General features: G+C 35.0%; 1 protein-coding gene across 1 annotated transcript; it reads right to left on the bottom strand.

Annotated features, from left to right (window-relative positions):
* Window positions 1-60,316: 60,316 nt before the first annotated feature.
* LOC131075378 (protein DETOXIFICATION 16) lies at window positions 60,317-71,476 on the bottom strand. Its single transcript, XM_058012215.2, has 9 exons — window positions 70,877-71,476; window positions 68,870-69,414; window positions 68,537-68,623; window positions 68,407-68,463; window positions 61,968-62,206; window positions 61,720-61,838; window positions 61,245-61,331; window positions 60,888-60,961; window positions 60,317-60,666 (listed from the first exon to the last, which is right to left on the bottom strand). The coding sequence occupies exons 1-8, from the start codon at window positions 71,177-71,179 to the stop codon at window positions 60,893-60,895; spliced, it is 1,506 nt and encodes a 501-aa protein (XP_057868198.2). The 5' UTR covers window positions 71,180-71,476; the 3' UTR covers window positions 60,317-60,666; window positions 60,888-60,892.
* Between the last annotated feature and the right edge of the window lie 613 nt (window positions 71,477-72,089).

Genomic DNA, 72,089 nt, shown 5'->3' with positions numbered 1-72,089 from the left:
ACCGGTCTAAACCAGATTACTACCGGTTAAACATAATGAGACTGTTAAAGACATAAGTCGACAACACTTAGCTTTCCATACAACCTACTTCCTCATTTCCACTTTATCCTTATGCATAAATAGATATTCTATCATTCTGAGATACAATAATTTTCTAGATCAACATGATTCACCACTAAACAGGAAATAACAAAACATCACATGAAAGAGGCATCACACATGACACACATATTTTTCACGTGGAAACCCAACTGGGAAAAACCACAGTGGGAATGAATGCCCACAAGCTATTTTTGAACTCTTTAGAAGTCTGCTCTGTTAGAAGCCTAGTCCGGTTAAAGACTATTACAATAGGTTCTGTTAGGAACCGATCCTGTTAGGGATCACCCAGTTAAGGGATGGCTAGAATACCCGGTTAAGGGTTAAACCCTATTAAGGGTTACTTTGTTAGAGGATTTTATGAACTCAATGTGTTTGATCACCCTGTTAAAGGATTTACAACAAGTTGGTAAAAGTTACCCTATTAAGGGATTTTCCAACTGTTGAAGTGATTAGAGATCAACAGGTATTATAATGATTTGGTAATAGCACTCAATGCCAATGCAGATCCAGTTTAGTTCCTTCCTTCTGTACACACACTTTACAGGTATCAATTCTCTTATTTGGTCTGGCAAGAATCACATATCTCTGCACTTAGATACACACACAACATTTGCCAACAACTTCAACATAAAACATAACATCGACCTTATAGGAAATAGATAGGCCGGTAGCATAAACCCTAAACCCTAAACATTTAGGTTGAGCAATTCAGTCGGTTCAATCTTGACCATTGAACACTTTGCATTTGAATACAATAGTCTTGAATAGATCTCAAGACATTCTCCATCATTCGTTCTTCACCGCTTCTTGGAGGCGATAACCCATCACATGTTCTTCACCGTTTGCAGGGACTTCACACATTCCCAAGGTAGATAGGATCAATCCCCTTAATCCAAGATGCTTCACGTGCACGAGGCTGATGTGGCAACATGATCTGATCTCCATTACAATGCTAACTCATCACACAATGCCATCAGTTGAATCACACAGGCTCAAAACACTTCAACCGAAAACCCTGAGGCTGGAACTACCAACCGGTAGTCATACCATATTAAACCTTGATAGAGAACATTCCATATATCGGTTCACTTGGACAAACGTATTACTTCACCTTTTGCAGATAAACTAGTTCACAACATTATACCGGTTCACTTTGCCAGTTGCTTAACTTCAATAAACCGGTTCATCTTCAACATATTACCAGTTCACTCTTCAACATATTACCGGTTCACTCTTTAGCATATTGACATCAATGACAACACAATATCATCATGTCAACATACTCTTCTCATTTACCAACACCATGTAGGTACAAGGTATCATCTCCACCTGGCTCCACAGGTCTGAGGGTACTTGATTAACCTAATGGAAGTGGAGGAGGTAGTTCTAAGGTCTAAATGTCATCTCTAGCCTTGCTTAATTGTGAGCGTCATCAGTCTTTTGTTTTCCCCATCAATTTGCCAAGTAGGCCACTTTTCTGACATTGGTATGTGGGTCATGTTCTATTTTGATTTCAATTGAGTGTTGCGTGTTATGCGTTTTGTGTGTTTAATTATTCTCTTCTTGAGTAGTTAATGAGAATTTAATATGTGTCGTGTTGATTAAAGGGAATTAAGAATAAATTATATTAAAATTATTTTTATGGTTAATTAATTAATTGATTGTTTTTAATTGTCTAAGTTAGAGTGAATGTTGAATTATTAGTGAAAGTAAAATTATATTTGGCTTGAGTAATTGTTTTAAAAATAAAATAAAATAAGACCATTGTTTTTATAAATTGATAAATCAAATTCTATTAAGCTAGCAAATTAGAGTATTTATCTATTACCATATGGTGGAATTAAATATGTGTTATGCATCTTTGAACAATTAGTATTATTTTCCAAATTTTGGAGATTTCCAACCCTACAATGGTTTTTTGAAATTTTGATTGGGAAGGATTTTCTTGGAGATATTTTGTGGGTAGTAACTTGTTGGATTCGAGCAGGAAAACTCTTTTTGCTACTCAGTTCTCGTGAGTTCTTTCAGAGTCTTTGGCTCCATGTTTCATTTTGAAATTCTTCAACTTGAAGGTGAGTTTGATTTGATTTCTTCCTTGATTCTTTATGAAATTGTGTAATTCTTGTTGCAAATGGATAGCAAATGGATTTAGAACTTTTCTCAAACTTGAATATTGGATTTTGATTTAGATATGAATTTGTATGTTTCAATTTTTAAAATGAGAGTTGCTTTAGGGAAATGCTGCCCAAATTTTTATCTATGCCCAAAAAGTGAATTTTATTTCAAAAGTGTGATGTTGTTCACCCATCAACCAATGGGTTTTAAGAAATTTTTGATTTGGCAAGTTTTTTTTTTTTGAGTTTTTGGAGGTCCATCAATGGTGGATGGCCTCCAAAACCTAGTTATTGGTCTCCTTAGACTTTTTGAAAAATGTGTATTTGATGTTTTAAATGTGAAATTATTATGTGGAATAATGATATCATATATAAAAAATTTATTTGTGGATTGAATCGGATCCATTCTCCTAGCGTTAGGGCCAATTGAGTAATTGAATACATGTGCTGGAAATGCATTGTTGTCATGAGTTATTTGTGTGATTTTATTTTTTTTAAAAGAGGGTTTCAATTTACCCAATTTTGAAAGTCAGATAGAAAACTAAATCTTGAATGTTGGAAAACCTCAGGTAGATATTTCTCTTTTATGAATTTGTTGATTTAATATAGCTCTTGTATGCTTCTCTGTATTTTACAAAACAAAAATACCCTTGTATTTCTCAAAGGAGAAATTTGAAGAAAATGAATGAAAAAAAAAAATAACCGTATGTGTTTGGGCATATATATCTATGTGAGCAGAGATTTTTAAAAAAAAATATTAAAAAAATAATATATTTTAACATGAGGGGAGGCGTTGCCATCCCCAAACCCCATGGTTGTGGGGAGAGGGCACCACTACGTGGTGCCTCTCAAACCACTGTGGTGGGGAGAGACACCATGTATGTGGTGGATCACCACATACATGGTGTCTCTCCCCACCACGGTGGGTTGAGAGGCACCACGTAGTGGTGTCCCCTTCGTGTTGGGGGCAGAAAATCTCCTCCCCACACACCACGATATGCCTCCCCATATCAAAAAAATCTGTCGTGGACCATTGTTAAACAAAAATATATAAAACAACGTAGTCATTATTATATGATTTTTGGTGTTTTCAATATACGTTTTAATACGATTATATATATATATATATATATATATATATATATATATATATATAATTTGTAATTTGTAACTTTTAATTTGTAAACTTGTAATTTTTATTCTGAATATAGTGCTAGATGAAATTCAATTTTAAAAAGAATTATGTTTTGAATTTTATATATATATATATATATATATATATATATATATATATATATATATATATATATATATATATATATATATATATATATATATCTGTGTGTGTGTGTGTGTGTGTGGGTATATATTTATACTATAGATTTCAAATTTATTATAAGAAGAAAATGTTAAATTTTGATTTGATGTAAACGCAAATTAGTTGCAAAAATGAAATTTATATTGTTAGTCGTCAATTATGTTTAGTTGATATGACTTTGATTTGGAAAGATTATTTTGATTTATATATCGAATTTAGTTTTCAAAAGTACTTTAAATGTTAATTTCATTATCTTGAAATTCGAAATTCAACTGGTATTTATTATAGACAAATTGGCTTTAATTGAAATGATTTTATATTTGTCTTTAAATGATGGTTTATTTAGGCTTCGAGTTGTTGTTACTATTTTTAAGATGTGTGGTTTAAAATCAAGTATTGAGCTAAGATATTTGGGTTATACGTTTACATGAATCCTTTTAATGCATTATTCTCTAATGTGGATTTTATTATCATTAAAGAGTTAGTTATTGAAATAGCTGCTATTAGAGAGAGTTAGTTTTTAATTATATTTCGAGTAATCATTAGGTTTCCTTAACATGGATGAATTTAGAGTGCAAGTAGATTCGTTTGAGTGTTTACTTTGATTGGTGAATTTTTGGTGTTGATTTGGTAAATTCATTATTGTGTCATGATGGCATGTTGTTGAATGCAATTTTTAATGTGCAAATTGATTTGGTTAAGTTTTCATTGTGTTCATACTTGCCTTATTGTGGTTTTGGTCTTGTTTTGAGGATAGACCAGTTGTTCGTTCCACACATCCAATTGATTTAACCTTGGTAGAAGGTTTGTTTAATCAAGTTGTTCTTCAGTTTTTCTTTTTGAACTCCTTATGCTAGTTGGCTTTTGTGAATTGTCTTGGAGTTCTTTGGAGGTTGTGTAGTGTCATAAGAAAGAGTGGCTTTCAATGCGGGTCATGCCCAAAGAGGTTAGTAGTGTAACCCATCGAAAGTGAGATTAATAAAGTGATAACTTAATTAAAAAATGGGGGGTTGGGTTTTACAAACACTAATCAAGATAAATTGTGCCCTACTCATGGTTGAGTGTTGGTACAAACTTAAGATGTAGTGGGAAGGGCTAGAATGGCAAACCAACTACCTTGTCTATACAAAAGAACTACATGAGACATGGATGGGGGCCCGAGGTTCGGGAGAGGCTACTAGGGTAACCCAGGACAAGGACTGGGGCCTATGGAGGCCTACCAGGGTAACCCATACCAGCTATGCAATGACACTCTTCCCTTATGTTCACTAGTGTGTAGTCATGTATTGGCTTTACTTGGAGCACTCTTGTGAGATTCATGCTTGTAGTCTTATGTCTTGTGTGAGTACCTAATGTACATGTGACACCATGTGATGCTTTTTTATGGCTTGATTGAGGGCCTTATTACTATCTCCTAGCATGGAGGGGCAATTCTTTTTTGGGTCACATGGTCGGGTGGTAGAGCCACTTTCCATTGGGTATTTTGTTTGTTCGCTCTTGCGATGGATTAGCTTTGCAGGTGCTCCAGTTGTTATTTTGTATTTACTTCATTCCATGTTTTAGATGGATCATTTTGTTCTTCTCGGATAATTCATGTATCTTTTGGACCCTATGTGGTCATATGTATCATTTGTTTATATATTCCTTGATGGCAGGCTGTAATTGAAGTAAACTTTATGTATTTTTCATCTTTTATTTATTAGAATGGTCTTGCACTTGAAGCGGACCCGAAGATGTAGCCCATTAGGGGTGAACTCTGATATCAATAGGTGTTGTATGGTGTATGTGTTCATCTGGATCCTTTTAATTTTGGATGTATGAATGGTATTATGGTTAAAATGTATAATGCAATTTAGGTGATATTTCTTAATTGCATGTATGAAGTTATCAATTAAATGTAGGAATATGGATTATGATGAATGCAGTTTAAGTGATGCAATGTAACAAATGGAAATTGTATATATTCAATCATGCTTAGTTTAATCTCTTATGGAGTTTAATGGCTATGTTCATGTGGTAATCATTCTATCATGAGGTTGTTTAATCAATCTCATTGTTAAGTGGATTAATACACCTTTATGTGCATTGGATTAATCAAGTAATCGTCATTGGAAACCCTTTAGGAGTTTGTGTTAAGTCTTCCACTTGTATGAATGTTATTGCAATGTTTAACTTAATGCATCTTAAAGTTTATTAATGTGTTCTAATTATTTTTATAAAAAAATGCACTCTTTTCGAGTGTTTGTAGTTGTTTCCTTTAGGGTATCTTGATGGGGCATTACACATACTAAAAGGAGGTCAATGAATAAAAGTTCAAAATAACTAATGTCTCATTTCAATAATCTTGATACTACACTAGAGAAAGCTCAATTGTTATCAATTGTACTTACTCATAAAGAGTTAATAGATCCACTGAAATTGTTGGGTATAGATACAACAAGTAAAAAGAGGAAAACTTCTCAGCTACAAAAATCTATTGTGTAAAGCCCCGCTAGGAAACCCCTAAGGGTTTAAGTTAAAAACACTCAAATAGAGTGTAAATTTTTTTTTTAAATAACAATTAAGAGCGTTAACGAAAAGTTACAATATTAAGATAGTTTGAAGTTATCTCAGTTCATAATTAGACACAACATTAAGATACATTGGAGTTATCCGACAACTTAGATATCACAGCGGAAGGCTAAAATGATCCTAAGGAGTTCCCCAACGCGATTACATAACCTTACACCTAACTCAACTTGCGTCATTAGATCCATTAAACTGGATATCATAATTGCGAGATAATGCATAGATCTTGAATTATATATGTGTTCAAGATATGACATCTTAGAATTTTAGGAAGTGTTCATTGACTTTGGTGGTTAGGAGGCCTTTGGTAGGTTATTTATTCAATGCACTTAAATTCATAATTTCATTTAGAGGTCTCCAAATAGGTTCCAAGCGTTTAATATAATGAGGTTCATTCATTGGGATTAGGGAATCCATTCACAATCGATATCATCCTTTAATATTAAAAGTATGGTTAATTTAGACGAGATTCATTCATTAAGGATTAATTACAATTAATAGAGTGAGGCCCTTTCATTTGATTTCATGCATAGCCAACTAATGAGTTGAAGTTCTTTTATGAAAGGTGAAATGTGAGTAGCCTTAGAATTCATTTGAAGTTTTGTTAATGCAAATAGATGGACTAATTTCATTAAGGTGGTTATGCATTAGGACACACGAGAGAATCCTTCAAATTAAAGTATCGTTAACTAGATGAGATTCATCATTTCAAGATTAGAGTAATAAGATCATAATGACGTTCTTCTATTAGGATTAAAATACAATTATCTTATTGCATATCTCTTTTTTTTTTTTTGCTAAATGAAATTAATAGGAGGGGGATATTTTTACTAAGATTTAATGTATCAACAACTAATTGAATCCTTCCCTATTCAGTTCATTTTTAGCAATCATAAAGAAATTCATTTATTGGGGTTAAAAATATGGAAGACTAGTTGAGATAACCCAATTTTAAAATTAATCTGGTGAGGATTATTGATTATAATTACAACATAAATTACTAAGTATATTCATCCAATATACAACATGAATACCTAGTTGAGTCCACACGATTATCAAATTACTCTGGTGAGGATTATTGGTTATGATTAAAGCGTGAAATAACTTAACAAATTCGTCCAATGTAATGAAACATAATTAACATGGCGTTGCTCATTTAAGAAGATAAAAGTAAATATCTATATGATGTTTATCCTTTAGAATCTAGCTTAGGAATTATAACATTAATTCTATCTTTATTTTTCCCTACTCATTTGGTCAATTTACATGCTTAATAACAAGTTAATTCATTGATGTAATCTAGCAAGATTCTTTCCACTATTACAACTTTTACTTCACATTATCAAAATACCTTTTCCATAACTTTAATTACAATATTTTAAATACTTTGCCATAATCATAATTTACAATGTTTTATAAATCTGAATTACTACATTCCTCAAGATGTCTGATCTTGTGCATTTGACTTAAATTCGTTAATTTTCCACCATACACTTATGAATAGCAACCATACATGAGTAACTTAAAGAATGAAACAAAGGAAAACTAAAACATCACATAACACAGATATGATCTCGGAGTTCACCCCTAAAGGGGCTACATCTCCGGGTCTGCTCAACTGCAAGACCCCTTTGGTATTATATCGTTAGGAATACATGATCTATAAGTCTTTTACATCTTGCCACTTAGGTGAATAAAATCAATATACAACAGACATCTCGGTCGGAATTTACCTAATGATCCCTTTTGAAGCGGATCCTATCCAATACATCAAAGCACAAGCAACAAAGATTTCTTAACTGGTGGTACCCTAAATGGAGACTTGACCGACGTTGGTCAGACAAAAGCAATCAGATGATGGGGACCCAACATACCTATCTAGGCCGTGCTATTATAACAGACACATCAAATTTCCAAAATAATAAGCCATGCTCAAGCGTTAACGGTTTATTACATCATTTTCTCAAGTTGGCATAAACGTCTAAATAGATTAAGTTAATCCTTAGATAAACACTAATGACAAATTGGTTTACAACAATAGTCTAGCCCCTTTTTTAATGACACAAAAACAACCCTTTCTACCACAAGAGCAAGATACATTAAGAGTAAATGAAGAAATGGAAAAATCATTTCCGGCTAAATTAAATCTCTATTGCCTACATTTAAAATTAAGGACCATTACCTCCAATCAATTTATTCATTATCATATAACCAAATATCTTTCGATTTAAAAATCACAGTGAAAGTCATTGTTTTATTAAAGCCCAAAAATGCATATATGTAATTAATGATATTGGTTAAATAAATGCTATCTATTTTAGCATGTATTAAAATATAAGCATTGATTCCCTTTTTTTTTGTTGTTTTAAAAAAAAAACATTATATTTCTAAAATAAAATCTCAACTCCCTTTTTTTATAACACAAATATTACTTGAAATAAATCTATTTTAATAAGCATCTCTTTTTTTTTGTAAATACCATGAAAACCCCAAAACCGAGTTTTAATCATACTTAATATCACCAAGTGAAAATAATATTAAAAAAAAACATTTTAAAAGTTAAAAATGGCGGCCAAAACCTAGCCGAGCCGAGCCCTAACCGCAGGGAACTGTGACCACCATGACGGGCGCAGCCTGGGGGTTCTGCGTTCGCCATGGGGGACGCAGTCCCTACAGCTCCCCCACACAGTGGTGCCGAAAGGGGCTGCGGCCTCCAAAGGAGACGCAGTCCCCTTCGGCCCCCACTGTGTGTGGGCGCCGATGGTAACTGCGAGCGGCGCGCGCGGGGAGGGGCGGGTTGAGCTTCGGCTCCCCCCCCCGAAACCCCAAAATTTGCATTAATTTTTTTTTGTTTAATTTTTTTTTTTTTTCTTCATTCGATTCACAGTTCGAATTTACCCCCTTTTTTTTGGCATAAAAACTTAACAAGAATGAAATCCTCCATTATTGCCTCATTCATTTTTATTTTTATTTTGTTTTGTGTTTTCTATTCAATTTCCAGATTTCCCCAAAACTTCATTATGGAACAAGTATCCCCACATCCGGTTTGAAGCCACTAATTTCTTTAAGAAGCAGAAATTCGTTTCAAGAACAACCAAACTTTTAAAAGAAACTGAAACTAATCTTCAAGAACCTTCATGGTTGGAAAAAAAACATTTCTTTCTTTTCTTTTCTTCAACATTTCATGGAGAACATAACAATAAACAAACGGGTAGATTGGAATCCTACCTCCAAATGCATTCCGGGAAGAGATTTCTTTGATGAAGAGCTCCACCTGCAACCTCCATGCAAATCCCCCATTTTTTTCCAAAAAAAAGCTCCCAAGCAAAAAGAACCCCCAAAATGCTTACAAAACTAGGTTAAAAAGAGAAACCTTAATTTTGCCCTAATTTTCAATTTCGAAATTAGGCATTTATTTTTAAAATAAAATGAATGAAAACGAAAATGGAAGTCATTCATTTACATTATTTAATACATCTTATTCGCTCTCCTTATCAAAATTAAAATGCTTCTATTTCTTATTGCGTTTTTAAATTTTAATTTCTCAATATAAATTTTAGGACTACTTCTTATTTCGAAACTATTGACCAGGGTAAGGCATTTGATTAATTTAATTTTCTAAAAATCAAACTTTTATACTATATCGACTTTACAAGTAAAAAGAAATAATTTCGTTTAAATAATAATAATTTACCCTTTTTTCTTCCAAAATGCGAAAATGAGTACTTTATTTCTATTTCTCAATTGACTTTTAAATTTTTCCTTTCCAAAATGCATAACTCATTAAATTCATTATTTTCGAATTTAACTATTAAATTGACTTGCGCTAACATAGTAAAGCGACCTTTTTAAATAAATGACTAATATAATGCAAGAGTCTTATTTATTCTAATTTCTCAACTACAAATGCGTAAATGTTACAAATGCGCAAATGAGCACACTAAACCAAGTTAAATACCTTAAGCTTGCTACATTAATAATTTAAGGAAATCTCTTAAATTAATGATTAATCATATAAAAGAAGCTACCCATTTAAATTTCTAAATTACTAATGTGCTCGTCTACTCATAAATTTGAATTTAATACTTAGGATAACAAACCTCACTTACCTCGCGCAAGGCACGCAAATCGAGGGAGTCCTCCAAATCTCTCAACACGCATCCCAATGAAAATCAAGCCCCACGAATCCACACACGATGCTCACCTAACCATGGCTAAGGCAAGACGAGAGTTATATGTCCACCAAATCTGAATTCTAAAGATGAAGGAGGCATACTCAACCTTGCAAATCCCAAAGGAGATGAACCTTGCCCTAAGCGGTGTTGTACCTGCAATCTGCTGCACCCATGAATTCATACAAGCATGCATATACATATACATATTCAATGAAGGCGTTAGCTCAAGATTTATCACAAGGGTTAGGAATAATTACATTTACACGAGAATCGATGCAAGAGCACAATAATAAGCATGCACAGTTATTTATATTATCTAAACTACACATTGCACTGCGGTTAACCTATCATTCAAGAATGCCACATAGGAAGTCAATCATGGTCAAACAGGTTTTACAAGTCTAACTAGGGTATGGGCATCACATTCTCCCCCCCTAGGCTCTGACTTACTCCTGGAAGTCGCAAAGCTAAGTGGAAGTCCTGCAACACTTATTAGTCCTTAAACTCAATTAACAATTCTCAATTTGCACAAACAACTATTTTGCCATCATCTTAGAACATTATTCATAAACCCTCTACAAGTGTCATCATCCATTAACAAAAATGCATCTAACATCATTCACATCGTAGAACGTTCTAGAATTTACACACAATTATAGTAAAGACACGAGACTTTTCCCTTCTTATTACACCAAATTAAAGCAATTAAAATATATAAGCACAGTTATCATACTCATTTATCAAACATGACAAGAAAATATGCTCACAAGGTCAATTTCTTTCACCAATTCATCTCTTTCACAAAACTTTATCGCATAGAACTAGCTCCAAATATCCATTTCTACAACCAAGTTAACTTTTCAACAAATAAGAACAACGTAAGAACTCAATTGTTTACACTTTTCAGACATACAAGAACCTTTCCAATGACTATGCCCCATAACATAGTGACAAGTTAATACCATTTAATCCATGATTACACATAATATCCATCCACAAGACTGGTTTGCACAACACAATAGGCCACATGTGAGCATGTCTAATGCTTGGTCAAACGTAACATATATGATCCACATCTCTATGCCTGCTCTCAGAATAAATACATGATCAACAAATGTCCAACATCTCACTCGAGGGCTTGATGGTGCTAGGGTACACCATAGCGGTGCTACCTTCCATACAAGTCCCTCGTGAATATCCCTTGTTGTGTAAGGTGTTTAGCCTCCAAGAGATAGTCACCACTCATAGGTAGGTAGTGGATCCTAGCTGTTTTCACAGCCTCACATACCTCCATCCTCAAGGTTCCTTGCATCTACTTCCTCGTATACACTCATCCAAGCCCGTCTCCTACATTCTTGGAGAGGAATTCACATTGCAACACAAGACCAGCATACGAAAACAACAAGGATAAACCGGTTTAGCCACCAAAGTACAAAAGATTAAAGATAATAATTGTCAATTCCAACAATAAAACAAGAAAATAATTTCCGGATTTGCAACATCAAATCAAGTAAGATCAAGATTGCAAGATCGTGGCTAAACTGTCAAGGTCAAAGTAAAATAAATTGTTGGCCCACAAAGATATAAATAAATAATTAAAAGAAAATCATAATTGCACATTACATCACTACGTGACTAATAGCTAGCCACCAACGAGGAAGGAAGGAACAATCGTCTAGCTATCCTAGTAGCTCATCATGTGGTGTGGCCAAGTCACACATCCACATGGCATGGCAATGTGCACCTCAACATCACCCCGCATCACGTCGTCACGTGGCATGGCTCTACCCAATACCTAGCGGTAGGCCGCATGGAAATGTCTACTACATCCCGCATCGTGTCTCAGCACGGCATGGCAATACTCCAAGCGGACAAAGCACGCAATGGATGTATCCCGCATGGCAGTGTACCCTGCGGATAAGGCACGCGCCGGTCACACTCCGCATAGCAATGTTCCTCTCAGGATACTCGCCGTAAGCCAGAGGTATACATGGCTAAGGTCTACCCATAAGTCTACCAACACTAGCCAGTTGGCAACTTATGTAAGAACAATAACACGCCTCTCATGAAGACAAGGCAACAGATGCTCCAATAGAATTCCATCAATATGCTCAAAAACTGTCATCTATATGCTCAAAATAATGGATAGGAATAAGGCTGGCACACATGAACCTCGTAAATCGGTTCATCACAAGGGGAAGTATTGAGTACACCTATGTTATAGCTTCGTTACAAAACTATATTTTTCCTCAAAATAGGGAAGCTAAAGTCGCTTCGCGTCGACATTACTCGTACGCTATTCATACTATTCAAGGAACGGTGACTTCTACTACTACCCCTTCACATACTGACTTATCAACAACCCGTGGGTTGGCACTCAGTAAGGAAACAAATAAGCAACATCACATAGATAGGTATGTTTTCCCATACTCATAAACAAACATATTCCCCATGGTTGATTACTTCACCATCCCATGGGCACACAAAACAAGTACGGGTTTTCTCACAACACACACAGAATAGCACCATTACTGGTTTAGTCACATTTACGGGGAGTACTTTACATTATGCTAACATATACTTAAGGGAAGTTTTAATTATGCTTTACACATGAATCACCAAACAAAGTTTACTCTAGATCCACGTACTGATATTTCCAACAATTCAAATTTACACAAAGAAATAACATCATTTTGATATCTTTCTCAATCTTCCCTAAGCATTTTCACTCACATTACTAACTATGCAATTTCCCTTTTCAAGATGAAAAACTTTCCTCTTTCAATTAGAAGCCAAGGCTAACATACAATTTCATATGTGTTGTAACAAAATTTCTTCTTAAATCATTGCATTCCAAATAGTATTTCAAAGACAACAATTCCTATATTTTAGACAAGAGGAGGAAGAGAGTTGGAAAATCAACTATTTCCTACGAATACACAAGAACTTCAAAATCACACCATATGCTTGGACATAAGTTTATCATTTGAGTTGCACGGTTTTCATTTTTCTATCTTTTAGGAAGGTTCCAAAACATCCTAACATGACATTTCTAATCATTATCATTGCACTATAATGTTCTAGTTTTCCGAACAAGAATTCAAGACAACCAAATTTTCTTTTGTAATACAAGTCTTCTTGAGAACAATCGCTATTCGTGATACGATACAATACAATAATACATCAAATCTAACATTGGAAATTTATAATACGACAAGGAGGTAAATGAAGGGCTATCTACTAGATTTTACACATTTAATGCATACAAATCAACAAGTCTTTTATTTACTCCTTTCGAAACATAATAAGACAATTACCCATATCCAAAGCAAGTTAAAAGTGCGTCACTTAATAGTTCCTAAATCACACTAGTTGAATGAGCACATAAAACAATCTTTTGAGGAGCACATTACTTCACTCTTGAAGCTACTACAACATGCCCTCTTTTGGTATTCTTTTTCACATCAAGCAATTTTCACAAAATCAACTATACGCATATTAATGCACCTTACTTAAGATGAAATTTAACTATATTACTCCTACCAAGCACATGGAGAACCCTTTAATGCAAATATACAATTTCCTATCATTAACCAAAAATTAACTCCCAAACCATTCCCTTTTACAATCTAAAACACAAAAACGTTATGAGGCTCAGACAAGGGCTCAAGGAATATCATCCTTTTTTCTTGCAATAAGAAAACTTAAATAAGAGATAACTACACATATCAATTCATTTTAATTTACTAAGGCGAGAAGAGGAAGAGTCATAATCACTCAATGTACTACATGATAAGTATTAACATTTGCCATTCTAGTCTTTCAAGCGGAAAGTCATTAAAATAGATCAAAACCATAAACAAGCACATTTTGTACTTTTAGATTCAAGATATTAACAACTCACCCAGATGGATTAGTCAAAGAGTAAAACAAGTCAAGAACGAAGGTACATACGAATCCCTTACCAAAGTAAGGGAAGTCATAGACCAAGACCTCAATAAGGAGACAAAACACCTATAATCATTCCCTAAACACCCACATCAATAAGGTGAACACAAGGTGTGAACACACACGTTACACACAAGTAGGGTTTGTTAAATCACACCCTCACATCAAGGTGGACAAGCATAAAACATAAGGTAGACCCACACACACCAACTAAGAGCACAAGTGAAACCAGAGATCCCAGTGTTGCAACTTGGCTCTGATACCATGTGTAAAGCCCCGCTAGGAAACCCCTAAGGGTTTAAGTTAAAAACACTCAAATAGAGTGTAAATTTTTTTTTTAAATAACAATTAAGAGCGTTAACGAAAAGTTACAATATTAAGATAGTTTGAAGTTATCTCAGTTCATAATTAGACACAACATTAAGATACATTGGAGTTATCCGACAACTTAGATATCACAGCGGAAGGCTAAAATGATCCTAAGGAGTTCCCCAACGCGATTACATAACCTTACACCTAACTCAACTTGCGTCATTAGATCCATTAAACTGGATATCATAATTGCGAGATAATGCATAGATCTTGAATTATATATGTGTTCAAGATATGACATCTTAGAATTTTAGGAAGCGTTCATTGACTTTGGTGGTTAGGAGGCCTTTGGTAGGTTATTTATTCAATGCACTTAAATTCATAATTTCATTTAGAGGTCTCCAAATAGGTTCCAAGCGTTTAATATAATGAGGTTCATTCATTGGGATTAGGGAATCCATTCACAATCGATATCATCCTTTAATATTAAAAGTATGGTTAATTCAGACGAGATTCATTCATTAAGGATTAATTACAATTAATAGAGTGAGGCCCTTTCATTTGATTTCATGCATAGCCAACTAATGAGTTGAAGTTCTTTTATGAAAGGTGAAATGTGAGTAGCCTTAGAATTCATTTGAAGTTTTGTTAATGCAAATAGATGGACTAATTTCATTAAGGTGGTTATGCATTAGGACACACGAGAGCATCCTTCAAATTAAAGTATCGTTAACTAGATGACATTCATCATTTCAAGATTAGAGTAATAAGATCATAATGACGTTCTTCTATTAGGATTAAAATACAATTATCTTATTGCATATCTCTTTTTTTTTTTTTGCTAAATGAAATTAATAGGAGGGGGATATTTTTACTAAGATTTAATGTATCAACAACTAATTGAATCCTTCCCTATTCAGTTCATTTTTAGCAATCATAAAGAAATTCATTTATTGGGGTTAAAAATATGGAAGACTAGTTGAGATAACCCAGTTTTAAAATTAATCTGGTGAGGATTATTGATTATAATTACAACATAAATTACTAAGTATATTCATCCAATATACAACATGAATACCTAGTTGAGTCCACACGATTATCAAATTACTCTGGTGAGGATTATTGGTTATGATTAAAGCGTGAAATAACTTAACAAATTCGTCCAATGTAATGAAACATAATTAACATGGCGTTGCTCATTTAAGAAGATAAAAGTAAATATCTATATGATGTTTATCCTTTAGAATCCAGCTTAGGAATTATAACATTAATTCTATCTTTATTTTTCCCTACTCATTTGGTCAATTTACATGCTTAATAACAAGTTAATTCATTGATGTAATCTAGCAAGATTCTTTCCACTATTACAACTTTTACTTCACATTATCAAAATACCTTTTCCATAACTTTAATTACAATATTTTAAATACTTTGCCATAATCATAATTTACAATGTTTTATAAATCTGAATTACTACATTCCTCAAGATGTCTGATCTTGTGCATTTGACTTAAATTCGTTAATTTTCCACCATACACTTATGAATAGCAACCATACATGAGTAACTTAAAGAATGAAACAAAGGAAAACTAAAACATCGCATAACACAGATATGATCTTGGAGTTCACCCCTAAAGGGGCTACGTCTCCGGGTCTGCTCAACTGCAAGACCCCTTTGGTATTATATCGTTAGGAATACATGATCTATAAGTCTTTTACATCTTGCCACTTAGGTGAATAAAATCAATATACAACAGACGTCTCGGTCGGAATTTACCTAATGATCCCTTTTGAAGCGGATCCTATCCAGTACATCAAAGCACAAGCAACAAAGATTTCTTAACTGGTGGTACCCTAAATGGAGACTTGACCGACGTTGGTCAGACAAAAGCAATCAGATGATGGGGACCCAACATACCTATCTAGGTCGTGCTATTATAACAGACACATCAAATTTCCAAAATAATAAGCCATGCTCAAGCGTTAACGGGTTATTACATCATTTTCTCAAGTTGGCATAAACGTCTAAACAAATTAAGTTAACCCTTAGATAAGCACTAATGACAAATTGGTTTACAACAATAGTCTAGCCCCTTTTTTAACGACACAAAAACAACCCTTTCTACCACAAGAGCAAGATACATTAAGAGTAAATGAAGAAATGGAAAAATCATTTCCGGCTAAATTAAATCTCTATTGCCTACATTTAAAATTAAGGACCATTACCTCCAATCAATTTATTCATTATCATATAACCAAATATCTTTTGATTTAAAAATCACGGTGAAAGTCATTGTTTTATTAAAGCCCAAATATGCATATATGTAATTAATGATATTGGTTAAATAAATGCTATCTATTTTAGCATGTATTAAAATATAAGCATTGATTCCCTTTTTTTTTGTTGTTTTAAAAAAAAACATTATATTTCTAAAATAAAATCTCAACTCCCTTTTTTTATAACACAAATATTACTTGAAATAAATCTATTTTAATAAGCATCTCTTTTTTTTGTAAATACCATGAAAACCCCAAAACCGAGTTTTAATCATACTTAATATCACCAAGTGAAAATAATATTAAAAAAAAACATTTTAAAAGTTAAAAATGGCGGCCAAAACCTAGTTGAGCCGAGCCCTAACCGCAGGGAACTGCGGCCACCATGACGGGCCCAGCCCGGGGGTTTTGCGTCCGCCATGGGGGACGCAGTCCCTACGGCTCCCCCACATAGTGGTGCCGGAAGGGGCTGCGGCCTCCAAAGGAGATGCAGTCCCCTTCGGCCCCCACTGTGTGTGGGCACCGATGGTAACTGCGAGCGGCGCGCGTGGGGAGGGGCGGGTTGAGCTTCGGCTCCCCCCCCCGGAACCCCAAAATTTGCATTAATTTTTTTTTGTTTAATTTTTTTTTTTTTTCTTCATTCGATTCACAGTTCGAATTTACCCCCTTTTTTTTGGCACAAAAACTTAACAAGAATGAAATCCTCCATTATTGCCTCATTCATTTTTATTTTTATTTTGTTTTGTGTTTTCTATTCAATTTCCAGATTTCCCCAAAACTTCATTATGGAACAAGTATCCCCACATCCGGTTTGAAGCCACTAATTTCTTTAAGAAGCAGAAATTTGTTTCAAGAACAACCAAACTTTTAAAAGAAACTGAAACTAATCTTCAAGAACCTTCATGGTTGGAAAAAAAACATTTCTTTCTTTTCTTTTCTTCAACATTTCATGGAGAACATAACAATAAACAAACGGGTAGATTGGAATCCTACCTCCAAATGCATTCTGGGAAGAGATTTCTTTGACGAAGAGCTCCACCTGCAACCTCCATGCAAATCCCCCATTTTTTCCAAAAAAAAGCTCCCAAGCAAAAAGAACCCCCAAAATGCTTACAAAACTAGGTTAAAAAGAGAAACCCTAATTTTGCCCTAATTTTCAATTTCGAAATTAGGCATTTATTTTTAAAATAAAATGAATGAAAATGAAAATAGAAGTCATTCATTTACATTATTTAATACATCTTATTCGCTCTCCTTATCAAAATTAAAATGCTTCTATTTCTTATTGCGTTTTTAAATTTTAATTTCTCAATATAAATTTTAGGCCTACTTCTTATTTCGAAACTATTGACCAGGGTAAGGCATTTGATTAATTTAATTTTCTAAAAATCAAACTTTTATACTATATCGACTTTACAAGTAAAAAGAAATAATTTCGTTTAAATAATAATAATTTACCCTTTTTTCTTCCAAAATGCGAAAATGAGTACTTTATTTCTATTTCTCAATTGACTTTTAAATTTTTCCTTTCCAAAATGCATAACTCATTAAATTCATTATTTTCGAATTTAACTATTAAATTGACTTGCTATAACATAGTAAAGCGACCTTTTTAAATAAATGACTAATATAATGCAAGAGTCTTATTTATTCTAATTTCTCAACTACAAATGCGTAAATGTTACAAATGCGCAAATGAGCACACTAAACCAAGTTAAATACCTTAAGCTTGCTACATTAATAATTTAAGGAAATCTCTTAAATTAATGATTAATTATATAAAAGAAGCTACCCATTTAAATTTCTAAATTACTAATGTGCTCGTCTACTCATAAATTTGAATTTAATACTTAGGATAACAAACCTCACTTACCTCGCGCAAGGCACGCAAATCGAGGGAGTCCTCCAAATCTCTCAACACGCATCCCAATGAAAAGAAAGCCCCACGAATTCACACACGATGCTCACCTAACCATGGCTAAGGCAAGACGAGAGTTATATGTCCACCAAATCTGAATTCTAAAGATGAAGGAGGCATACTCAACCTTGCAAATCCCAAAGGAGATGAACCTTGCCCTAAGCGGTGTTGTACCTGCAATCTGCTGCACCCATGAATTCATACAAGCATGCATATACATATACATATTCAATGAAGGCGTTAGCTCAAGATTTATCACAAGGGTTAGGAATAATTACATTTACACGAGAATCGATGCAAGAGCACAATAATAAGCATGCACAGTTATTTATATTATCTAAACTACACATTGCACTGTGGTTAACCTACCATTCAAGAATGCCACATAGGAAGTCAATCATGGTCAAACGGGTTTTACAAGTCTAACTAGGGTATGGGCATCACATATTGTTGAAAATGTTAAGAAAGGTTTGGTGAACATTGGTAAAAAATCTTGAATAGTAAATAAGACAATATCAAGAAGAGTGATGTTGACATCTTTAGTAAATGAAAGAATGCCTCAAAAAAGACAAATCTCTTCATTGTCATCTGAGTTTGGTTTTTGTAGAAGGACGATATTAAAATATGTGAAAAGGAGAAAGAGGTTGGATGATACTACCTCATAAGGGAATTGGGCAACTATATGTAGAGCTCTTCATTCTGATAGGATTGAAGATGTTGTTAGGAACTTGGTGACAAGTTTTTGGAATGATAATACTCATCCTTCATCAAACAATAGAGATGTTATCAAGCAAAGGATCTGCCCTGATCGTTATGATCTCCATGTAAAACATTGGTTAGACACAACAAAACATGAATTGTATGTGTTGTTTACTAATTCAAACCCTCATATAAAGATTGGACAAACAATGTTTGAAAGGTTAAGGCCATATTATGTGAAGGTAAACAAAGTCTTTGAAACTTGTTATTGTCATTATCACATAGAATTTGATCTGTACTATCAAGTGTTTTGAAATATCAGAGAAGATAGTGATGGTTATAAAAATGCTCCTCTGAAACAAACAAGTCAATTCATAGCATCCATCTTATGTGACAAATCAGATGATAATGCAACTGGTCAAATAGATTTTATAAAATAAATTTGTGGAACATGTGGGGAGTTGGCTAAATTTCCTTTGAGGGATGAAGATACTGACATGATGAAGATGGTAAATTGCAAGAGTTACAAGTACCAAAAATTTGAAATAAAATTTGGAAAGAAATCTACAAGGTTAGATTATGTAGAAAAGGAGATACCTATTGTAACATTTATGGAAATTTTTTGTAAGTTGATTAAACTATACATATGCCATTTTTTTTTTTCCAAGTGGAAAGCACAACAATTTCAAACATAAGAGACACTTTCCCACTTGGAACTATTTTATTAGTAGTGGACTTCATAGAAAATTACTCTTTTGCACATCAAAAAGAGATTCAATCAGAGTATTAATTTTCACAAAAAATCATTATTATGGTGCATGTGTGTTATCGACATGCACAAATGGATTTGGATGGTGTTGACAGTACATTTGAAAATCATGTCATTAAGAAAGAGTACCACTTCTATATTAGTGATGATAAGGAGTATGACACACTTTTGTACAACATTGCTTTAAGAAATTTTTTGAATATTTGAAAGAGAGAGGCATAACAATAGTTAAACATTTTTCTTTGGTCTGATGGATGTGAGACATAATTCAAATCTTCGAGGCCATTTTATCCACTATGTAGATATCATCAAAATGACAAAATACCACATGTTTGGAGTTTTTTTTAGAGTGGACATGGAAAGGGTGGACATGATGGTGCATGAGCTTGTATCAAACGTTCTCTAAGAAAGCATCAAATAAATTATACAGGAGATCATATAGATGATGAACATGATGTTGTTGAATGGTGTAAGAAAAACTTTGTACAACCAAATTATCTTGGTTTATCATCGGGAACACACAGGCCCATTCCATATAGAATGTTTTGGGAGAAGTCAGGTACGTGATCTCTTTTCAAAAAAAAAATTAAGTATAAAATAATAAATAAAAAGGGAATTTTGTAGATTAGAAGTATAAATAAATTTAATTAAATTTAAATGTTTACTTCATTTTTTTAAAAAGATGTTTGTGTACACATACATACATTTTGTAGATGTCGATATAAGATCAATGCATGGATGCAAGAGCGTGGAGAAGACAACATCTTTGCATTGTGTCATGAGTACAAATAATCACCCATGGACATTGTACATTAGGGATTATTCATGTTTTTGTTCTGATTGCATTTTGGAAAACTTTGTTAATTGCAAGAACCAAGAGCTTGGATATGTCAGTGAATGACATTTGGTGCCACTAGTTGTTACTGACACATACGAGGAAAATGAGGACAAAATGTTTGAAGACATTCCTTTGATTTCTGTTGATTATGATCATATTTCAAGATTAATTATAAAAGGTACATTTATTATATATATACTTTTAATGTTGTGCATGTAAGTTTTTATTCGAGTACATTTTATTTAAATCTTTTAATTTTCCACATGTATAAATTTGAATTGAAGGAGATATTTTTGCAATCATAGCAGAAGCTGGAAATATAAAAGGTGTTAGTTATTATTTATTGTGTTTCACAGAAGAGAGAAAGAAGTTAACAAAATCTAAAATGAGCGACGAAATGTCCTTTCCCACATGTTTGAACTTCAATCCATGTGTAAAATGAAATGTCCTTTCCCACATGTTTGAACTTCAATTTATTTTATGCACATGCATAATTTAATTTTTATACACTTTCACAAATTTTTCAACCTAGACGAATTTCTTGTTTCTTATACATGCACGCTCAGTTGTAGTGAAAGGTACATATTTCAAACAAGTTACAATTGTTCAACATGGGATTCATTTCAATGAATACTAAATTGACAACAAGGTATATCAATATAGCCACTTGGTCATTTTTGTTGACCTAATTTTTAATACAGGTCCACGTCGCGAGCGGTCTCAAAAGTGGAGACTAAATAGTGAAGATCATGAGAGAATATTAAGTGTTATTGAAGAGCGGTTTGAACCACTTGATATGGTATGAACTATTTAGTACACCAAAGTACATATGTTTGAAGCCATGAATTTATTTAATAAGACTTTAGAACTTAACGTGTTTTGAAACTTTCAGGATAAATTTTTAAATACATTTAAGTGTTTGAATTTAATACATCTGTGATTTTTATACATATGGCTTTTCTGGACCATATTGTTTAGTTATACATGGCTCAAGTGTGATTTTTATATGGCTTGTGTGATTTAGCATCTATTCATTTAATTAAAAATGCATTTGCATGAAATTCGATTTAAATTAGGACATGTGTGTAAATTTGAATATGTCTTAAGGGGGTCATATGACCCCTTACGATATATATCTAATTTTAAATGCACATTCATAATTTGTAAGTTATTCAAATTATTTAGCATGTATAGACAAAGTAAATTAGGACATGTACATATGTATGAACATTTAATTAGAAATGCATTTGTATGAAAATTGATTTAAATTAGGACATGTACATGTGTAAATTTGAATACATGTCTTAAGGGGACATGTACAAAATTTAAGACGTGTATATATATCTAATTTTAAAATAAACATATAATCTATAGGACATTTAAGTTTGAATTATATATGAACATTTAAGTAAACATCTAATACACACACACACACACACACACACACACACACACACACACAAGCACACCCACACACACAAATGAACATGAAATATTCTTGAACTAAACATCTAATCAAACACACATGTGATATAAAGTATATATCAAACAAACACATGTAAATTATAAATGCCAAAAATATAAAGTATAACCAAATGTATATGTCTAAATGTAGCAATATAAAGTAAGTTTGAATGTACGCAATATAAAGTAAATCTGAATGTAGCAATATAAAGTAAGTATGAATGTAGCTCAATATAAAGTAAGTCTAAATGTAGCAATACATGTTTATGAAACTCCATGTATATATAAAGATAAACACATGCATTATAAAGTGGCAGATCAATCTACATCATGTTGGCCATGAACGGAGTGACCCTCTGAGTGAGAGTCCTAGTCTAATGGATGTCCAATCAACCCCTACAAAAGTAGAATATAAATTAAATGTCTCTACATGTATGAATATTAAATCAAATAGACTATTAAAATATATTGTAACATGTACATATATACAAAATCCATAACTAACCTATCCACTAGCAGGTGTAGCATCAAAAGAATCTCGCCTACACATGCGCTCTGAGCTCAAGCTAGGAGTGACATGAGATAACTAGTACATACATGTATTTTAGGATTAGTTTGAATGTAATGAATGATAGTTAAATTATAGAAACTATATCCACCATGTCATTAAAAATTACATGCACATGTACCTGTGTATTAGGAGCCTATATAGTCTAATCATATCAGCCACATCAGTTGCATCTCCATATCTCTCTGGTGGTACGAATGAGTGAGGATTGTAAGGGGCTATGTAGATGATTGGGAATCGATGAAGTTTCTAATGCACCTAGTAGCATATCCATCTAACCAAACTGGCTTAAATCTCGTAGTTGCTCCTCAAATGAATCCAAGCCCTCATCTATTATATGGACTTGATCAGCCCGTATCTCCTCCTCTACAGCAATAAAGTGATCTGTAGGTGGGTCACTCAGAGCATACATAGAGTGATGAGAATTATATGACTATCCTGACGTATGACTCAATGCAGTAGCCTGTGTGTCTCTAAGAATCTCATCTTTGACATCAGCCAATGGTATCCGAAGTCAAGGTGAAATGAAACGATATGCATATAATAGGTCCTCAAATAAATATTGTGACATTTTTACATGTCTAGTACCTCCTACTATAGCCTCTACATCATCTGGTGACGGGATGCCAGTAGTAACATACTTATCTAAATCAACCACCCCATGATTGGAAGATGCATCTGTGGATGATCTCAAACGTGGTCGGGTAATCAGATGTCTACCCAGCCTATCTGAAGAAATGGTCATTGTTGTTGATGCAATATCTCCAATGGTATCAATTTCTTCTCTCTGAGAAGCAATCACAATGTGATCAACTGTGGGGGTGAGGGTTGGGGCTATTGTCAGAAATCTCTCACCAACAAGCTACCTGTGTCTAGGCACTTGTCTATCATGCCTACGATATGCATCTCTATCAACAACTCTACCCCTCCCATATTCGTAATATCCTAGAAGGTCAAGGTAGTTGGGTTTCGTACCCAATCAAACCTTAGCAAACACTTTTTGAGCAAAGTATAAAGGTATCTGGTCATTATTAGGATAACAACCATGAGTAGCTAAGAAGTGTGGGTATATCTTCACTGCCACTTGTGGATCTATGCATCGTGTGACCTATTATCCTCTCACCTTTCTCTTCTCCTAGCACTATGGAAAACATTTCTCCTTAATGATTTAATTGGGCACTTCCTTCTACACATCTACCAAGGTATGAGTACTTGTCACCTCATCCCTCAACTGTCTATAAATAGAATCAATAACGTATGGAGAAAATAATGCGTGGCTCACAAGATGGTCCCTCAATATTTGTAAACTCTCATAAATGGATTGTCATGTACACTTTTACACACCATCCATCTGTGGTTTATCTAAAATGGCTCTCAATTTTTGCATCTCCAAGTCACTATGATGAAATATGGTCCCAATATCAGGGAGATGGTCCTAATGTGTAGATTATGCATGGGGATCTTGATCAGGAGCATGTGCATGAGGATCATGATCAGGCATAGGTGCACGATGATCCTAATACTCCATCTATCTGTGTACATCGTAAAGTTAGAATTTATTTAAGCACACACACACATGAAGTGCATTCAATTTAACATTAAATTAAAATTGTTAAATTAGAGAGAGAGAGAGAGAGATCATTAAAGAACACTAAATTAAAACATTTAAAAATTAAAACACATGCTGAGCAAATTAAGGGAAGAGAGAGACTTTAAATCATATACTAATTCAAACAGTATATTTAAATTTATATGTGCTATGTGATCCTATGTGATCCTATGTGGTCAAATTGGGTCCTAAGGGGTACATTGTACATACTAAGATGTTATAAGGGGTCATATGTGGTCCTAAGGGGTCACACATGTGTGACCCCTTAGGACCATATATGACCCCTTATAATGTATCCTAGTGTATACAATGTATACCCCTTAGGACCCAATAGTGTATCCTAGTGTGTACAATTTATACGGGTCCGTAGGACCCAATAGTGTCCTAAGGGGTCATATGGGGTCCTAAGGGGTCATGCGTGTGTTAGAACACATGTGTGACCCCTTAGGACCACATATGACCCCTTAGGACATAATTGGATCCTAAAGGGTATGTTGTACACACTATGATGTTATAAGGGGTCATATGTGGTCCTAACGGTTCAACCCCTTAGGACCCCATATGACCCCTTAAGACACAATGTGATCCTATGTGGTCAAATTGGGTCCTGGGGTACATTGTACACACTAGGATGTTATAAGGGGTCATATGGAGTCCTAAGGGGTCAAACATGTGTCAAAACACATGTGTGACCCCTAAGGACATATATGACCCCTTAGGACACAATTGGATCCTATGTGGTCAAATTGGGTCCTAATGGGTACATTGTACACACTGGGATGTTATAAGGGGTAGCACATGTGTTAGAACACATGTGTGACCCCTTACGACCACATATGACCCCTTAGGACATAATTGGATCCTAAGGGGTATGTTGTACATACTAGGATGTTATAAGGGGTCATATGTAGTCCTAAGGGGTCACACATGTGTGTTAGAACAAATGTGTGACCCCTTAGGACCCCATATGACCCCTTAGGACACTATGTGATCCTATGTGGTGAAATTGGGTCCTAAGGGGTACATTGTACACACTAGGATGTTATAAGGGGTTATATGGGGTCCCAAGGGGTCATGCATGTGTTAGAACACATGAGTGACCCCTTAGGACCAAATATGACCCCTTAGGACACTATTGGATCCTAAGGGGTATGTTGCACACACTAGGATGTTTTAAGGGGTCATATGTGGTCCTAAGGGGCCATGCATGTGTTAGAACATGTGTGACCCCTTAGGACACAATGTGATCCTCTATGGTCATATTGGGTCCTAAGGGGTATGTTGTACACACTAGGATGTTAATGTTAGGATAACTGGTGAACAACTAAGAAGGGGAGGTGAATTAGTTGTTAACAAATTATGAAACTTTAAGCACACAAAACCTTTTATCGGAATGCATAAACCAAATACCAAAATAGCAGATATATTAATTAAGCACAAACATAAATCATAAACCAAATACCATGCATCCACAACACATAACACCAAGATTTGTATGTGGAAAATAAGGTCAAGAGAAAAACCACGGTGGGAAGCCTACCCATAGTCAGATGATACTTCTGCAGTAAGTATGTGAATACAATAAGGGGCATGCACATGCAAGAAGGCCAACATCCTAGAGCACACTACTAATCACAAAAGGAGCCTCATTGACTACAAAAGAAATCCAGATTATAATCCATAAATAAGAATGAACTGCAAGAATAGCATCTCCTATGCTTGAGTATAGTTTCAGTTAAGCTCAATGTCAGAGATCTTAAACCTCTTTCACAAACCCAATTCGATCACTTATGATCAACCAAACCTTCTTCATAATATTGCAACTTTATTCGCACACAGATGATCCAATAACCATAATCCCATGCCACGATCTACAAAGAGATATCACAACATATTTATACCAACCCAGGACCCAAACAATTAGTTTAGCCACCAAAAAGATAATACAATAAATCCATTACATAAACCCAAAAATCAATGATAATCCAAGTCTTCCAAAGATCGAAACAACATTAACCAAACAATAAATCCAATCGGTAACGCATCAAGAGCATCCACCAACATGTTACATAAACCGGTCCATAACCTAGCAGAATAAGGTTGGACCTAAAATAGGCCGCCATAAACCAAATGAGATACCACCAATCAACTAGAACATGAACACAATAACCATCAGCATCCTGAGAACCTTATAGAAGCTGCACCAACACCACTTATTGAGTCCATCAAAAGATATTCAACGAATCTCTGTCGATAGAACCCTTGCCAGTAACCAAAAGGCTTACTAGAACATATGATAGCTTCTGGATCACCAAATCTTGAACCAACTGAATGTGACACACATTTGAATAACATGAATAACCGAACCAAACCAATTCCACCAATCGCAATATACCAGAGACAAATCTCCTAATCGTCATCAAAGTCCAACCACTCTACCGGAATCTGGTAGATAACCAAAGAAGCTAGTGTTGACACAATGACAAACATCAATGCAATGCATAATCCATTCCTCCAAAATTCTAATAATCCCCCCCTTTGGCATTGATGGAAACACTAGATGTGAAAAACATCCAAGTGCCAAGAAGTGCCAAACAAGTCTCTCCCTATATAAGACATCCAATCAAATGATATAATAATGAAGTTCTGAACCAAACAACCAAACCATAGACCAAACTCCCCTTGTAACTGATATCTCTGTTAAGCTCTGTTTTTCACATGTATATATCTCCCCCTTTGACATCAATGCCAGAAATCTGATATAAACATCAAAGAAAAATCATAAAACCTCTGAACCACATAGCTGACTACTCCCCTTGAGTAGTAGCACCAACTCATCAATCCAGAATGAATAATAGATCTAATAATGCATACCGGACTAATGCCAATCCGCATCACTTAAGTCTCAACCAAAGGGGCAGAGACCCTCAATCTGTCTCTAAAATATTCAAATGATTCCTTGGGCAAAGGTTTAGTGTAGATATCTGCAATCTGCTCATTAGTGTTCACTTAAACCAATCTGACTTCATTTGCTTCCACCTTTTCCTTCAGAAACTTGATTGATATGTGCTTTGTATTAGAATGATATCAGATTCTTTGATATGTCAATAGTAGCAGAGTTATCATAGTGAATAACTATCGGTTCATTGCAATCTACCCTTATATCCTTCAATATTTGCTTCATCCATAGAACTTGTGTACAACTAGTAGCAACAACAACATACTCAGCTTCAGCAGTAGATAAAGAAGTACATGACTATTTCTGTCTCAACCAAAGATTTAAAGTTCTTGAATTTTTCAAAGGCTTCAGACTTCTCCCTTAGAAAAGTAACCCACATCATTCTAGAATAGTCATCAATAATTAGCATGAAATATCTATCACCCTGAAAACTTCTTATTCTTGTAGGTGCACATAAATCAGTTTGAACAAGATCAAGAACATCATTAGATTTTTCTTTAACACTCTTAAAATAAGTTTTGACTTGCTTTCCCATTTCACATTCCTTACATAACAGATTACGAGGCTTCACAATCTTTGGTATATCTCTAACTACCTTAGTTGAACTGATCTTTACAATGCAATCAAAATTTACATGACATGACCTCTTATGTCATAGCCAACTCTCATCAATATGTGCAATCAAACATGTCTTCTCACCAGAGTTCAAATGAAAGATGTTACCTTTAGTCTGAGTATCGGTAGCAATCTCCAATCCAGATATGTTGATGATTTTGCATTTTTCATCCTTGAACTGTAATTGAAATCCCTTATCCACCAACTGTCCTACACTCAAAATATTATGCCTTAAACCTTCAACATACTAAACATTATCAAGTTTATTCTTACCATCCAATGATATAGTTCCTCTTCCTCTGATTATGCATGCTTTGTCATCTCCAAACCTGACCAAACCACCGTCAAATTCTTGCAAAGATAGAAACTTCCTTTTATCTCCAGTCATATGATGTGAACATCCACTGTCTATCACCCATTCATCCTTGTCTTCAACTTTAGCAGCAAGGGCCTTCTCTTCATTTTGAATGACAGGTTCTAGAGCATCTTCCTTGATAGCTAAGAATACCCATTATTTTCCATTGTCGAGTCTACTAGCTGAATCGTTTGTCGGTTCATCATCAGAATCATCAGTTACACCTTCCTCATCAACATAGTAGCATGATTTGTCTTTGTTCCTCCTATACTTATGCTTGTTCTAATATTCATGGTTAGGCTTAAAAGATCTTCTAGCTTTCTCCTCAAATCTTGAATTCCTCTCAGGACATCTAGATGCAAAATGACCTATCTTATTACATGAAAAACATTTGAAAGGTGATTTTCCTTCATACTTACTTCCTTCTAGACCTTTAGGTACTCTTCTAGAAAATAGGGCTTCAAGTTCTTCAAGCTCTTCATCTTGTTTCCTCATATCCTCCAGTTCCTTCGCATATAATGCTTTCGAATCACTCTTGTCGGTTGATGATATAGATTCCTTGAATGCAGAACTGTCTTTGCAGCTCCTTGAGGACCGAATCCTTCAAGCTCAAAAGAAGATAACTTTCCAACCAAAGTATCCCTATTAACAAAAGTGTTAGACATTGTTCTCATCTCATTAATTACAATAGCCTTCATCTTGTAAATAGATGGTAAAGCTCTCAATACTTTAGAAACAATCTCATCTTCGCTCAGAGATCCACCACAACATTGAATTCCCAAAACAATTTCATTAACTCTTTCCATAAAATAAGTAATTCTTTCATCTTCCTCCATTCTCAGGTTTTCATACCTTACTCGGTAACCATCAAGTTTAGCAATTTTAACAGTACGGTCACCTTCATTTAGAGACTCCAACTTATCCCATATAGCTTTTGTAGATGATTTGTCGGTTAATCTCATTGTTTGTTGATCTAAAAGGGCGCTCAAAAGGGCTTCTCTCGCTCTATAGTCATTTTCAATGTTCTTATCCAAGTCTACGAGAGGAGGATTGCGAGATGTTGAATCATAAGGAGTATAGCCTTTCTCAGTGATCTCCCAAATCTTCTTGTTTAGACATCTCAGATGAGTCTCCATCTGAAGCTTCCATACTCTGTAATTTGTTCCTTCAAGCCTAGGGATGTCCTTCTAGTAAGCAATTGAAGTTGAATGATTAGTCACCATAGGATCTTCGTCAAGTGGTTAAGCTTCTACAAAGAGGACCAAGCTCTGATACCAAATGTTAGGATAACTGGTGAACAACTAAGAAGGGGGGTGAATCAGTTGTTAATAGGTTATGAAACTTTAAGCACACAAAACCTTTTACCAGAATGCATAAACCAAATACCAGAATAGAAAATATATCAATTAAGCACAATCATAAATCATAAACCAAATACCATGCATCCACAACACATAACACAAAGATTTGTATGTGGAAAACCCGATAAAGAGAAAAACCATGGTGGGAAGCCTACCCATAGTCATATGATACTTCTGCAGTAAGTATGTGAATACAATAAGGGGCCTGCACATGTAGGAAGGCCAATAGCCTAGAGCGCACTACTCATCACAAAAGGAGCCTCACTAACTACAAAAGAAATTCAGACTACAATCCGGAAATAAGAATGAATTGCAAGAATAGCATCTCCCATGCCTAAGAACAGTTCTGGTTAAGCTCAATGCCGAAGGTCTTAAACCTCTTTCACAAACCCAATTCGATCACCTATGATTGACCAAACCTTCTGCATAGGATTGCAACTTTATTTGCACACAGATAATCCTATAACCATAATCCCATGCCATGATCTACAAAGAGATCTTACAACATATTTATACCAACCTGAGACCCAAACAATTAGGTCGGTCACCAAAAAGATAATACAATAAATCCATTACATAAACGCACAAACCAATGATAATCCAAGTCAGCCACAAACCGAAACAACATTAACCAAATAATAAATCCAACCGGTAATGCATCGGGAGCATCCACTAACACGTTACATAAACTGGTCCATAACCTACCAGAATAAGACCAGACCTAAAATAGGTCGCCATAAACCAAATTAGATACCTCCAATCAATGTGAACACAAACACGATAATAATTGGCATCCTAAGAACCTTAGAAGCCACACCAACACCACATATCGAGTCCATCAAAAGATCTTCAACGAAACTCTAGCGGTAGAACCCTTATTAGTAACCAAAAGGCTTACTAGAATATATGATAGCTTCTGAATCACCAAATACCGAACCTACTAAATATGACATGCATCTAAATAACATGAATAACTGAACCAAACCAATTCCACCAATCAAAATATACCGAAGATAAATCTTTTGATCATCATCAAAGTCCAACCACTCTACTAGAATCTGGTAGATAACCAAAGAAGCTAGTGTTGACATAAATGCAACACATAATCAATTCCTCCAAAATGTCAATAGTTAAAAGAGGTCATATGTGCTCATAAGGGATCACACATGTGTTCTAACGCATGTGTGACCGCTTAGGATGTTATGTGATCCTATACATGGTCATATTGGGTCCTAAGGGGTACATTGTACATACTAGGATGTTAAAAGAGGTCATATGGGGTCCTAAGGGGTCACACATGTGTTAGAACACATGTGTGACTCCTTAGGATCCCTTAGGACCCCTTAGGACCCCATATGACTCCTTAGGACACTATGTGATCCTATGTGGTCGAATTGGGTCCTAAGGGGTACGTTGTACACACTAGGATGTTATAAGGGGTCATATGGAGTTCTAAGGGGTCACACATGTGTTAGAACACATGTGTGACCCCTTAGGATCACATGTGACCCCTTAGGACACTATAGATGTGATCCTATATGGTCATATCGGGTCCTCGGGGGTAATATGATGTTGTTGGGGGTCATATGGGGTCCTAAGGGGCCACAAATGTGTTAGAACACATGGGTGGCCTCTTATGACCCCATAGGACCCCTAACAACTCCATATGACCCCTTATGACAGTATATGGTCTTATGGGGTCATATGGTGTTAATAGGGGTCATTATGAGTCATAAGGTATTATTATGGTTCATTACAGTCATAAGAGGTCATTACAATTAGAAGAGGTCTTAAGGGGTCTTATTGTGTCATATGGGGTCTTATATGTTATGCATGTGAGGATGCTAAAATAGGTCAAAATATGTCTTCAAATGTATCAAGGGGTCGTTCATGGCTTAATAGTCCCTTAAGATGTCCTAGTATGACTTAAGGTATGAACCATTAGGACATCATATGGTTGCAATGGCTCATATGGTGTCCTAAGGGGTCATATGGTGTTGTCAAGGGCATATGTGGTCTTAAGGGGTCCTAAGGGGTCATGTTGTGTAGTAGGATGTGAAAAGGGGTCATAGAGGTTCTATTTTTTCTAATGTTTTAATTTATTATCCAAGTTTAATATTTTTCTAAGTTTTAGTTTATTTAAATTTAATTTTTGTAACATTTTAATATATTATCTAAGTTTTCTAACATTTTCTAAGTTTTAATTTTGCTAATTTTTTTTATAACGTTTTTCTAAGTTTTAATTTAGTAGCTTATTTTTCTAAGTTTTTCCAAACGTTTTTGTAGACACCCAAAAATGGTCAAACGCTTGCGAGGTCATACTTTAACATTTACGCATTGCCTCATTTTAGGTTTTTGCGTCGCATTAACATTTCTTCCATGTTACGCACTTGGTCTTTATCATTTGCGAGCATCGAGTCCTTCTTCTGCATTCTTCATCTATCTCGCTTTTGAAATAGGTCTTGTCGATAGCAATCTTTAGTCATGATTTTGGGTCGATCTTTGTCCTTGTCAATCTTGTCATATTGCGATCGATTCGTCATCGATCCTTGTCCTTTTTCAATCATATCAATTTGGTCAATTTTTGTCAACCAATTTCAATTAAATCATTTATCACATTGGTCATTTATCAATTCAAAATCATGATCGAATCGATATCAACTATCCTTTGTCAAGACCTAATTGTCATCCTTGCATTTCTAATTCATCTTCCAAGGTTTTATGATTTATTCATTTAATCTTGTTTGGCATTTTCCCTCTAGGTTAAATAATTTATTTATTTATCCTAAGTCTTCTTGTCACAATTAAATGTTTATTTAATTGGCTAATTAATTCCTCCTATTTTTGTAAATTAATTAATGAATGAGAAATTATTAATTAATTTACCTATTTTTCATCAATTTTCTAATTTCCAAGTCATCATTTCCAACCTAATTTTCTAAATTCTCCTATATTCCTAAATGTCTATTTCTATTTCAAATTCTTGTCATAAATCTTTGCATAGCAATTTGTCATAAATTGTCATAAATCGTCATAAGCCTTGCATAGCAATTTGTCATAGATATGTCATAATTTTGCTATTCTTGATTTGAATTTCCATTCGAATCACCATCATGCTAATCTTGTCATTTATCCAATTCTTCTATAAATTGGATAATTTTCTTCAATCAATCCCTTAATAACCTAAAATCCGAATTTTCTATCAAACTACCGAACTTACGCTTCTAGTACTCTTGAACTTTTCATCAAATCTTGCTTTCAATTGAGTGTGCACTTGTAGGTGAGATCCACAAACCCATTGAAGAGGAAAGAACAACAATGGAGCCGCATGGAAGGAGTGTTCAATTCTACATCTGGTTTGCATAACATTTCATCTTTGAATGCTTTGTTTCCATACCTCTATTGAATGTGCTTTAGAATTAGGTTCATTTCAATGAGTATTCTCATGATATTGCTTTGATTGTCTTGTGTTTTGATTTATATATCTTGTTTTGATGATTCCTAATTTCTACGCTACAGTTTTTTAAAAAAATAAAAAAATAATACTTATACAATTATTTAATTAAAAAATCAAATTAATGTTAAATTAAAACATTAAATTAAGTTTTCTAACATTTTTCTAAGTTTTTCTAAAAAGCTAAAAAAAATACAATTATTTAATTAAAAAACAAATTAACAAACAAATTATTTATTATTTATAAAATAAATTTAATAATAAATTTAAAAAAAAACATAATTAAACAAGAAAAAGGGTTATTTTGTGCACCTGGAACAATGTAGGTCGAATGACGATGGCTGAGGAGCATTGGTTGTTGCTGACAAGGCATGGTGATGCAATGTCCACGTAGGGTTCTCTCTAACCACTTTAGTGGACCCAGATGTCAAGTCAAAAATGACAATTGAACTATCATTTTTGACTTATATAGATAGTTAAAAAAAAGTTTTTTATTGGGTTCGCTCGAAGGGGGGGTTCCAGTGAACCCAATAAAAGTTAATATTTTATTGGGTTCGAGCGAACCCAAAATCACAATCAGGTTTGCTCGAACCTGAATCCGCCGGTGGGTTCGATCGAACACCCCTAGTTCGTACGAACCCATCAAATTAATTTTTTTCCCACCCCACAAATTTCATTCATGGGTAAAAGTGGGAACCATTAATGTGAGATCTCCCATATGTATATATAGTAACTATTAAAAATTGAGCATCAAAAATATATATGCAAACCGAAAATAATGTAGTCGACGGGTCTCAGAATGAACACGAGTTGTGGGAGGGTACCCACGGCTATGGGAAGAGCCCCCACAACATGGGATTACCCCACGACTGTGGTTTGAGCCCCCACGGTAGTGGGTAGGCTCCCCACAGCATGGGGTCCCCACGTCTGTGGGTTAAGCCACCCATAGTCATGTTTGGCTTCCCCACAAAACAAAACAAATATTTTATTTTTATTTTTTTTTATTTATTTTTTTGTTTTAAATAAAAGCAAACTACAAAAAAAAAAATTAATTAATACAGATTTTAACAATAAAGCTTCATAATTGAAATCTACTCATCAAAATCACAACGACATAATAAAATCCCTATATTTGAAAATCATAGTCTTAATAACTAAAATCTTATAATGAATATGAATCGAAACAACGAATCATGAACAAATTATAGACAAGAATAATTTATTTTCTTTCCATAAATCATGCGATACAGACTAATAATTTGGAAACATGAGAAAACCCAACACAACCCCAACAATACCAAAATTATAAACTTGAACCCCAAAAAAACATCAAAATTTAACACTGAAATTTTCCCAAATTAAAACAATTTTCCAGAAATCCCATAAACACAAGAATTTAATTTTTCTTTCAAAGGAGATTTCCAAAAGTCAAATACGCACAACCAGGGATTTTGAATCCCTACCTTAAAACGCAGTCCTGGAATGAACTTACGAACTTACAAGTGAAGCTCCAAAATCCAGCCTCCAACAACACCAAAAATTCATTTTCCCCCAAACCCCAAAATTCCAGAAAATTTTCCTCCAAAAATTGCATCCTGCCTTCCCAAAAATTTTCCTCTTGAAAAATACCCTACTCATTCCCATAATTATTCTCGAGAAAAGAAATTTCCTTGACAAAAATCCAAATTACCCATAGTTCCCAAAAAAATATTGCATTTTAATTTAAATGTCACATAATTCATTTTAAAGAGTTAATTCATCGTTTTAAATTAAAACAACTTGATTTATTAAACAATGAAACTTTTATATAAATTTAATTAAACAAAAATACTAATATTATTTTTATTTCAATCCATTAAATACCAACTTAATTATTAAAATAATAAAACTTTTTTTTATTTAATCTATTTATCAAGCACTAATATTCATTAATTAATTAAAGACATCAACATTAATTTATTAACAATTATAAATGTATTAACATTACATTACAAGCATAAATAATTTAATCACCAATATGAATAAAACTTTAAATGAATCAACAATTAAATTCTACCAACACCAAAACACAATAAAAAAAAACCCACATGAACACCAACAAGGAAACATACACATCATATCAAGGGATGTCGGATTTTTGCCTATGGCAATCCGATAGGTTGACTCTAAACAGAGGACACTATTCTATTAGCGGACAAGGCTAGGGTAAAAAATTTGGGCCTTATGCCATCTCCCACAACATCTATTGGGTTAATATAGGCATGCTCAAACCTAAGAACTAGGTGGAGTCGATGCCTTGTGTGTGTGTGAAAAAGTGGAATAAGTTTGTAAGCTGCAAGACACAACACTTCAATTAAGTCATTACATGTATGGTTAGACAAATATAAGCATGAATACTAAAACCATTACAAACCGACCAATTGCCTTCTAAAAGATGCGAGTATAAGATTGCTCTTAGATTTGTATAAGCAATACCAGTGACTAGACTACACCAAGATGAAGGGTTTAATCTATATGAGCATGATATTAAACTAAATGGATGCAAGATGGATGAAAGATTCAAGCAATATGGATTCAAGCAATCATAAAATATGCAAAAAAGAAATTAAACTAAGATGCAATAATCTCAAAAAACAAGCACAATATATTCAATGACTCCAAAGCAAAAAGTGTATAATAATAAATCTCCAGGGTGTTTTTGAATGAGAGATGAAGGCTGAATTTGTAGAGAATCACAAGAGAAATCAAGAAAAAGCACAATTTAGGATTATAGAAATAATTGAGAAATCAAATTCAATTAACCTTGAGATAAATTCTAATTATAGTTTAATTGAAATGCATTCAAATTATAAGTTTGAGTTTTCATTGGTGATAGAAATAATTAATTCCATGCACTTGAGATAAAAATAGGTGATTCTTTGATTTATTCAAGAAAAGAGTCTTTTCAATGCAACTGAACTTCTTTTCTCAAAAGCTTTGAGTTCCAATTTTAGAGAATGATTAAATTCCTTTTATTGCTTTTCTGATTTCAAGTTTATCTCAATTTAGAAGAATATCTCAAGTTTGATTTCTCTCAATTCAATTCTTTTATTTTATTTTCAATTTAACTTTTGCTTTGTATATTAATTCCTCTTTTGTAATAAACTAATTATTTTTTGCATGATTAAATGGAAAATTTATTAATTAATTAAATATGCTAGGATATTTAATAAATTAAATAGGATAATTAATCAAAATGATATTCTTGGAATGATTTAATTAATTAAATAATTATTTAATTAATATTGAGTTATTGATTTGTCATGTGACATTTGATGATTAAAGAATTAATTAATGTGTGCTCAAGATTGATTTGATTGCATTTGGTTAGGACCTTGGTGATGTTGTCGAGATTAGGGGCCCATGGTTTAGATGACCATTTTTAGGGTATTGCATTTGCCCCTCTTTGAATTAATGTGTAAGCAACGCATTGGTTCAAAGAATAGTTGATGTCTAGGAGATACTAGTTCTGAACTTGATTGATCATGAACCAGATGAAGAGCAAGGTGTTTAGCTTGATTTGAAGTGATGAAGCTGAACAGAGTTGATTAAAGCGATACCGATCCCGAACTTGATTGAACTAGGAATGATAGAGAGCAAAGATATCGAACTTGAACTTGATTGATCAAGAAGAAGATCTTACTGATCTAGAACTTGATTGAACTAGACACAGTGAGCGAAGATAAAATCGATCTTGAACTTGATTGGATCAAGACACGATGAGCGAAGATAAACTGTCCAACTTGATTTAAAGCGATGAAACTAAACACCTGCTTAGATTGAGCGTGTGATCAAAGATACTCTTTAAACTTTTGATTGAGTTTAAACAAATAATCAGCTTGATGAAAAGCGATGAAAATGATTGACATTAAGAGACAAATTCAGATGAAGGCAATATCAACTTGGTTTGAAGTGATGAAACTAATATGCCCCTAGTGATTGATTTGATTCAAATGATCGAGAGATCTCAACTTGATTTGAAGTGATGAAGCTAAGATGCCCCTTAGCAATAAGAATTTGATTTTCGTTAGTTGAAAAAGATTTTTGCTTGACTTTTGATGAAGATTTTAAAATTTTCTTGACTTTGAAGATATGAGGTCATAAGGTCATCAGTATGCCCCCTCGGGAGCGAAATCGAAAGATAGCAAGGGTACATGATTTTAGGCAATTGTTGGCGATGATAATGACTTGAGCACAAAAATGATTCAGAGGAATATGTGAATATTTAATGTTGATTGATGAGAAATTGAGCACAAAGTTGATTTGTATAATAAAATTGAGATTCAGCGTTGATTCATGAGAAAATGAGCTCAATTTTGAAAAAATAAAATGAGCTTTTAATGAAAGCGTTAAGTGGTCCAAATTGTATTGAAATTGACTAGGAGAATGATCTCGAATTTCGATTTCGATCCCAAAAATGGAATCAAGATGGGCAAATTAGCTAAGGGTACAATTTTCATGTCCATCGGAGCAAGTTGAAAATTAGGTTTTGGCTATATAAGGGGTAGAAGTGTCATTTTCAATTCATTTTAACCCTCCAAGTTTGAAAATTCAAAAAGCCATCTACGAAGAAAAATGGTGGTTCCCACACAAGAGCATCGATTCAAACGTCAGAGATGACATAATCGACCTCAGAACTATGAGCCAGTGGTAAGTGACCAATCTTAAGCCTTTTATTTCATCAATTTTAATTTTTTTTGTTGATTTTTTGAATTTTTAGGCATGTAAAAGTCAAGTTTTGTCGATCTATCATGAGAGACGACATCCTGTGTCGTATGACACACTACTTAAAATTGTTTTGTCATTACAATCCATTAGTTTTGCCATTTCACACCTACCCTTGTATCGTACGAGCTTATGTAAAAAAGACCATTTTGTCATTATAGGGCTTGTTTTGTGTCGTATCAGAGTCTTTTATCGTCCTATACCCAGTCTTGACTCATACGAGTTTCTGCCTCTACTGTGTTATGCAATTTGAAAAACAATGAGCATTTTTAAGGGTGCCAACTTGGAAATTTGATTTTGCAATTGATCATTTTGGATTTGCATGATGTTTTACTTGTCTTATAGCATAATTTGAAATGTTTTCTGATGATCTGTTATTTGATTCTTGTAGGTTCGACTACCTCACGTTCTTTTTAGATGTGTCTATCCACCGACTATGACACTAGTTCGTGAGTTATCTGATATTGATAGAGAGCATATTAATTTGTGTAGATTGACTCACCTTTTACAAATGTCAGATATCCATGTGAATCATGGGATGCTCACTGCACATGTTGAGAGATTCTATTTAGAGCATAACACATTTCATTTGCCAGTTGGGGAGATGACTATCACTCCCGAGGATGTATATAGGATTCTCCAGATTCCATTCGTTGGGGATAAGGTGGATTATGATTCAGTACAACGTCCTAGCCTACTAGCTCTAAGGTAGGTATTTCATGATGTAGACATTCTGACATGGTCTATCAGCTGGGATGACATGATGGCCAAGTACAGTGATCGGTTTCCACTAGCATGCATCTTATCAGGATTCATCAATTGTTTTCTTATACTGGACAGGGGACAGGAGGGTTTCTTATGTGGCTGGGGAAGAATGCTAAAGAGGCTTGTGGAGAACCCTTAGAGATTAGGATGGGGTTCTTGTATTCTGGCGCACATGTATCGTGAGATGCATGAGGTGGTTTACCGAGGGGGAAGAGTATGACTGCAAGGGTTTTGATTTTGTAGGTATGGGCCTGGGAGTACCTCCTAGTTTGTAGACCGATTATGGATGATGCCAGAGATCCACAGCAACCCATCATATACAAATACTTTGGATATGTTACTCATCCCCATCTAGGCAAGACAAAGTATTGGAGATGGAAGCTAGATGATCTTATAGTTGTCAAATGGAGACCTTACAAGGGTCTTGAGCCTTGGGATGATTGGAGAGTTGTGCGCAGAGACCTATTTATGACTCATCCTCTCATTGGCAGATCAGTGACAGTAGTCGAGAAGTTTATGGTTACTCGAGTGATGAGGCAATATGGTAGACCTTAGGGGATCTCACAGGAGTTTACTGCATACGTGCGTTATGCAAAGGAGGAGAGACGAGGATGGGCACCTAGGTTATCATACGCCCTAGGCATGTAGGAGTTGACTAGATTGCAGCAACTTAGGTGGGACTATATAGAGGATATTGCGGATGCAGGGTTATTGCCCCAGTACAGGGATTGGTTCCAGTAGCATCCATTCCCTAGATTCACATATCCGACAGAGCAAGAACCTCTAATAGAGGAGATTGAGGATGATGCCCCTACGTAGGCACAGGGATAGGGACAGAGGTAGGGATAGATAATCAAGAGGCTCCGAGATGGGCAGGTGGTGATCCTAGTGCTAGCAGTAGCAGCGTACTAGCTAAGAGGAAGCAACAACAAAGAGGAGAGGGTGGATCCCTAGGGGCTATTGGTGTCAAACTGAGTGGAGCTAGGGTACCAGAGGGTGGAGGAGAGGAGGAGCGAGTAGCTCCTAGGTAGGTGAGATAGAGGAGAGATGACTAGGGGGAGCCATTGGTGGATATGGAGGTGGCGATGGAGGTAGAGAGTCTGCGAGGGAGCAGGGGGCAGATGCAATGCAGTCGATGAGAGAACGTTTGGAAAGTCTGCAGTCACAGTTGACAGTGGCACAAACACAGCTGGTAGAGCGATACTGACAGCTAGTGGACCTTAGAGTAGAGAGAGATCATCAGTTGGTTAAGGTCAGAGCTAAGCATGATCGTCAGCTGGTGGAGCTCAGAGTAGAGCCCAATCGTCAGGTCACAAAGATGAGGGCAGAGCAAGACGCTCTTCAGCAGGAGGTTTTGCACCAGACCAGTTGAGCAGCCTATTATGTTGCAGCTTACAGTGTAGCAGTTTCATTAGTGTATTAGGTTATACCCTACTCGCAGTACATGGCATGGTCTAAGGGAGCTTGGGCACCTCGTCAAGACCCTGGTCAGCAGGTTCCACCTCCTCCACCACTTGGCAATGAGGGAGAGGCAAAGAGCTAGATTTTTTTTTCGTAGCTCTTAGATTTTTTGTAGACACACCCATTTTTTGTAGTCCTTATGATTCTTGCTCTGATGGGAGTTTGTATATGACAGTAGACATTATTTTGTACCCTAAGACTTTATCATTATATATACGAGACCTTGATTTGACTTCATTGTACTTGTGTCCATCGATTATGAGATGTTTTCTATATGCTTTATTCTATATGTATGCATATCTTTTCAGTATGGATGTAATGCAAATGAACATGGATGTTTATTTTTTGTTTCTTTTCATATGCAAATAAATGATGAAAATGAGTATCTAGGAATGCAAATTTTTCATTTTTCTATTCAATAAGATGAATGCAAATGAATGTATGAATATGTATAAAATGCTTATGTATGCAGCTAACATCTCAATACACAAGTACTCGATCGTAGAAATGATGAAAAAGAAACCACTTAGCTGAGAAATGATGAAACTTCAAACTCTCATTCAGAAGATAGAGAGATAATTGTTATCATACCGAAATCACCCTAAATTCACAAAATGTAGAATGAAATGCAAAATGAGATGCAACCTAAACCTAGTCATTGGATTTGAATTGCTTAAGTTTCATCACTGAGCGTTAAAAAACATAGCAGGCATATTAGAGTTCCTTCCTTTTCATGTACAATATTAATTATCTTGTTCATAATGACCCTTTTTTCGTTCATATCCTTGGACAGATTTCACAGGGACCCAAATTGCATGATAAAGAAATTCCCTCAAAATAGACAAAGAAATGATATGAACCTCCCTGTAGCATACAAATAAGCAGAGTCGAGGTATGTGTGACAATTTCACCTTGATGTGAAGGCTCTTATCATAGACATCAAGCTGATTAGATGTTTCCAAATTATCAGAATCATTCCTACAAGCGGAAAAAAAAGAAAATATTATGCCCCCAATCCTTGCCCCTCTTAGTCAAGATAGACTTCCTCGAGTTACTCAGAGGGATAATAATTGAAAACCAATATAAAAGACAACACACAAAGAAAATTTCATGCATATCTCAAACTGTTTAGTGATTTCTTTCAGTAATGTTGTTTTGCTTGTGTACTAAGTGATAAAACTCTTCAGTAGTCAGGAGACAGGTGATTGACTCGAAGTGGACAACTAGGTTTCACTGGCGTAAAGTTGACTTGGTTGATACTGCTTAGGGCATGTAATGTGCTCTATCGATTAACCTAAGACTAGGACATTAATTAGTTTCAAACCATGAGGGTTCCAACGAACCAGGATATCACAAAAGTGACTGAAATATGTACAAGCGAAAGCAATTATGCATAAAAGTGGGAAATGCCAATGTTGCATTGATAGATGGAGCGCTTGAGTACAAGAGGCGCATGTTTGCCAGGTTTTCACCTGCTTGGCAAAGATCTTTTTTTTTTACCAAGGTGCCTATTTACCAGGTTTTCACCAAGGCATTTCCTCTCCTTTTCCTTTTTTTTTTTCTTTTCTTTTTCAGAACTTTTTATAATTTTTATATTTTTTTTAGGACTTTTCATGATTTTTTATGATTTTTAGATTTTTTTTCAAGACTTTTTTAGCTATACAGGTTGCTGGAGCAGAGAATACTAGGTGAAGAAATTTTTCAAGTGGATGGTGTTAATTGGTTCACGGAGCTGTTCTCCTTCTGATGTTGAGAGTTGATAGGCACCAAAGCCAAAGACTGTAGTGATGATGTAAGGACCTAGCCAGTTGGGCTCAAACTTCCCTTTATTGTCTCGAAACTGTTGATTTTTAGGATTTTCTCTCAGAACAAGGTCACCAACCTGAAATTATCTTTGTTGAACCTTCTTTTTATATCCTTTAGACATTCTCTTTTGATACACTCTCAGATGATCAAATGCCACTTGTCGACGTTCATCCAGCAATTCGAGTTCTTGCAATCTAGCTATTCTATAGTCTTTATCAGTAACAAGACCTTACAAAGAAACTCTTAAAGATGGTATTTCCACTTCAATAGGTAATACTGCTTCAGACCCATACACCAAAGAAAAAGGTGTAGCCCCAGTAGGTGTTCTAATACTTGTTCTATAAGCCCATAATGCAAGATTGAGCTATAGATGCCAATCCTTCCCAGATTTATTCATTGTTTTGTGTAAGATAGTCAACAGGTTTTTGTTAGATGCTTCAACTTGTCCATTACCTTGAGGGTAATATACGGATGACCAGTGTTGTTAAATTTTGAATTTCTCATAGAGCTCGTTTAGATCTTTATTCTTCAATTGTCCTCCATTGTCAGTCACGATGGATGAAGGTGTCCCATACCTGCAGATGATATAGTTAAGAATGAACAGAGCTACTTGTTTACCAATTGCTTTGATGAGCGGAACCGCTTCTACCCACTTAGTGAAATACTTAGTGGCAATTATGATAAGCTTGTGTTCGTTGGATGATGCAAGATATATTTGACCAATGAGATCAAAGGCCCATTGTTGAAAATGCCAATGTGTAATGAAGGGTATGAGATCCCTTGCTGGAGCATGTAGGAGATTCCCATGTAGCTAACACTTCTCACAAGTTTTAGAAAACTTTATAGTGTCCTTCTCCATGTCTGGCCAATAGTAGCCAGCCCTTAGTAGTTTTCGAGCTAAAGAAAGACCATTCAAATGAGATCCACAAATACCTTCATGGACTTCCGATAATGCACGTTTAAACTCTTTAGTTAATAGACACCTAAGCAAAGGACTATCCAACCCTCTCCTAAATAGATCGTTAGTGATGATGATGTACCGTGAAGTGTTTCGGGTTAGGTTCCTTTTCTCATTACGGGTAAGGTTTTCAGGGATAATTTGGTCATGCGGATAAGAGTAAATATGGTTGTAGCGGAATGAGTCATGTTCGATAATAGAACAAAATATCTGGGACTCAAGAGAATCATAGGTAGGGTAATGTAACTCTTCCACCAAGAATTCAAAACAAAAATTAGACTCTTGTAACTCTGGTATGGATGCTAAGGTGGCCATAGCATCTATTGCTTTGTTTGCGGATCTGGGAATCTGCTGAAATGACACAAAAGTAAAATATTTCTTGAGATCATCCACCATTCTCTTATAAGGCATCAGCTTCGCATCTCGAGTCTGATATGTATCATTGATTCGATTGATGATTAGGTGAGAATCTCCATAGATGTGTAATTCCAAAACCTTCCATTCGATAGCCAACTTGATCCCATTTACCAAAGCTTCATACTCTACAATGTTGTTTGTATAAGGGAAAAGAATCTTATAAGCCTTCGAGATTGAATACTTTTGAGGAGTAATAAAAAGTATTCCAGCACTAAAACCATTTTGAGTGAAAGACCCATCAAAGAACATCTTCCATGATTGTTGAGTAAGGTGCATTATTGATTCATCTAGAAATTTTATATGTAGCGGTTGAGTGTCTTCAAGTGGAGAATCAACAAGTTGATCTGCAATTACCTGTCCTTTGATGGCTTTGCATTCCACATATTCAATATCAAACTTTGTAAGAACCATGACCCATTTAGCCAATCTTCCTGCAAGTGTTGCTTTGCTGAGGAGATATTTGAGCGGATCAATCTTAGCTACTAGCTTGATGGAATGTGCTAACATGTAGTGTCTCAATTTTTGTGATGCAAAGACCAATGCCAAGCATGTTTTTTCTATTATAGTGTAGTTCATTTCATAAGACACCAATGTTCTGCTAATGTAATATATAGCTCTCTCTTTTTTATTTTCATCATATTGTACCAGAAGTGCCCCCATTGATGAATCGGTAGCTGATATGTATAAGATCAATGGTTTACCCTGAATTGGTGGCATTAGTATTGGTGGATTGGAAAGGTATTCTTTGATTTGTTGAAGGTGTTTTTCACATTCCCAATCCCATTTGTATATTACTCCTTTCCTCAATACTTTTGTGAAAGGTTGAGCTTTGTCTGCTAGCTAAAAAATAAAGCGTTTGATTGATTGGAGACATCCCTGTAAACTTCTCATTTGACTGATGTTCTTCGGAGGTAGCATTTACATTATATCTTGGACCTTCTCAGGATCAACCTGGATTCTCTTCTTTAAATTGATGTAGCCAAGCAATTTCCCTGATGTTACCCTGAATGCACACTTTTTTGGATTTATCCAGAGTTTGAATTTTTCCATTTTGTCTAGTATAGGGCCTAGCTCTTCAATATGCATGGATCTCTTCATATTCTTTACTAAAGTGTTATCAACATAATATTCCATATTCTTATGCATCATATCATGAAAGATAGTAGTTACCGCTCTTTGGTAAGTTGCTCATGTGTTCTTTAGCCCAAATGGCATGACATTCCAACAAAAGGTTCCCCATGCACAGGTGAAATATGTCTTTTCTTGATCCCCAAGAGCTATTTTGATCTAATTATAGCAAGAGAATCCATCCATTAGTGAGTACATCTCATACCTAGTAGTCATATCGACTATCATATCAATGTTTATCAATGGAAAGTCATCCTTCGGACAAGCTTTGTTGAGATCTCTGAAGTCTGTGCAAACCCTAATAGATTTGTTTGCCTTTGACACAGGTACTATGTTTGAAATCCATTTTGCATAGTCTATAGCTCTGATAAATCCAGCTTTTAACAAGTTTTCTAGCTCAGCCTTGACTAGCAGTGCCATGTGAGGGTGCATCTTACGGAGTTTTTGCTTGACTAGTTTAAATCTTGGTGTGATAGAAAGATGGTGCATGATAAGATCAGGATCCAGACCTGACATATCAGAGTACTTCCATGCAAAATTGATCTTCTTTTCTAAAAAGAGATGAGTGAAATCTTTCAATTCTTCTGCTGATAGTGATTGAGCTAAGTGAATGATGTGTGGTGTCTCTTGACTCCCAATGTTTACTGGCTGAGTTGGTTCAATCAATATAGAAGACTTTTCCTGAAAATGACTTGGCAGTATATCAAGTATCTCAGCTTCAGGCACCTTAGAGAGGTTTTCACCCTTAGGTGCGTCCTTTATTTTCTCTTTTTTAGATTCTGACACCATCACAATGTGGTTTTCGCCATCAGATCTTTTATTTTTCTGATTTTTGTGACTAAGATACTTGATATCTATTTTAGTCATGTTTACACTTTGTTCGATGGTGGAAGAGTCCATGGGTTCAACTGCGTTGAGGTAATAGGCTAACATGTAGTCATTGGAAAAAGTAGGTACATTCATGGGTTGGTCTTGTAGACTACAGTAAATTAATTCAGGATGTACCAAAGATAGAGTTTGGATAGGTTCGAGGAAGTTCACGGTATTGTCATCACAACTACAAATTGAAAAGTCAAGTTATGTCTCAAGACCAAGAAGAGTTGGAACATGATTATTAAAGTGCACATTAATATTTAGTTGACCTAATCCAATAGACCTACTTGTAGCATCGTTCTCTACGCCAAACTAGACTTCATATCATGGTTCAACTGTAACAAGATCAATAGATAGATTCTCATCATTTACATCAGATGATTTAGAGTTTGATGTTGAGTAAACATTGTCATAAATAAGACTATTGTCAGAGTCATCAAATTTGTCAGATGAAGTTTCTGAGTCTTCTTCAAGTGATTGAGTGAATGTATGTATGGTATCAACACCTACATCTTTAATGCTGCAAGTTCCTTCAAGAATTGTCTCATTTATCATTTGCATCTGACATACTTGTTGACATAACCTTGATGGTTCTGTGAGTCCCTATTATCTACTCCATTCAGCTTCCTCTGGACTAATGACCGGTTCTACTTCTATAGCTTCCAATTATTCTTGTGTAGTCCCATACCTGATTTGTTCTGTCTTATTAGAGGGGTATATAATAGATGAATTTTTTTTTTGGTATTCTTCCTTCTTTTAGCCTTTGTTCATAGTCGTCTTGTCTTTTTAGTCTGATTTCATGTATCTCCTTTTCTAGCTTTAAGCGCATCAGCTCTTGAGTGTCATTTGTGATATCACTGGACTCTTTTGGAGTTTCTATAATGGATGTATCGGAGAGGTGGTCTGGACCCCATTCATACTTGTTTGAGTCAGTTTCTGAATCATCTATTTGTTGCCTACCAGTGTATGTGACTGGAACCTTCAGTCGTGCAAACAATTCTCTGATTCTTTCTACTTCATCTCTCATATCTCCTGGAACTTCAACTCCTTATATTGTTGTAGCTGACACCATTGGAACTTGAGTACTGACTGTTTCTTCTCTCTTGATTGCTAGTTCATCTTTTCTTTTTCCACACTCTACTTGAGTTTGTTGAACCTCAACTTCCTGTGATGTTGAAGGTGATATCCTTTTCTTCCACTTAGACTTGGAAGCATGTTTTTGGTATGATATCTTTTCTGAATTGTATCCCAGTCCAACCTTATCATTTGTGGACTTTGTTTGCAGCTGAATCAATTCAATAATACCCTCTTGATGTTTGCCCAGGGGATCGGTACCTGAATATCCCATGCGTTGAATTATTTTGTAATCGAGACCATATTGGGTTGGGGAAATCTCACAATGTCGCACTTCCTCCTTTTGAGTATTTTCTTTGAAAAAACACTTAAGAACAACATCCTCTTCTATTTCATCTGCGAGGGAAGTAGAAGACTGTACAAAAAGACCATCATATATGATATTCAGAGTTAAAGTTTGTGTTCTCATAGCCTCTGATGGTTTGCCCAACTATTTCAGTGATGCAGGGAGAGAGACTAATGAGAGTACCGGTTCTATCTTGTAGCCATCCATGCTAGTATTTGTAATCTTCAATTTCTTTTCTAAGTCCTTCATTAGAGCTTCTAGACTTCATCTGTAGAGGTTTCTCTATTATGAGGCACAAAGGTATCAACACCTTTTGTTAATGTATTATTGGGGAGATTTGTATCAACAGGAATATAGACTTCAACTCCGTTATAAGGAAATTTTAAGTATTGATGGTATGTAGATGGAACTGCCTTCATTTCATGAATCCACGACCTGCCCAATAAGATATTGTATGATAGAGGAAGATCAAGTACTTGGAAAATGACATCTCTTTCTACAGGTCCCACCCTGATTAGTAATAATACTAGACCTTTAGAGGTCCTTTCTTCTTCATCATAGGCTATAATTGTTATTTTCTTGGCCGAATCAATGAAATTTTTAGAAAATCCTAGTTGTGTAAGTAGACTGTGAGTACAGATATTCAACCTTGTGCCTCCATCTATCAAAACATGTTTAAATCTGTGTTTATGGATCATGGCTTCAATATGCAATGACTGGTTATGTGGATGATTTAGCGAGTTGTCATCTTCTTTAGAGAAGGTCAGATAGTGAGGTGAAGTTAGATGACCCACCATAGATTGAAACCGATCAATATCTAAATCTTTTGGAACATTAGTAGTGAGCAAGGCCTTGTCCAAGATCTCTTTGTGAGCAAAAGATATTTTTAGTAATTCAAAGATGGAGATTTGAGCATTTTTCCTTTTCAATTGTTCAACAACGCTATATACAGAGGATGATGATGAAGTTAGTTGTTTAAATTTATCAAATGTTGATTATTTTTGTTTGTTTGATGAGGTTGGTAGGTTTGATGTTGTTTGAGCAGGAGTTGAAGAACTAGCTCCTTGGAGAGTGACTTTCTTTTAAGAACAGGTCATAGCATTTGCATGTCATGATTCATGTTGTTTGTCTTTGATTATAATCACATTGCAATATTCAGGTTGGGAAGACTCAATCATGTTGATGACGTTGTCATTGCTGGTATAAGTGTAATTTACTTTGGCACCTCCTTTTGTTTTTGCGGAATCACCTTGTTCATAAACAGGTAAAGGATCTTTAAATGCTTTGTGATTAGCATTTGTCGATGATTCCCGACAACAATTCTACTGGCGTTTATGAGATCTTGAATCTCATGCTTGAGCTTTATGTAATTGTTTGTGTTATGACCTTTATTTCGATGGTAGTCATATTATTCATTTTCTCTCCGCCATTTTGGCTTGACTTTTGGATCATATGGCCTAGAATTATCCGATGACGTTATCAGATCGTTTGCCAATAAAGTTTTGAAAGCGGATTCATATGATTCTTCCAACGGAGTGAATTCGTGTCTAGGTTTCGAAAGCCAAGGTTTCTCTTTGAACCACTCTTTTACTTTCTTCAGAGGATTTTCTGTTGTGGTTTCAGTTGCTTTGAGTGCTTGCATGCCACTAGCCAAGTTAAATATTGTGGGCTTCGAGTTGGTTTTAACAGTGTCTACCACTCCATCATTAACAACATTCTTATTGTTGTCTTTGCCATGTTTCTAATACTTGTTCTTTTCTTTAGAGCTAGATCCTGGTTGTGTTTCTTTCCAAGTTGAGATATCTCCTTTCTTTATAAGCACATCTTCCATTCGGATAGCATTATCTACCATTTTGTTGAATGATGGGTGCACTTGCATTTGGATACTATATTTCAATTCAGGGATCAAATTGTTGATGAATATATCCATTTTCTCAGAATCTAGAATAGGCCATGAATATCTAGAGAACATCTTTCTCCAACGTTGGAGGAAAGTGAGAAAAGGCTCCCTTGTTTTCTGTTTGGTAGTGCAAAGCTCGATCATAGTAATGGGGTGTCGAATGTTATAGGAGAACTGTTGTAGAAACAGTTGGATTAATTCTTCAAAAGTTTTTATTCCCTTAGGTAGACTTGAGAACCATTCCATAGCTTGCCCTCCCAAATGTCTCGGGAAAAAGCACATGAGATATGTTTGGTCATGCATGAACTCCATACATAAAGCACAAAATTCTCTAATATGGTCTTGGGGATTTGAGTTACCATCATATTTGTCAAATTTTGGGATCTCAACTCGTGAAGGAAATGGAGGCATGTATAGGTTTTTATCAAATGGAAATGGGCATATTGTCTCCAGAGAATATTGTTTTGGGGATTTATCCTTATGTTTTAGTTCTGTGATCTCAGTCTGTAAGGCTTGTAATTGTCTGTGTACCATTTATGGGTGATTCTTCCTTTTTAGTGACGAGAGTCTGAATGTCATAACCAGTAGGAAGTTTAGCACCTTGTTTTGCTAGTTCTAGAAAATAGTCTTCTTTTTCTCTAGTCATGATAACCTTCATTATTTTTCGGAAATCTTTATCCTTTTGACATCTATGAATATCAACTTCTGGAGGTTCAGAGTCTTCAAATTCACTTGATGAGGAATCATTGTTGGTACCATGAATATTGAGGTTGTCTTCGACATTTTGTTTTGTTCCAGGTATAGTGGGAGATAAAGGTTCATAAAAAACTGGTATATCTGATGATGAAGGTTTATCAGTGAATGGGTCCTTTACGTAAAATGGGTTATCTTGATATGAAAAGGATTGCCCTTTGCCTTTGGCATCTTTCTTACAAGAACTTCTGGTTTGAATAGGCATTTTTATTGACTGATGTGACCTAAAGTTGTTTGTGATGCAGAAGTCAAGATCAAATTCAGAGCTAGTTGTTCGGTTAACATATTAATTGAGAGAAGCAACTAAGATTTAGTCTGGTTTTAGGAAAGATCTATCTTGTGTAAGACGTTTATCTAAGTTGATTTGAGAGAAGTGACTAAAACTTAGTCTGGTTTCAGGAGTGATCTATCCTGTATAAGACATTATCTAAGTGACTTAAGTTTGATAAGTAGTTGATTGAAATAGCTAAAAGATGATCAACAAAATTGTGCAACACAAATGGAAGAGGTACATCATTTTGATCTGTTTATGCTCAGGATGACGATAACTAGTTTTATGCTCGCTGTAGACTGTTTTAGGCAAGTTTGACTGTTCTGGACTAACAAAATCAGAGATTCGTACGATAGGTTTTATAGGACCAAATGACAGTTTAATAGCTTCAGGATGATGAAAATAGTGTTTCGTAAGAGTTGTTGCCTAGTACTATACGACAGATGGGTATGTCTAAAATGATAAACTAATCAATGCAATGGTTTGTCGTACGACATAGGATGCAGGCTCAAATGACAATTTCCTAAATAGGACGACAGATAATAAGGTCTCGTACGATACAAAATGTAGGCTAAAATGACAAATTGTTAGGATTGATGGAATTTCATATGACACAGATATGTAACAGGATGATAAATCAGAAGACTCATACGACTGTTTACTGGGCAAAGGCAAAATTTTGAGTTTTCAATGACTGAGTATGACCAATTTTGAGGTGGACTGAGTTTTCACTAGGATAGACTAGTTTTTGACATGGACAAAGTTTTGATCATTGAGTTTGTTTCTTGTTTTCTCCAGTTTTGGTATTCCGGTTTTAGTTTGAGAGATAAAAACACAAAAAACACATAATATGAATAATAACTCCAATCACAGCATGCAAACCCTATGGAAATTGGTGAGAGAAGAAAACCTTTGCTTGTAGACTAAGGTACACACCCAATAGCTAATCAGAATACGGTCGCTGAGTCTCATGCAATGGATTCTAAAAGTCATATTAGCCGACTCCAAATGCTAATGGGGGCACGAAATGACAAGTATCTTGGGAGAGTTACTATCTCTCTTGCACAAAGATTATCCCCCCTTTCAAAGGTGAACCGGGTAGCTTCTAATTTTAATTGGAACTAGTAAGGGATCTGTTTGGCACATCGAGGTAAAAACTCAATTAAGAGGTCTCCCAACCTTGAAAACCAAGGTTTGATATACCCGAGGGTACAAAGGAGAGATATTCTCAAGCACTGTCGTTGACTTGATTTTCATCAAATCATGTTTATTTTATAGTGGGTTGGAGTACTTGGCATTTAGTCATTCCCACTTGGGTCGTTCTCCTCTCACCGACCATAATGGCTATAGAGTTATTAGCTCCTCGGGAGGGCAGGCCCGCTAAATATATACAAATCTCAAACTTAAAGAAAATGCCTCAAGGGTCTGGATTTCTGATTTTCTATATAGATAAGAGCATGCTCTCCTACCTCTCAGAATTTTCTTAAAACATAAAATACTGATTTGTTCTTTAACCAAATAGCAAGTTAGGTGCCTAAAAAATGAATTTAATGAATACACAATGTTTGCTTGAATCTCATCAGACAACCTGCAAAGATAACGAATCAGTAGTCATATTGTCTTTGTGCGACAAGCATTCTGCAAAAATTGATTAGGTTGTAAAAATTTCTCAGATAGACAGATAACAAGCCAAGATCAGCGTCAGTATAATCAAAATTGAATAGAGAACCTGAAGAATGAAATCTGCTTCTTTTTTTTACCAAAAAAATACAGATCCATACGACAATTTTCACCAACTCGTATGATAATTGTAGTTTGTCATCCGACACTGTGGGAAAACTTGTACGACAATTCATAGAAACTGTACAAAAAAAAAAAAGTTAGTCTCTAAGGCTGAAAAATGTAATCTCCCGCCCCACAGTGGGCACCAAAAATGTGTATGTGAAAAAGTGGAATAAGTCTGTAAGCTGCAAGACACAACACTTCAATTAAGTCATTACATGTATGGTTAGACAAACATAAGCATAAATAATAAAACCATTACAAATTGACCAATTGCCTTCTAAAATATGTGAGTATAAGATTGCTCTCAGATTTGTATAAACAATACCAATGACTAGACTACACCAAGACGAAGGATTTAATCTATATGAGCATGATATTAAGCTAAATGGATGCAAGATGGATGAAAGATTCAAGCAATATGGATTCGAGAAATATGGATTCAAGCAATCATAAAATATGCAAAAAAGAAATTAAACTAAGATGCAATAATCTCAAAAAGAAAGCACAATATATTCAATGACTCCAGAGAAAAAAGTGTATAATAATAAATCTCCAGTGTGTTTTGCATGAGAGCTGAAGGCTGAATTTATAGAGAATCACAAGAGAGATCAAGAAAAAGCACAATTTAGGATTAATTAAATAATTGAGAAATTAGAATTAGTTAAGCTTGAGATAAATTCCAATTATAGTTTAATAGAAATGCATTCAGATTATAAGTTTGAGTTTGCATTGGTGATAGAATTAATTAATTCCGCACTTGAGATAAAAATAGGTGATTCTTTGATTTATTCAAGAAAAGAGTCTTTTCAATGCAGTTGAACTTCTTTTCTCAAAAGCTTTGAGTTCCAATTTTAGAGAATGATTAAATTCCTTTTATTGCTTTTCTGATTTCAAGTTAATCTCAATTTAGAAGAATATCTCAAGTTTGATTTCTCTCAATTCAATTCTTTTATTTATTTTTCTATTTAACTCTTGCTTTGTATATTAATTCCTCTTTTGTAATAAATTAATTCTTTTTTGCATAATTAAATGGAAAATTTATTAATTAACTAAATATGCTAGCATATTTAATAAATTAAATAGGATAATTGATCAAAATGATATTCTTGGAATGATTTAATTAATTAAATAAATATTTAATTAATATTGAGTTATTGATTTGCCATGTGACATTTGATGATTAAAGAATTAATTAATGTGTGCTCAAGATTGATTTAAATTTCTTTGGTTAGGACCTTGGTGATGTTGTCAAGATTAGGGGCCCATGGTTTAGATGACCATTTTTAGGGTATTACACCTTGTACCTGCAATCTTGCATCACCGAGAGCACATGTATGTATGTATGTATGTATGTATGTATATAATCAACAATTACAGGTACACCGATGGAGGAGAATCATAAAATTTCGTGTCTCTCTGAAGTGAGTGATGGAAGATCATCCCCTTGCACCCCATACAGATTCAACACATGCATGAAATCAAACACATGATATATCTCTTATATAAAGAAAGTATGTCAGTCCATGGTCAGTACATATGAATAAAATCTAACATCTAGACATCCATAATCAATACTCATAAATGAAATCTAACATCAAATCATCCATGATGATATAATGCATAACCATCATTTATCAAATCCAAAACAACATATCATAGTATCATAAAAGTCATCATCCAACCACATGTGAAATTAAAAAAGTCAATAAAGGTCCAACTAGATAAAGAAACAGTGTTTGAACAAGGGAGGGGCATCACACTTGTTGCATTCAAGTTAAAGATTTTTTCTTTACATGATCACAATATGATGCCCCATACCTTGCTACTACTATAAAATACCTCTCTCCATGTATTATCTTTAGAATAAAGAGTTGAGACATAATGTTATTAGAGTATGTTTATAATTGTTTCAAAACCAAGGAGATTGGGATGTTTAGTTGGAGAATTTAATGTAGAATATTATAAAAAACCAGCCATGAGAGCAAAATCTTTTTTTCTATACATAAAAAATCAGCATGTGTAAGAGTAGAAAAATCAATTTCAAACAACCATTTAATATTGAATTCATCCATGTAAGAAGATAATTAAATACAAGATTGTTATTTTAGATAATTGGCCAAGAAGATAAACTAGAAAGGTCATGTTGATCATCCTAATTGTTTGGGTCTCTTTTTTGCTCTTCATGGGGTGCAACAATCCCCAACCATGTGAATAATTGCCTTGTCCACCCCATCCAAGTGGACCTAACAAATAATATCAGGAATAAAATGAAAAGGGCCTTAGATATAGGCTTGAAAAATGACTGGCTTGATCAAAGCTCAAATCCAAAGAGGTTGTAGTGCATCTCATACTACACTGTGGGTTTATCCTCATCACGACATGGTTAGGTACAAGATAAGTGTATGATATGTATGTAGGTAGAGGGTGACTCACTCCCATCCTATTCTAGTGCATTCCAATAGAAAAGGAATGTCAATTTATTGTAAATTACACTATGGGTCCCATTGATTTCTTGGTGTTCTACACCAGCAAAGATTGTGGCAAGTATGGGTCAATATGCATTGGTCAACTAGGTAGAGAATTTGGTGCATCCCATACTACACTGTGGGTTTTTCCTCCAACCCAAGGGTAATATTGGCTTAAGAGAGAATCCCTAAGTAGTCAAGCTACCAATTTGGTAGATTCAAACTACTATCACCTATAGGCCACCGACAAAGAGTTTATCCACCTAAGAAGAAGCAACTTCTAACATATATCACCTTGTGACCTTAGTTATGTAATTAGATATCTTCTTCTCATCTTGGGTAGAACATGGCATAAATAACCCCCATGCAATAGGTGGATGCCAATGTACCCTCTCGATACAACAATTATCTTTCATTATCACTACCCACGCAGTAAGGTAACTACCTGTGTAACCATTCTTGTATTGAATACCTAGGATAGTTGTCAAAAAATCTTCACCTTCACGAACCAAGTGAAGGTTGGCTAATCCCTAACAATAGTCCAATCATAAATCATTGGAATAGTCCAATGACTACCTATCACCACCTCAATAATCACAAAGGTTCACACTTGAGACTTCTCTAACCCAATAGGCTTTGGAAATTCAAGAAGTTGGCTCAACTCAACAACAATGTAAAATGAGTCATGTCTAGTCTTATAAATAATAGAAATGATAATTTGTGAGCAATAGTTCCAACAAAGGGGAGTTATGAAATAGCCCTCTATTGTAGTTTCTTTAAATCATGTATTTGTATCAATGTTAGATATCTATTGACCACATAATGGGAGTACAATTTTATTTACGTGAGTGTTCCCTCATTTTCAAGTGTAGGAATGAGAATGAGACTATAACCTTTATCAAAAGTGATTCCAACTTTCAACTTAATATATTTTTCTTTGCCAATTTGGCTAAGTGGTTTGAGAGTTATAACAAGTTATTCCTATTTTGGAGGCCCCTTGACACTTTGGGCAATCTCTTGGTTTGAATGCTTAAAATGCTTTTCAATAATTAAATTATCTTATGGTTAGTCCTAGTAGGCAACAAGAATTGTATGTATAGTGTTAAAAGGGAAGAAGAGTTGTTGTAGTGCATGAAGTACACATAATGTGCAATGAATTCATAGTTGATTGCCCTTGTCTTTAGTGACGTCCTTTGAAAGAGTTTTGATTAAGAGAACATTAAGCTCTAAGAATGTAATTAAATTATTAGGGAACATCCAAAAGTTGAATGGACTTATATGCATAGCAAGATACAACATGACAAGATTGTTAAAAGACTTGGGTGATACAAAAGATGTTAGAAACATGGTTGTCGTTGCACCAAAAGATCAACCTATTAATGTCTGATACAACCGCAAGATTTAATGAATCCATATAAGGCAATTAAGCCATGCCACAAACCCAAGTCCTATGTTGCACAACATAAGGAGACCAAGGGTGCACACCTTGCAATAATCCCCCCAGCACAAGTGACGGGTTTGAGCCCATGACCTAGGCTCTAATACCACTTGTTAGAAGCATGGTTATTGTTGCACCAAAAGATCAACCTATTAGTGCCCAATACAACTGCAAGAATTAATGAATCCATGAGAGGCAGTTAATCCATGTCACAAACCCAAGTGTTACATTGCACAACACAAAGAGACCAAGGGCACACACCTTGCAGCAAAAGATTCATGATAAATTGAGAATTATACTTGGGTAGAGGTTATATTGCATTTTCTCAAGCCTTCTTCCTAAGAAGGAGAGTATTGCTATCCAAATATCTATTATGATGTCTCTACTTTCATCCTTACAAGCCATATAACTAGAGAATATCCGAACATTGGACCACACTCATGATCTAGACACTATAGCTATGGATTATTTTAGAATCCTCCATAAATATACCTATTTCTCACTAAACTATCATTTCTAACTATGATGCATCAATGATCCAACTTAGAATTCTCACTAGATTGGATTAATTAAAACTAGAATGCCAATAATATCCAAGCTATAGATGACCCAAGTTTGAACCTATAGAATACCAAAGCAATGATAGGTAGTCATTGGATCATGCTAATTATTAATGCCTAGGGCTATTGTGATACATTAGGAGATAGCTAGCATTCACTTGTATCATGAAGGTGAAGGATTGCCAAGGGCTACCCTAGATGTGATACTAGAGTAGTTAAGATGGTTATTAACCAACCATGTAGGTAACAAAAACTAGAGGTAATTGGTCTATCATGAGACTGAGCAAGAAATCACATATAGCATGGAGGTGATCAATGGTTTGTGCTACCCATATTGTAAAGGAGATAGTTGACGATGTCACTAAGGTCACAAGGTGGTATATGTTAGAAGCTACTTCTTCCTAGGGTTATAGACTTGTCACTAGTGGCCTAGGAGAGTGATTAAAATTGATATCCACTAGTCTAGATAGGTTCATGACTTGTGGAAATCTCTCTTGATCCTATATGACCATTTGGGTAAGGGGATGGACCCCTGATGTAATATGTGATTCACCAAAGTCCTCTTCCCAATTGTTTGATGGTATACTTGAGCCCATCAAGAAGAGGGTGGAGCCTCAGTGTAGCATGGGGCACATTAAAGTCCTCTTTCTAGTTATTCCCTTGAAAAACAAATTCTTCCTCGTTCACCTAATTCCATAATTTTAACTTCATCTTTACAAAACTATTCTTTAAGATAACTTGCTAGGTCCACTTTGTTGAGGTAGATGGGGAAATTGTTCACTTGATTGAGTTTCTTACACCCATGAGGCTAGTAAACAAGAACCCAAACAACCAAGATGATACTATGACTAGCCACAAACTTATTCTCCTCAAAGTAATCATATATTGTGATTATTGTACTTTGCATTCCTATTTTACATTGTGGTATAAATTGAATAAGTTCACGTTTATGCTCATGTTGAATTAAAATGGTTTATGTATTTACTTGCTAGTTATATTAAAAAACAATTCTCTCATGGCTAGATATTTACATTAATTGAGCATTAAAATATCACCCAACAATAGCAACATACCTAAGACAATAGTGTCTTATAAGGTCAAGTTGTCATAATTAAGCATAACAATAGTATACATGTAAGTTCTTTAAACTTAATAAAATTGTCCCCATAACTTAGTAACCAAATTCCAACATGTACTAGTTAACCTATTAGCCGACAGCATATGGTTGCTTAGTACTTTACAATTCCTTCATTTCTTACAAGCCCAACCATTTCTATTAATGATATAAAAAACTTTTTTGAACGACTATAATGATATTAATAATATCAACTTGTAAGGACAACAATAGAGAAATCTAGTATTTAAAGTTGCCATACTCTTTTTTTCTAACTCAACTAAATTTCATAATCCTAAACTCAATCACATCAATGATCCTTTAGCATATTAATCATATCAATGATGTGATCTAGAGTGTGGCTACTTAGCATATTGCACAAGATAATAACATTCAACAAGTTTAATTATAACCTCAAATATAAAATTTTAATACACAAAATATTGTGAAGCTACAAGTATTCCTTTCTACTCATCATTATTAAAGGGGTCATGTCTAATATATGTTATACTAACTTCATTCTAGTTTACAAAGGTAGCCCATAAAGAATGGTTATTTCCTCAACCTTTTACCTTGTGGTTAAGGAAGCCTTACTAGAGTCCACTAGATTCCGTCTTAAATACTTGAAAGGTCTACTCATGATTCCAAGGCTGAAATTTGAGTTTAATTGGGGCATCACTGTCTAGGATAGTAAAATCCTCAACCTTCATTCTACTTTCATTAGGTATAATATAATTAATGTTCACAAGAAATGGCCTTATGATACTTTCAAGGCTTTTAAATAAGTTATTCTTGATAACTATCAACATAACATAGATCATATGATAGACATTAAGTATAAAACCCATTCAAAATTCAATTGAGTTATTACTATTTTAAACCTTTAACCTTTGAGTTTAGCACAATACACAGCAAACAAAATCCTTCAAAGAATCAATGTAAATTCAATCCTCCCCCAAATCAATAATAGAAGAACTCTTGAACAATTAGTGTAAAATTACAATCAATCATCACTTATGCATATATCAATTGGTAATTTTACTATTGATATCAATCTAAATTACCGTCTTTTCCATCCGCATGCCTTTACTCATCATGTCAAAGTATATACCTCATAAATTTGAAAATGGCTCGTTAGTAATTTCAAAAATTCAATCATTTTCAATATATCTTTCCAATCCCACAAATGTGTATGTATTACCAAATCAAAAATTTAACTACTATCTTAAAAATTATTATCCAATATACCTTTATATGATAAATATCATAGTATAATAAATAATGATAAATCAAACATCATTATATACAATAACATTCTTCCTCCAACCTTACGGTAGTGATAACTAGAAACAATCTCATTGAACCTATAAAATCATGTAAAGACGAAATAAAATAATCTAAAAACCAATACAATTTAATCAGAACTATATGCATATTGTAGGAGCATGTGTGGGTACATGAACTGATTGAAATAATACTTCAAGAGATGCCATTTCGTGAAATGCAATGATTGCAAGATATGTACAAGATGAATTTCATGAGAAGATTTTAGAAACTTCAAGTAGTTGCAATTGATAAGACCAAAGCTCAATTCCTCTATATATTGTGTGTATTCATACATATATAATTTCAAGATCCCATAGAATTTAAGAAATCTTACTATGAAGAACTATAGAGATTAATCCTAAATCAATCATGAAAGCAATGATATAAATACTTAGCTGGAAATAAGAATAATAGTAATCATAGTTACCTTTTAAGAAGATTGCAAATCGAATCAAGCTTGCTATGAAACAAGTCCACAACTTTTTTTGGAAATCCCTGTTTCCCGAGAAAATAATTCAATTCCAAACATCACCTTAGAAAACCATTCATATCAAGACTGGGTTTCCTTCATTTCCGTCAAGTAACGTTCCTCTAGCTATGGAAGCCTTTCACCAATTTGCTTCACAATTTTGAAGCGTCTTAGATATCACCAATTCAGCCCTCATAATGGGCATCTCATGCCTCTCCTCAATTCAGTTCCTACATGCCCTAATCGCTTGGTGGGCCATGGTGTCATGGTAGTTCAGAGAGAGGCATGGCTTGCCAATTGATGATCTCCTTCAATTTCCACGGCCTTTTCTATATCTCTCACTTATATAGCAGCTCCAATTTCTTAGGTGGCAACCTCCCCCCTATCACTGTTTCTCTCAACATGAATGATGACTCTTGAAGGGAAAGAGAGACACCCACTATCAGTGGCAATGCCTTTGTCCTCCATTGTAATCACCATAGTGAGTATCATGGTAATTCTTGCTTGCATAAGCATACCCGACGTGCAAAGCAATGTCTTGTGCCATGGCTAAATGGACAATGCCAATTACCCATCTGATGAAATTGCTCTATCCTTTATGCTTTGATGGATGTCCATGGATGGTAACTCATAGATAACAGCACGAGATAATATTCTCTCTTTTGTGAGGTTTTCTCTTTATTTGGATTTCTTCAAGTCAAATGTTATTTCATCCTATATTGTTTGTATCTCTTGCTCTTGTATACAAGCTATATGTTTCCTTTACTAAAAAAATTCAATTGACAATGTAAATCTAAAGACATGTAGACCAGTTCTTCCTTCATTTGCATAAGAATAACATATCTATAGACTTTTAGCTTTGTTTAGTTTATGTAACTACACTCTTCTGTTTTGATCAAAGTTAGAGAGTCCACAACTGAAGAACTTTTCACCATACCCAAGGGGATTTGAACACAATACCTTAGATGTCCAAACTTCAACTTACCACTGTACCACACTTAATTCTAATTTTAGACATTCATAATGTAAAAATGAATTAATTTTGATTACATCTTTCAATTTATTTTTGTAAGCAGAAATATATTATATATGAATTTACTTATTTAAAAAAGTTAATAATAGCTTTCATCTGAACATTTATCCTGATGAAAAATGCATAACATTCTACATATTTTCAAAAGTACTGATTTATGATGCAAAACATATATAACAGGATTGTTGATGCTCGAAGTTTCTTAAAGAGAATAACGGTGTATAACAACACAATAGAGAGGAATTGCATGGTCCTCGTGAACATTGATTTGAGTTTGATCAGAATTACCAACAGAAGTACTTGCCATTCATTTGCAAGTTGCAGTGGACAACTTTCCAAAAATGATGCCACTGTTTCCAGTTTAATCAAACATGTTAAGGAAAAATGTCTCATTTCATTATGGCATTGCAATTACAGCTGAAGTACCTTAGCACATTTTAGAGTTCAAGGAAGCCACAATTCAACCTTCTGTGTTCTAAGAGTTTAAAAATTGACTATTTGAACTTGTCAGCATCAAGGCCCGTAATTTTTATCATCCTGTTTGATGACACACATTCATGTTAGTAAATCAAAAGTAATCAATGACTCTGCAGCAATTGATCTTCCTGGTATTGATCAGCGTAGAAACTTTAAAACATTTTGCTTTAAATGCTTTTTTCCATGTCTTTATAAATCTCACAAAGGTTTTCATTCTTAATTAAAAAGGCATTTCCCAAAAAAGAAGCCTTCTCTTAAAAGCAGAATGAAAAAGCACATACCTTTGTTATATCATGGATTCATGAGTAACCACATATAATGCTGATGTATTTACTCTTTCTTCTGCATTTCTTGCCTGGCCATAAGACAGCCAACGTTAATATGAGGGCAAACAAATTTGCTGGTCTAGATGCTATCATCTATGTGCATGTGGACATAGAACATGCATTAATCCACCTAATGTGCATCAGATCAAAATGGTTAAATTCATTACAAACTGCTATGTGCCATTGATATTCATTCTTCTGCTTCATTCATGTTTTACATCCAAAGAGTACCATCTTACTCATATAAACCCTCATTAATGCAAATAAAAAATGACACAATTCATGTCTTCTATTATCATTGAATAAACTTACTTCTTGTTCCCAGTCTGTACATGATGTCATCAGGAATAGTAAAACTGTTTGTGTAAATCCACCACAGGTAATTCCAAGCCAGAGTCCCTGAAATATCCATAAGAAATTGGCATAAGCAAAATATTAAAATGTTAAAGATTTCAAATTTGTAAACAACAGCATTTTGCCAGCAGCCTATACAGAGCCTTGTGTTTTCTCCACTTTGCTAAGAGCAAACTAAGTAGGAACATTTAAACAATTCTCTTCTACGTTTATTACTTTGGCAATTGCTTTATATGTTAAAAAACAGCCAAGTCAAGCTTGTGATAGAAAATAGTATGCATAGTCTACAACTATATGATTTATCTGTCAAAAATCTGACTCTGACATGTAAGATGATTATATAATTTATACCAAAGCTCTCATCAGTCTTAAGCATTGAAAACATAAATTTCACAGCTTTTTAAGTCAATTAAATGGAGAAAGGGTAACTGACCCTGCCACCAACATGTAGTACAAAGGCCAAAAGGACAGCCATAGGAATGCCGACAATGTAGAATGCCCCAAGATTAATATAAGCACCCAAATTTTGCCGCCCACATCCTCTAGCAACTCCTGGAATATTATTTTTTTAAAACCATTACTTCAACAGAAACTGTTTTTGCAGTATTTATTTATGCTATCTTCACTTCAAGATGAATACTTTTGTAGCTTCAAATATGATTGTAGAGGGTAAATGTGAACCTGAAAGAGAGCCTTGAATTCCATCCAAAAGGGAGGTGACTACTAGCAGTGGGATCATGCTTGCAACATAATCAATAACCTCCTTTTCATTGCTGTAAGCATAGCCGCAAACATTTCGTATAGAGAATAAAAGGCATCCCACCAGGACTGCCTCTGTGATTGACATAAATAACACTACATACACTGCTAAGCGGGCAGAACGTGAATGTCCAGCTCCTAATTCATTTGAAATTCGTGTACTGCCATGCAATAATGTTGGGATTAAGGTATCTCAATCTTAGAGTCTTACTATGTTTATTATTTAATTATTTAATGCACCCATTTTGGAAGTCCTAAAAATTAGGAGACTAGTGTCATAGGTTGCTATGTTGGGACTATGCCAATTTCTTTTATTCACTATGGTGATTACTAGTTTAGTGGAAGAGTCATGGTATTTATGGTGGAGTTCACTTTTGTCAAGTGGTGTGAGGTAGGTGTTGCCTATTGCAAGATAACCATTATTGGTGAGTCACGAGTTAGTGGTTTGGAAAGTTGCTATGTGCAACGTGTCATGGAAATGGCAACATGTTTTTGACACCAATTGCCTTCTAAGCGTATGAGTTGGTTTTGGTGTTTTCTTCTTGTGTTGAGCTCTATAAATATGTAGCTTCTTAGTGTATTTTGATGATAGGTTGGATATTTTCTAAGAAACTGTTTTGTGCCGAAATTTTCTCTAGAATTCTCTGTTGCTGTAAATACTCCTAAAGGGCATTGGCTCTGTAAATTGTATTGTAACTCTTGTTGCTGATAATACAATTGAGTTCTGGCTTTTGGAGTGTGGGTTTTTTGCCGAAAGAGTTTTCCCATGTAAATTTGGTGTTATGAGTTTACTTGTTTAAATCTAAATTTTGTATATGTTTATCTAATTTGTACTAGTTAAAGGGTTTGAAAGAAATTTTTGTGTTTACTCTCCTGTTAGATTTAGCATTTGGAAGTGTTATTCTACACTTTGCTTCCTTTCAATTAGTATCAAAGCCTAACCAACTTTGTTATTGCAATTGGCTAGAAGGGTTTTTTGTGCTGACCTAGATTTAGTGAGAGTTTTGCAAACGAAGATTTCATAACCTTGTTACAATTTTGAGATGGCAAGCACATCGAGTAAAATAGAGATGGAAAAGTTTAATGGTAGCAGTTTTGAGTTGTGGAAACTCAAAATGGAGGATATGCTTGTCGATAGAGATCTATGGGCTGCAATTTCTTCAAGGAAACCTCAAAATACAATGCAAGATGTATGTGATACAATGGATCGGAAAGCCAAGGATTTGATAAGACTTTGTTTGGCTAATTTTGTGCTCTTGAATGTCCATGAAGAGAAGATTACAGATGATCTTTGGAGGAAGCTTGGTGATATTTATGAGGGAAAATCCTTGGTCAATAAGTTAATCCTAAGAGAGAAGTTGTATTCTCTAAGGATGGAGGAAGGAGGATCCATTGCAAATCTCATGAATGTATTTAATATGTTGGTCGCCCAGCTAGGTTTTGTTGGTATCAAGATTGATGAACAAGAAAATGGTATGCTTCTATCATGTTCTTTGTCGAACTCGTGGGATCACCTTTGGATGGCCATTGGAAGCACAAAAATCACTTTCAAGATGGAGGATGTGGTTGCTTCATTGTTATCTAACGAGATGCAAAAGAATCTTTTGAGATGGTTAAGGAGGCCTTGGTTGCTTGTGGTAGAATGATGGAGAAAGGCAAGAAGGATAAATTTAAGTCTCCAGGGAGATCTAAGTCTCTTGGTAAAAAGTATAAGGTGAAATGTTGGAACTATAGAAAATCTGGTCATTGCCGAAAAGAGTGCAAGGAGAAGAAAAAGAAAGGTAAAAATGATTTTTTTGATTTTGACTTTGAAAATGCTCTCAAGTTTACAGTGTTCCATCAAGACGCATCCCCTGTAGGAGGATGTTTCCGAGAGTTGGGGACTTGGGGGACACATCCTCCACAATACCACCACTTTTGCCATCTCTATCAAGGGTGTCGTTGGGTCGCTTGCTATATGGCACATGCCATTATATACTGATTGCAACCTTTTAACTTTGTGAAAACTAGTTGGCCTTTCATGGGACACTCACAGAGATGTTATATTGCAAATTTTGCTTTGAAGATTTCAATTCATCTCTATTTTTTTATCAGTACCACCACCCCACCACCACTCTACCGCCGTCCTCTCACAGTCCCCAAATTTAGGCCCTTGGTCCCTCAGTCCCTGAAATCTTTCCTTGTGTCCCCCGGTCACCTCATCAAGAAACTGTATGGAACTATGTCATAAGATGAATTAGATACTTTTGTTGCAACCTTCGCAATGAATACATTGGAAGATGTGTGGTTGATAGATTTAGGTGTCTCTTTCCACATGACCTCTCACAAAGGTTGGTTTTCAAAGTATGAGGAGTTTGACAGTGGGATGGTTTATCTGGGTGATGACGCTCACCTGAAGGTTGTTGGTTATGAAAGAGTCGATCTGATTCTCTGGTGGTAGAGTGAAGGGAAATGATGGTGTTGTGCATATACTTAGTTTGGCATGGAACCTACATTCAATTAGCAAGCTGAGTGATGTGACTGTGCAGGTTGTTTTCTCAAGTGTTAGATGCAAGATGACAAGAGGTTCTATGGTGCTTGCTAAGGGTGTTTGGATTGGCACCTTGTATAAGTTGGATGCATGCACAGTTTAGTGCAATAGTGCTTCCGTGAAGTCCAGGAAAGTGGCTTTGGATTCTTCATCCTCACCATCAAATCAAGCAAAAAAGAAGACTATTGTTCCTACATCTAATGATCATGCTTTCTGAGTATCTAAGGGTGCAAATGCTTTTGGAGATGAAGCTCCCAATTGAGAAGACAATGTTATGGCACCAAAGACTTGGCCATATTGATAAGAGGGGTCTTAGAGCCCTAAAAAATAAGAGCCTTGTTGAAGGCCTTGATGATTGAAATCTCGAGTTCGACTTTTGTGAACATTGCGTTTATGGTAAACAACGTCATGTTTCTTTTTATTCTAGTTCTCAGAAGTCTTTTGGAGTTTTTGATTATATTCATTCAAATGTGTTTGGTCCTGTTAATGTTCCTTTGATATCGAGATTTGTCTATTTGTCTCTTTCATAGATGACTATAATAGAAGGAGATTTGTGTATTTCCTCAAAAGTAAATATGAAGTTTTTAGTCAATTTAAGAAATTCAAATCCTTGATTGAAAACTAGACTGGTAGGAAAAATTAAGTGTTTGGGGACTGACAATGGTAGTGAGTTTTGTTCAACAAAATTCGACAAGTTCTCTAAGGACCATGGGATTGAGAGACAAAAGACCACTCCATACACCCCACAACAAATTGAAGTTGCAGATATGATGAACAAAATGTTGATGGAGAGGGCTAGGAGTATGTTGAAGGGTGTTGACCTTATAAAGAATCTCCTACTTAGGTGCTTGTTGAGAAGACACCCATGGAGGCGTGGTCTGGTAAGAAGCCCTCAATGAGACATCTTAGAGTCTTTGGTTTGAGGCATACGCACATGGGCCGAGCGAGAAGATCAAAATCGGAGAAAAAGACATTTAAATGTATCTTCATCAGCTATGGTTTTGGTGTGAAAGGTTACAAGCCTCGAGATTCAGTTGCAGAGAAGGTGCTCTATAGTAGAAGTATGATCTTTCATGAGTTGAAACCTTCCACTATTGATTTGCAGCCAAAGAAAGAAGAAAAACAAAAAAAAGGAGGTAGTTCGGGTATCACGTACTCTGATGAAAGATGAACTACGCACTCCTATTGGACTTGATGATGAGGAGAGCTCAAGCAACTCTAAAAAATATGAAGAAGAGAAAGAACGTTGACCTCAGCAATTGAGGAGGTCTACTCATGATATGTAGCAACCTGAAAGATATGATTATTCACCAGAAAGGTTTGGATATTCTTTATTGGATTTTAGTTGCATATTTGCTTTGATTGCTAACACTAATGAGCCTAAGACTGTTAGAGAGGTTATGGGTATGCATGATGCAGATTCCTGGATGGACGCCATGAATGAGGAGATGGTCGTATTGAAGAAGAATGCTACATGGGATCCGATACCTTTGCTTCAAGGACATAAACCTATTGGATGTAAATGGATGTCAAGAAGAAACTAGGTCCAAATGGTAGTGTTGAGAAGCATAAAGAATGGTTGGTTGTGAAGGGGTATTTGCAGGTAGAGGGAATTGATTATTGTGAAATATTCTCTCTTGTACTTAAGCTTATGACCTAGAAGTCGAACAAATGGATGTGAAGACAACATTCCTTTACAATGATTTGGAGGAGGAAATTTACATGTCACAGCCAAAGTATTTCGTGAAAAAAGGTAAAGATATTTGTAAGTTGAAAAACTCTTTGTATAGTTTGAAACAGTTTCCTAGAATGTGGTATCAAAAGCTTACATCTATGTGTTGTCTTTAAGATTTTTGAGATCAAAATTTGACCATTGTGTGTATTATAAATCTGAAAAATGGTCACATTCTCATCATAGTCCTATATGTGGATGATATGTTGTTTATTGGGAATGGTAAAAGAATGATTTCAAATTTAAAGTTTCAATTAGCAATACAGTTTGAGATGAAAGATTTTGGTGCAGTGAGATATATTCTTGGGATTGAGATTATCAAAGATGGAGCTAGCATAAAGCTTTGGATGAGCCAGAGTAAGTATGTTAACTCTGTGTTGGAGAGATTTGGCATGATAGCTTGCAGATAGTTAGTTGTTCCAGTGTTATAGGGGATGAAGCTTTTTTGTGGAGGATTGTCCAAAGTCTCCTACTAAGATGGAGGACATGTCTAGAGTACCTTTTGCGAGTGTTGTTGGCAGCTTGATGTATGCTATGGTCTACACTAGGCCAAACATTGCCAAAACAGTGGGAATCTTTAATCAGTTTATGGCTGATCCTGGTAGGGAGCATTGGGATGTGGTTAAGAGAGTGTTCAGGTACTTGAGGGGTACTTCCAAGTATTCCTTGTATTTTCATGATTATCCTACTAGACCTCGACATTCAATTTGCATTCGTGGATATGTGGATTTAGATTGGGCAGATGAGATTGATAGTAGAAAATCCACCAATGCATATATTTTCACAATGTTTGGTGGTGCTATTAGTTGAATGAATAAGCGGCAAGCTATAGTCACTTTGTCTAGTATAAAATAAGAGTACATGGCAACTAATTATGCTTACAAGGAAGCCATTTGGCTTAAGAGATTGTAATTTGATATTGGTTTGATGTAGGACAAATTATTGTCCGCTGTGATAGCCGAAGTGCTATTTGTTTAGTGAAGGCCTACTTTCCATGCTAGAACAAAGCACATTGATGTGCAGTTTCACTTTGTTCATGATATGGTGGAAGATGGAAATGTGAAGATTGAAAAACTTGATGCTTTGGCTAATGTTGCAGATGCATTGACGAAGCTAGTGAGCATTGAGAAGTTCAGATGGTGTGCCAATTCTATGGACCTTGGGGCCTTGAGTAGATGAGGGAGATTGACTCTTGACAGGTCTTCGACAAGTGGGAGAATGTTGGGATTAAGGTGTCTCAACCTTAGAGCCCTAATATGTTTATTATTTAATTATTTTTTGCACCCACTTTGCAAGCCCTAAAAATTAGGGGACTAGTGTCATAGGTTACCATGTTCGGACTATGGCATTTTCTTTTATTTATTATGATGATTATTAGTTCAGTGGAAGAGTCATGGTATTTATGGTGGAGCTTTCGACAAGTGGTATGAGGTAGGTGTTGCATATGGCAAAATAACCATTACGGGTGAGTCATGCGTTAGTGGCTTGGAAAGTTGCTATGTGCAATGTGTCATGGAAAGGGCAACTTGGTTTTGACACCACTTACCTTCTAAGCGTATGAATTGGTCTTGGAAACCATGGGCACTTTCCACTTGTGTTGAGATCTATAAATATGTCACTTCTTAGCATATTTTGATGATAGGTTGGATATTTTCTAAGAAGTTTTGTGCCAGTCTCTAGAATTCTCTGTTGCTGTGATTACTCCTGAAGAGCATTGGCTCTATACATTGTATTGTAACTCTTGTTGATGATAATACAGTTGAGCTCTGGTTTTTGGAGTGTGGGTTTTTTCCTAAAAGGTTTTTCCACGTAAATTTGGTGTTTTGAGTTTATTTGTTTAAACCTGAATTTTGTATGTGTTTACCTAATTTATAACAATTAAAGGGTTTGAAAGAAATTTTTGCATTCACTCTTCTCTTAGATTTAGCATTTGGAAGTGTTATTCCACACTTTGCTTCCTTTCAAATATTACAAATTTTTTTTATTGAAAACAATTTGCATTAAATCTTTGATAATCTAGTATCCTAGTTTTTTTTCCTTGAATAGGTTAAACAACAGAACAAATAGAAATTTATTAGTCAGCTGTAAAATGTACTAACCTTACAGCAGCACCAAAACCAAATGGAATTGTATATGCTAGAGCAGAAGTGTTAAGGCTGCAAAATAGCAACACTAGCTCAGTTAAAAAGAAAGTAAATGCAATAAAATTCATTCAATTAAAAAACTCACATGATTGAAAGAACTGATGTCTCAAGCTTTGGATTGGGCAACAGGCCAGACAAGAGAACCAGCGTTTCATAGGACCAATACTCCAAGCTGTTCACAGCCATAGAATAAGGAACTGACAATATAAGTTTCGAAAACCATTCTGGTATAATCTGCCATGCATTATAGTATAATGAACAAAACTTGATCTGGCCTATTTGTCAAATTGTTCTTCACATGTGAAATTTGAATTTTCCGAAGGATTAAACTTAAAAGTATGTTAATGACAAAAATGCTCTGACACATTCATGGATAACTTGGACCAGATCTTGCAGCTAGGTTATTAAATTAGTATACCAGATCATCAGTGAAGATGGAATGGCAAGCTTGAGAAAATCTTTAATATCATGAAAAGCCTCCCTCGTAAAGGATGTCCATGTCCTCTTGCATGCAGGCGAAAAATTTATATATAGTAAAAGAAGTGCCACATTGACCCAGTTGGAAATGCTACTTGCCAAGGCAGCCCCTTTATTACCTAATCCAGTTTTAAATACCAGAGCCCAGCAGATGGGAACATGGAAACACAAAGTAATTGCAGAGCATAGCATCATAGGAAAGACAATGCTTTGTGACTGGAGAAATTTTTGAAGGGGTTGAAGAACTGCATAAGCAAACAGGCTGGGTATCAGCCATCTGGCAAATTTTCCTGCTTCAAAGGATATTAGAGGGTCCTGCCCAAATGCAATTAGAATGTTGCCCATGTAAGCCCACATCACAGCAATCGGTATGCTCACACAAAACAGAGCAAAAATTGCTCTCTGCACTTGAATCCCAAGCAGATGGTATTTCTTTGCTCCGTATGCCTGACCACATAGTGTTTCCAATGCACTTCCCATTCCCGTCTGTGCAAAATGAAGAGAAAAATAGGTCTTCTAAGCAAGACTGCATTCATGACTTATAATTTTCTAAACAGAGTTAAATCTTTACTTTTCTGAATAGTGATGCTTACAATTGACTTAACAACTCTCAAAAAAGAAGTGAACCATAGTAAGTCTTGAGATTATCTTTAGGGCCAATTCAAAATGCAGACCGAATCAGTCAAAAAAATTATTAGATTTCTGCACAAAACTTTTCAAGAACTCATTAACGAAAAAGTTGACTATTGTTTAGTTCACGGAAAACAAGATAAAAATAAGTTCAGATTTATTTATTTCGCTTTATAGCATTATATTATATACATTGGAGACATATTACCAACCTGTGAATAACTTCTATTCTGAAACCCAGTGAACATATAATAGATCAAATTGATTTTTGTTTCACTGGACTTTAGAGCTGTAGTGCAAAGGTGCGATACAGGATCAAATCAAAACTAGTAAAGATATTTCTATCTACCGAGCAACCCTAATTTTATAAAAGGTTAATATAGTCAATCATTTAGGAGATATTAATAAATTTCTTAGAACATGCAGCGCAAACTATTGAATAGGATGTGCATTTAGCACCTAAGTGCAGAGCCTGACTACAAGAACATCAAAATCCTACCATATGATTTGGGTCTGTATTTGGGCTCTAATCAAATATTTTTCAAGCACATAAGGTTTCAAACAGTGTATCATTATCAAAAGAATATTTTGGCTATAAGTGCTTATTCAACATTGAGTCATTTGCAATAATCCATCTCTGATAAGTAATTTAAATGCATGGAATTTCCACAGTTCATGAGAAATCAACTTATTGGCTTCTGGATTTGACCTTTTTTCATCAAAAAATTATTACATAGTCAAATTCATAAACCATTAATTTGTTTCTCTCACAAATTTAACTGAATTTCAAATGGTCCACTTGAAATCATAGCATTACTTGTCATCCAAGACTCAAACCCAATAACAAGTATTTCCGAAGAAGTTGGTAACCCATTTTTCCCAAATCCATTTAACTAGCAATCCCATTTCAAAACGTCCTTACGATTATTGTTCCCCATGATGCTTCAGCAGTTCATCATTATGAAATATGTAGTTGTACGACCAAAAAACTAACAAATATGGGCTGCACGGATGGCTTATCTACAAAATAGAGCAGTTTGATGTCTTTTGATTTTAGGCTTTACTATGGCCAGTTATCAGTTCAAACTTCAAAATCGATGGACTGGTGCTTGTTAGGAGTTAGGACTCGGTGCAACTAAGTGTATAAGGACAACAGTCAACAGGAAACGAAAGGGGTCCAGATTATCGGATAATGGCTAATTTTTCAACTTTTCTAAATCTTTTTTATTTTGGGGACTTCAACAAGGAAAGAAATCTCAGAAAAGTATGCAAACTGTAAACTCTTACAATAAAAGCAAAGTAAGGCTTTTAATTATACCAGCACAGAGAAGCCAGAGACACTTGCAAAGGAAGTAGCAATAGATGCACTAGAGAGCGCAAGCTCCCCTACATGCCCTACCACCATAACAGATATCACCTGCAAGCTGTACTGTAACAAACTCACTAATACCATAGGTCCTGCTATCCAGCATTGTTTCTTTACTTCCTCCCATACTAGAGCTCCGTTGCACTTCACTTTATCCTGCTTATCCCCAAATACAACTCTGTCCTCCTTGGTGAGAAGTGGATCTAAAATATCTTTCTCATGTTCATCGCTATGAATTGAATCACCTCTCTCCATGGTTGGTCAAATAGAAGATTTGCATTCAACCAACTTATAAGCCGGACTGTATGTTTGTAGAAGAGTGATGAAAACGCACACACAAATTTAATCTTAAAGTTCACGCAGTTTTAAAATTATGTATTTCCTGTGGTGTTAAAGGTATCAATCTCTGAGTTAATTGCCCTGCAGAGCCATTTCTATGCCATGCAATTCAATTTCCCACAGTGGGCCTTATAAATTCTCTGATCACAAGAAATACATGGAAAGAGAGCTAGGCGCATATTATACACTAAAATACCCCAGTTCGATAAAAACAAACAAAACATCAATCAGTAACAGAAAATATACTGTTTGAATATTAAAACATCAATATTTTTTTAAATTAATAAATCATATGATGAATTTTTAAAAAATTTAAAATTTTCATTATCTATATTATTGATACATCAAAGTCTATGAAAATCGGTATCAAATATATAAAAATTTATGATTTATTGCATATTTTATATGATACAAAATATAATGTTAATTCATTGCAAATAAAATATATTTTATTTTTTTATAATAAATATAGAGATTAAACTTACAAAAAGTACAGCTTCAGCAATAACGTGAGGTCATGCCTCAAAACCAACAATCCTAACCTACATAGATCTGATCAATGACTACTTACAGTTCTGCATGCCCATTATAAACAACAAAATCCTATACATAGCCTATTTTATGATGTGTCTAAGCAAAAAGAGTATTCATAGATAAGTTCATGTTTGAACAAAAAGAACCAAACAACATCTCAACACTCATGAAGATGATCCTGATAGGGCTCCATCCAAGTTGTCAACCCCAAAGGGCCTTCCATCCAAATTGTCTTCCTTCCCTCATGCAGCTAAGTCAACATCTGGATCTGTTCCCTTGTTGGGTTTCTGGC

Source organism: Cryptomeria japonica, chromosome 2 (genome assembly GCF_030272615.1).
Source record: "Cryptomeria japonica chromosome 2, Sugi_1.0, whole genome shotgun sequence".
NCBI classification, from domain to species: Eukaryota; Viridiplantae; Streptophyta; class Pinopsida; order Cupressales; family Cupressaceae; genus Cryptomeria; species Cryptomeria japonica.
Note: the sequence above shows the minus strand (reverse complement) of the source record. Positions and strands in the feature narration are given on the sequence as shown.

What these genes read in the sequence shown, in the direction of transcription:
- LOC131075378 (XM_058012215.2), bottom strand. Translation starts at nt 71,179, where the DNA reads ATGGAGAGAGGTGATTCAATTCATAGCGATGAACATGAGAAAGATATT. An exon ending in TCTCTGGCTTCTCTGTGCTG is followed by an intron (nt 69,415 to 70,876) that starts GTATAATTAAAA and finishes CATTTTGCACAG; the next exon opens with ACGGGAATGGGAAGTGCATT. An exon ending in TACTACATGTTGGTGGCAGG is followed by an intron (nt 61,332 to 61,719) that starts GTCAGTTACCCT and finishes TGGATATTTCAG; the next exon opens with GGACTCTGGCTTGGAATTAC.